This window comes from Trachurus trachurus, assembly GCF_905171665.1.
Source record: "Trachurus trachurus genome assembly, chromosome: 4".
Lineage (NCBI taxonomy): Eukaryota > Metazoa > Chordata > Actinopteri > Carangiformes > Carangidae > Trachurus > Trachurus trachurus.
Window position 1 is genome coordinate 2439410 of NC_139898.1, and position 72089 is coordinate 2511498.

General features: G+C 42.1%; 2 protein-coding genes across 2 annotated transcripts; both read right to left on the reverse strand.

The window, feature by feature from the left end:
• Positions 1–19593: 19593 nt before the first annotated feature.
• On the reverse strand, positions 19594–41745 carry pdgfra (platelet-derived growth factor receptor, alpha polypeptide). Its single transcript, XM_083970630.1, has 29 exons — positions 41576–41745; positions 39388–39463; positions 38994–39272; positions 38334–38594; positions 37262–37401; positions 35533–35695; positions 34921–35113; positions 34209–34324; positions 33421–33720; positions 33063–33329; positions 32799–32926; positions 31764–31932; positions 31448–31637; positions 31176–31291; positions 29869–29995; positions 29548–29744; positions 28274–28368; positions 27591–27723; positions 27189–27293; positions 26284–26394; positions 25715–25868; positions 25043–25194; positions 24614–24729; positions 23907–24029; positions 23695–23806; positions 22884–22983; positions 22544–22649; positions 20955–21187; positions 19594–20377 (listed from the first exon to the last, which is right to left on the reverse strand). Exons 2-29 carry the CDS (start codon positions 39443–39445, stop codon positions 20230–20232), a joined length of 4392 nt encoding a protein of 1463 aa, XP_083826756.1. The 5' UTR covers positions 39446–39463; positions 41576–41745; the 3' UTR covers positions 19594–20229.
• A 5241-nt stretch (positions 41746–46986) lies between these two features.
• Positions 46987–47969, reverse strand: gsx2 (GS homeobox 2; the record flags this gene model as incomplete). Its single annotated transcript, XM_083970548.1, is given in 3 exon segments — positions 46987–47327; positions 47542–47950; positions 47952–47969. Coding segments are annotated over 3 exon segments (768 nt in total).
• Positions 47970–72089: the final 24120 nt, after the last annotated feature.

Genomic DNA, 72089 nt, shown 5'->3' on the forward strand with positions numbered 1-72089 from the left:
TGTGAATATTTAAACAGAGAGTAAGTGATTACACTGGGGCATGGCTTCAACTGGCTGTTGAGCTTTGCAAGCAACGGTAAGGACTCATTTTGTTTCCTTGTAAGAGGAAGCAGATGTACAGTTACATACACCGTATCTGCTGTTGTCTGGCACTCATAGTCAAAAATGAGATAAGTTCTCACTGTTTTGGTTATTCATCACACTGAACTGTTTGGTTAACAAAACAGAACCGACTGGTTTAAAGGGGAATTGCCGTTTTTTTTACAATCTGGACCTTATTTTTATTTTTATTTTTTTAGCCATATATATATATATATATATATATATATATATATATATATATATATATATATATATATATATATATATATATATATATATATATATATTTTATATCTCTTTTAATATCTTGGTTGCCCTATATTTATAAATATCTATATATTTTTTTACCAGTCCACAGTGTGCACGCCATGTGTGAGTGTGTTTGTTTGTATGTACAGTACTGCTGCTGTAACTTGCGAATTTCCCCGTCGTGGGATGAATAAAGGCATAGCCTACTTTACTTTACTTTACTTCTAGCATAAAATACGATCATTTACTCACCCAGATAACTTTGGTGTCATTACAAGTCATTCAGGCGAAGAGCACCGGAATGCAGCCTCTAAATAACACATCATCTGCCATGAAACTCGTTCATTCACCAATATTTTGTTATGATACGCTAGTGCTATTCCCCTCTGAGTCCAGGGCTGCGTTCCAAAAGCGGGTTGAGTCGCCCTCGCTCACTTGCCCTCAGCACTTGCCCTCGGGGGAATCCCCGCCGCCATCATAAGGGCTGTTCCATTTCTCTAAACAGCTGAAGTGAACTTGGTGAGATCGACCCTTGAGGGCTGAGTGATCAAGTCAACATCGATGGTCACTCCAGAGCTGTATATCACCCACAATGCATTGCAGTGGTGCACGAAAAATACGTCCATGCGGTGGCGATAATGAACCTCAAGCACCAGTTGTGTGTTTACCACTAAAGAAGAAAATAAATGAAAGGGGTCAGTAAATATTCAATTCAATAAACTAGTTTAGCAGTGACATGTCAGAACAAACAATTAACAAGTGGTAGGCTAGTAGAGACATATAATAGGCAAACTTATTTGTCACAAAAAAAACGTGTCTAAAGAGCCTTTTTAATCTGACGTTTCATATTCACATAGTTGCTGTGCCTGTGTTGATGTGTAGTTTAATAAGGCATTTTAATCATGATTGGTCTGATGAAGCAGAGCTCATCAGTGACAGACAGAGAGAAAGAGTAGTATATATCAGAGGAGGCTGGTCCATTGAGGCAGAGGAGGTTGGTCCTCCTCTATTTTTGAGAGGCAAAAGGAAAATTTATTTTTTATTTAAGAAAGAGTAACTGGTTGAAATAAATCATTACCAAATCTCAGTATAATTTATAAAATATTATATATGTATTTTATCATAAAAAAAGTTTGTTTTTTGGAAGAAAATCCACTTAAAACGGCTCAACTGCGCCGCCAGCAGGCTCAGGAGACAGAGCAGGCTGTGTGAGGAGCAGGGAGCAGGAAGGTGGGGGCTCTACGGAGGTGGCAAGATTTTTACTTCCCTAACTGGCCTCGGGGCGGGATCTTCTTCCATTGACTCAATGCATTTAGGATGTCTTCATCCTGACCTGTGATTGGCTAAGACACGTAAAATGACGTCATGACGGAGGAGGCTCTTCTGTACCAATCAGCAATCAGAACACAAGATTGACAGCAGGTTGGTCCAATGACAGTTCTCCAACCCCCCTTGGTTACTGTTGCTATGTGCGCCAAACTTTCACTCCCAGCCGTGCTGCTTATGCTGCTCCTAGCACAAGAAATACGGAGTTTTCAGAGATATTGGCATCGATTTGAAAGGAAATATCAGCAGATTTCTGGATAAACTGTTAGGAGATATCAGAGAGAAGCAGTCAGAGAGATTGTTAATAGTTTTCAGTTACGTGACCTGGGCAGCTGGAGGGTAAACAAAGACACGACCGGACTTTTTTCTCCGCCATCAGCTCAGGTAAAAGCATAGCTATATCTAAGAGGTAAAAGCCAAATATGTATGTAATTTGAGTGGAACACTTTGTTTTGTTATTAATAATTACAGATTTTCATGGTTTTTGTTTTTCCTTTTTAAATCAGAGGGTGTAAATCCCCACTGTGGCATTTACAGGTGTTGAACACTGGCCTGCTTTTTTTTTTTTTTTACATCCCACATCCAAGATCATGGCTCTGTCTTTTTCATTAGGCCTGTGTTAATCTGAAAACAGTAAGATTTAATAAAATTATGTTGTTTTTAAGAAATCTTGTAAGACATTGTTTTACTGTTTAATTTTCATTGAATATAATAAAGTAGGGAGAAGTAGTGCTATAAAATAAAATGAGGCCGTGGACTGGTGTTCCTCCTGTCCTCCCTAATTTTTTCAGTCACCAGCCGCCACTGGTATATATTGATATTATAGAGTATTGCATTTTCACCATTTACCGTTTACCTCTTCTACTCCTCCCCCGCCCACTTTCCCTCCACTCTTCAAGTGGCCTCCGTGTGACGTAATAGCGAGGGCTGAGGGCAAGTGAACGAGGGAAACTCAACCTGTTTTTGGAACGCAGCCCGGGTTTACCTGTTATCAACATCTGGGGTCTGACCTGGATGATGTCATCTCTGAGCGCTGCACAGCTCATTCTGATAATAATCATTCCGCTTCGGCATTCGGGTCCATTTTTATCTCAACTAGCCAGAGCTTTAGTGAGTCCAGGTTGAGGAGAGGAAGCCTGTGGAAGCTGAACTTCATCCAGCTGCTCATTTTGTTCTGACAAGTCAGAAACACGCAGAAACGAACCGTAGCATTAGCGGTAGCAACAAGCCGCTCCACACGGCACTCAGAGATGACATCATCCAGGTCAGAGGTCAGTACAGTAGGTCAACCTACAGACCCCGGATGTTGATGACAGTTAACCCCGGACTCAGAGGGGAATAGCACTAGCCTATCATAACAAAATATTGGTGAAATGAACGAGTTTCACGGCGGATAATGTGTTATTTAGAGGCTGCATTCTGGTGCCCAATAGACTCGCATTATACGGATATACGCGGCTCTCGGCTGGAGCTAATTTCATCGGAACGACTATGCTAGAAATAGGTCCAGATTGTAAAAAAACGGCATTTCCCCTTTAAGTCCTCTTTAGTGTCAAAGTGAAGAGGTGCTCAGAGCTGGAACACTTTTTGTTTTACGTATCAACATGACATTGCAAGGGGGGAGTGGACTTGATTACAGGTCTGGTGAAGCACAGCAGAGGCCTGTACCCTAACACTACACCAGCCTTTATTTCTGCCTTCCAGTCAAACCACAGACACTAGCTGCTCTCGGATGCACGCAAGGCCTGTGCATTAGTTACAGTTTTAAAGGAGGATGGCCTTCAAGATCGGTATAAACACACAACTCTGACAACTCTGCTCTTGTCATTATGCCAACAACAAAATAATAATAATTAAAAAAAAGCAAACTACCAAATCTCTGAATTCTATTGTGATGACAGCAAAAAAGGCAAAGAAAAGACATGGCATGTTTACACTCCCAAAGGGGCAAATGCTAAAAGGTGACCTATACTTGTTGTGGTTATGTGTAAAGTTATGTTTTTTTGTTTCATTGTTCCCAAAGGTCACCACAGACTTGGTGGAGGACAACCACAGGGCATCCGGGCCGACCAGAAGGTCACTCTGCGGGCACCCGGGGGCAGCTAAAGTGTCCGTGGTTTGACTCGAGGGCAGAAATAAAGCATGGAAGTGTAGTGTTAGGGTACGGGCACATCCTGCTTAACAAAAGGACACAGCAAAAACACAGACACATACACACAGAAAAACAAAGCAATGGAAGTTAAACAAATTTGTTGCACGCATTGTTGATGGGGGGAAAAAGCAACAACATGTGGACTGTAGATTATTGAACACTATGAAGGAATTTTCTCAGAGATGTGACGGAGTCTTGACAAACCCGAGCCAGAAGCAGAGCCAAGTAAAGTCTTTAGAAACATTTGAGAATCTCCTCCATAGCTCTAAGATGCATGATCGCAAAAGCAAAGAATTTCTGGGTAACAGAGAAGCTGTACGACCAACAGGTCATTAAAAGAAGCTGATTTCACTGTGTATGTAAAACTTCTGACTGAAGATGGTCTGGTATCCATGGTTGAGGTCGCAGACATGCTGACATGACAGTTGAATGACAGCAGAGAAAGAGAGAGTGAGCAATTTTAAAGAAATGTAGTTTCTCGACCTTAAAGGGATAGTTCAACATTTTGGCAAATTCCCATAACCCCTATAGGCTAATGATAGGGGTAAGTTCATAACCTTTAATTATCTGTGCATGTTGTTTTTAGATCTGTGGGGCAGAGACACAAGCTGCTCAGCAAACACAATGGAGGTGAATGGTACAGGTTCCCTGTCTCTCATCAAACTCATCAAATCCAACAACTCCAAAACGTTCTCGTGGACAAGTCGTGACCTGCACATTCACCACGCTTTGAGTTAATAATGTAACATTAGGAGAGTTTTCGAGGCAAATGCAGCCGAAACTACATTCCAGATATGGCTGCTGGCGGCGTGATTTCAAAAGCGCAAGTAGTTCCGAGTATTTGCTTCATGTGTTGTAATACAGGATTATCTCATAGCGTGGCGAATGTGCAGCTCACAACTTCTCCACAACAGCGTTTTGAAGTTGTTGGATTGTGTATTTGATGAGTTTGATGAGAGACAGGGGACCTGTACTATTCACCTCCATTGTGTTTGCTGAGCAGCTTGTGTCTCTGCCCCGCTGATCTTAAAACAACATTAAAAGTAATGAACCTGCTCCCGTGACTAGGGATTATGGCAATAAGCAAATTTGCCAAAATGTTGAATTATCCCTTTAGAACATTGTTTCTAAACTCATTCAAGTGGTAGAAAAATGGTTAATGCAGCCTGAACTCCTTTTGCAACTTTCCTGTGCGGGTAGGAATGCAAAATCCAACTCCCCCTGTAACTCTGATTAGGGGAGTAAATCATTCTGGTGGGGAGTTCTATTCTACAACACCGATCCGATATTTAGATAATCCGTGTTCAGAAACTACATAGTGTTGCTTTAAAGCTGACTGGCTGAAGGTCACCACGTAAAGTTGTGATTTAAAGGGGAACTATGCAAGTCTGGTCACTTTTCCACTATTTTGCTAACCCTCCTCCTGGCCACGTGCATTTGTTTTCAACAAAGCTTCAAATAAAGCAACCAATAGAGTGGTACACAATGTTATACTGTATATCATATCCGTGTTACCACGTGTATATTTGTGTAGTCTTATCTGTCACAAACAAGAGATTGCGGGTTACAGGGCACGTTTGTGTCGCGGTGCTGCAGAGACGAGAGCTGGGACACCGGGGTGGCAGCACTGATCTTGCAGAGTTGGTTTTCAGCCAAGAGACGTTACGTGGAAGGCAGAGAGTGTAACAAGTTATAGACCAAAGCTGTTTAATCAAGACAAAAATGGAGCATAGTTAAGCTAAAAATCCTGCATAGTTCTTCTTTAATTAAGACATGTGGGTCGGGCCTGTAGGTAACAAGAAAGTTATGATTTAGCTTTATAAGTTGTTGTTGACTGAAGCGGTTCATAGCTGTATCTGTTTGGTATCTTAGCAATCTGCTGTGTGCAGGAGCTGATGGTGCGCCAGTACACTGCAGGTTCGGTGCCAGGACTGAGGTCAGGAACTCAGTGGATGTGTGACATGTGAGTGACGGCTGCAGAACGGCTTGGTTTCATTTCAGTGCCTAGTGTATGTAAACATGTCAGAGTCATCTAGAGTTCTGGCCTCGCACACTTACAGTAGGCTACGTTCACACTGCAGTTAAAGTGACCTGAATCCGATTTTTTTGCTCATATGTGACCCATATCTGATTTGCTTTTGACATGTGAACAGCACAAGTCGCATTGAATCTGACATTTTCGAATCAGATTCAGGCCACTTTTAAATGTGGTACTGAATCAGATACGTATCTGATTTTTTAAAATGCGACCGCAATCTGAACAGCCAGGTCGCCTTCAATGCTACTTGACGTCATTCTGACCCGCGCTGCACTGTTTTATATGAATGACAAATAAAATTGATTGAAAAAAAAAGAAGTGTGCCACAGGTGGGAGCCACGAATAGAATCAAAACATGGCTATCAGAGCAAGGTTGATAGCTTAGTGGGGAGAGATGCCAGTCTAGCAAATGAGAGACCAGGGTTCAAATCTTATGTGATTTTTTTTTTTTTAGCATTAAGCCATAAAGTCCTACAATACCAGTTGCCGTTGCCATGTTCACTTAAACACCGTTGTGGCGTGATGTCATCAATGATCAAGTGCGCATGCGGGTCACTTCAGGAGCGTGAGCTGTTCACACAGCGATCCGTAGACAGGCCACATGTGAACAGCCAAACAAAAAATCGGATTTGAGCAATAAATCGGAATTGTGCATTAAGACCTGCAGTGTGAACGTAGCCTTAGACCTTTCGATGTCGTAGCCTATTGACATCAGGTTAGCCAAAGCACATGAAAGTGACACCTTTCTCCATGGTTGTCTGTGTTTAGACGGAAAGTGAATATGATAGAATGTCATTTCTTTGCCAAAAACAATTCAGACTTTAATTCAAAGTGAAAAGAAATCACAGTTGAAGTCAGTGCCGGTGCTCTTCTCCTCAGCAGCCACCATGCACACGCTTTGCAGACAGCGTTTTACTGCATAATGTTGTTTTGCACAGTTTGCATTTCATACCGCCTCCGAGCTGGACAACCAGGCTGATGACTTCTCTCACGGTGGTAACCCTCTGAGGGAAGCAGGTATCTGATATCCACATTTACACGCCTGCCCCGCGGTGTGAATTTTCAGCCTAGCACTTCCTCCAATTTTACACATATCACATGAACTTGTTGTCATCTCTTCTAAATATAATGCTTTGTTTTTATGAGCCATAAACCTATCAACGAGATACTAACAGACGGCAATGAAAATTTTGAGAGCCACAAGAGGGGAAGTAGCAGGTCTGACACAGCTTTACTTTAAAATGCTCTATGCTATATTTTCAACGGCGTGGAGTCCCGGCTGTCAGTGATGTATCACCCCACGGACCGTAAAAATCAAGTTTCCCATCGAGGCAGGCTGTTTGTTGCTTGAGTTCAGACACATTTACGATGCAGATAAGATTTGAAATTGCTGCAGTGGGAGAAAAGACATTTTTATGAGAGCTGGATTTACTCCGCTGAAGCTGTTTTGATATTTTACTCAAGAAAGTTCAGTTGCATATGAATCACAATCAGACAACTCTTCAAAACTCTTCCCTCTGTGGCCTATTGTTTCCAAATTTCTCTGGAACACGTAGGTGAAGAAGAAAAGCCTGTGAGAGTTCCTGCAGTTTTCCCCGCAGGCCCTGTTTGCATATGCCAATATTGACATACTGTAGCCAACGAGCGCACAGTGCAGCAACCTAAATACAAGAATCTTTGTGCAGCCCCTATATGAAAATGAACACATGACATGTTGAATCCTGTCAGTTCAACAACATCCAAATCACCTCCAGAGAGGGATTGGTCACGTTGAGTAGAAACACAAAATATATAACATCCTAATGCATATCTGTCATTCACAGTTAATAAATTCTTCATCACACGCAGCAGTCTTTGATACTTCCTCCATCTGGTTCACCTTATATTCAGATCTGTACCAGGGCTTTGTGATCTCAGAGTGCCAAGTCAATCTTAAGAAATGTAAAGCATGTGTTGATCATTATGTCTCAAACTGCCCATGTGTCCTAATGTGATTTCTTGTTGATTTGTTTTTCAAAACCACAGATGAACTGTTGCTTGAATTCATGAGGTCTCGCTCTCCTTTACAGAGGGAACCAGGGTGTGTGCATATTATAAAACTATATCAATCTTCCCCTCCACACGTGCGTGCACCATGCTTTACAGTTTGAGGGTGCACGCTGCATCTCCTCTGGGATCGAACCGAGAAATCTGTTCCCAAGTCATTTTCAACAGTGGTTTTTCCACTCAGGCTGCAGACAGTCTACCAGTTGTTGTGCAAAGAAGTTTACAGAAGATTGTTGTCTTGTCCAGTTTTCCTTAAATCTGTTCTTTTCGATACTGTGTATTTTTTTTTTTTTAATAGAGTGTCAGTCTCCTCTATCCGCAGTGTGATGTCTGCTGTGAGCTGTAATTTCTCAGAGCCCTCGTGTAGTTACAGGGTGCAAGTTTATAATTAAGTTGTTGAAAAGAAATGTCATACATAGTTTCCAGGACCCATCTGTCATCAGCGGTTTGTGGCTTGTTTCTACTCTTCACTCTATAATGACTTAACATGTAGAGACTAAATGAAATAATATTTACAGTAATATTCAGTGCAATTTGTAACCACTTGAATCCCTGTACCTCTCACCTGGTACCTGTGCTCTATACACACTTAGAAGACTTTAAGATATAGAGAACTACAAATATTTGTGGTTTGCACGTTAATTATCTGACAGTCAAAATAGGATTTTGAGTGTTTTTCTTTATTATTATCATTACTATTACTATTATTATTATTATATAACTAGAAATATGGTGTGAAATTATGAAGCAAACCATCATCCATTACCCTCCTGATGAGCCTTAACTGTTGCTAATGACATGGAGGTCTGAACAATTTCATGGACTTTTCCACTGTAGCTGAAGGATTATAATGACTGCTCTGGGCAACAGCAAGTTTGGAAGACAAATTGTAGGTAATATTTCTCTCATACCCGTCATCTGCGCTCACATGAACAGTGAGAAACTTTTATTACGGCAGAGACGGCCAGTGCAAAATAATCAATAGTTCTGCAGCTGCGATGGAGAAACCAACAACCTATTAATAATATAACCAATATCATTGGTTCTGTTGCACACATGGAGTTGAATCATGCTCCATGTATGTACTGTATTTAGTCTAGGGATTTAGAGACTGTGTTTTGACAGCTCAAATCAGTGCAGCTTAAAAACACATGTGAATAAACACAGCAAAGGAGGGAAACAACAGTGGTTCGACCAAATGTAAGAAAACATGGATCCTGAAACGCTGCATCTTATCTTTTTTTTCTCTAAATCTCTGTCGGTTGTTTTTCTCTTCTGTATGTGGTTTTGTTGTGTACTGTACCTTTGTTTGCATAATATTTTCTAGGTTACAATGTCTTTAGCTCTCACGTCCATTTATCCCTAAAAGCAAACTGATGAAAACAGCCATGAGTAACTTACAGCATCCTAAATTCAGAAAAAAACACAATGTTTGACAGATTTCCTAATAAAATGTTTTACTGGAAGACACCTGTGGGAATCAAACCTGCAAAATATCACAACTTGGATTTAAAAGAGCAGGTAGCTCAGATGTTATTCTAGAAATATTCCAGATGAAGACTCTGTGGTGTCTGCGCTGAGCCAGATCTTCCGGCTCACCTCAGGATTAAAACTGTCTCCTCTAAACATCAGTTTAGGGCCGTTTACAGCACACAGGGAAAATATGTGCAGTTACAGTGTCTGTGAATGTGATTAAGTTGGCTTCACACCACGCTGAGGGTCGATCATGGCCATTCTATGAAACAGTTTTGGAGACAGATGCACTTTGCTGACTTCAGAGAGTTTATTTCTGTCAGTCTGGCAAATGAAAGGAGTGTATCATTCCCACTTAAGCCCGGGGCTCCTCCTGAGCACCAACACAGCCCACTGTCACTGATCACATGAATGGGAGGGAGTCATCCCCAGGCCAAGGTCACAAGTCAAGAAGCACATGACTACTATATTGGCTCGGTCGCACACAAGTGCATATGCTTCCACAGAGGCGAGCGGACACGCCAGAGCAAACATTGACACACACATACGCAGAGCATACTAGGATATAAAAACAATTTTATGCTAAAAGAAACTATTCCAATTTAAAAAACAAGCCCCACACACAATTGCTTTGAGTAAACATTATTGTATCCAGGTCACACCCCCCAGGAAGCAACAAGAGCCGCAGTGTTCCAGACCAACAGCTATAAAACAGAGAGATAAGAGAAAAAAATGAAATAAAAAAGAAAACAATCATCACTCTGTCCAAAATTTCAAGATGCCTGCGTGTGTTATGAAAAGAGAGGAGGGGGGTGCAGATGCCATGGCTGTTATGTTCCGTGTCAGTCTGCTTGGTTTATACATCTGGATGAGGAGCAGTGAAGAGGAAGAAGAAGAGCGCACAGAAGATCACATTATCTCAGTAACAGTCAGGACGTCTGGGGAAGAAAAAGCTTTAATTCAGCACCAACTGAGTGTAGTCACTGGGAACTAAGGAAATACTGTAATGTGAGGCGTCCTGGCTGCATTAATGTTTAAATATACTATGTGAGCAGAGTGGTGTAGGCAGCACAGCAACTGAATAGCTGGGTGTCTTGTATCCTGAACCTTTAAACCTGACCTCCACAGTCTAAAACCTAGTGCTGCCTGTCAGAGACTTTCTTTTCAAATCAACTTCCCTGTCACAGATAATTAACATAATAACATCGTCTAGTGACATATGCAGATGCTTTAAAGGTGGTGAGCTGTTTTTAGCTTTGGAGAAATTGTTTTTCATGGTTTCTAACTGCTTTCATTTAAAAAATGATGAAAATTTGATGTTTGTGTGTATTAATAATACATTATTAAACCTGAATCTGTGACATTAGACTGAAAAACATTTTTAATATTTTTGTTTTTAGTATTTTTTTTCAATGCAAAAAAAGAAAAGATAAATTAAATAAATAAAATCACATTTTTTCATACAAGAGAAGAATTTAAAGGTGTAGTCTGCATCACTGGTCTCTGACGTTTACCACTAAATAGATATGTGACCAATACAAACAATTAATTTCAGTAAATCTATGAGGAAACATTTACTTTATATTACGTAATAAAGTGTTCGTGGTAACAAATAAAGTTTCTTTGAATGCTCATCTTGTTCTTAATCTCAGTCATTGAACCTTCAGACTCAGGATAAGAGATGTAAGGTGATGATCAGTTGTTTCAAATGATTGTGTTGTGTCGTGTAGTCAAGGAGCAAGTTGGACCAAACAAACATGATCTCGGTGCCATAAAAGAATAAATATAAAAAGAAGTATTAAAATTTGCTGTTTGGAGCCCAGTACTGTCCCAGCCTGGAGCCATCTCACATGATTCCTGAAAGCAAACTCTCTCCACAGTCATGAGTTAGCATGTTTTCCTGGCTTACAGCGATTTCCCAACAACAGGGCCTATGTGATTGCATTGCCCAACGCTCTCACAATGGGTTTTTGGTCCTTCTGTAGCATATATTTTTTGTTTATGTATGTGTGTGCGTGTGTGTGTGTGCATGCGTATGTGTGTGTGTCTATAGAGTATGACAGCCCTGATCCCTCTGGGAAGCCTCCCATGACCTAATAAGAATAAGTGGTATGGCTAATGAATGAATAAACAAACACAAATTGCTGTGACACTAGCTGGGGGGGTTCCTACAAATTCTCTTGAGAATCTTTGATGTGTTTCTATTCACCTTGACTGGATCTACTGTACCTATGTTGCAGCTGATTGGTCTCTGAGCTGATAATGCAGATGAGTGATGGTCACTGACCCACATCACTGCAGCTCTCCTCATGATCTGGACTTTATGAGTGTCCAGATGAAGTCCCTCCTCAGTGACTGTTTTCAAAGAGACATCTTAGAGCAGAGGTGTCAAACTCATTTTAGTTCAGGGGCCAAATTAAGTGCAATTTGATCTCAATTAGGCCAGACTGGTAAAATAATAGCATAATATCCTATAAATAATAAGAACTCTAAACTTTTCTCTTTGTTTTAGTGCAAAGAAGCGCATTATTAAGATGTTTACATTAAGGAACTATCCTATTACGAAACATATTATGACCAACCTGAAATTTCTTGAGAAAAACGCATGCAATTTCAACAACATAATGCCTCTTCTGTCTTCTATGTAATTTTTACATCTGGTAAATTCATCCCGCGGTCCGGATTGGACCCTCTTGCGGGCCAGTTTTGGCCCCTGGGCCACATGTTTGACACCCCTGTCTTAGAGAAATAATATTCATCTGGTATGACGACAATAAGATTGAACAGTTTGGTTTCAGCTGTAAAGGAAACAAGACATAATAATGAGTTTGATAGGTCCACTTCCTCTACTTCTAGCAGAGCTGTCTTTGACTTCTCCCTGTGCCTTTGGGAACTTTCAGTAAAACAGTCTTGTGTTGTCCAGATCGTTGCCTCGACACAGTCCTGTCTGTCTCTGGGCTCTGCAGGCAGCCGTTGCGCTGAAGGGGATCAGAAAGCTTTCCAATTGGACCGTACGCGTTGTGTGTGTTTTTAGGAAACAAGCTTAAAAGTACTATTTATGTAATCTGACTGCTGTTTATTTTAACATCCCAGTGTGGGGAATCGATGGCTGTATCAGAGATGATGTTTTAATCTGGATGCGATGCCCCCTCCAGATAAACAAATAGCTTGGGAAGTGCATGCAGGCCCCTCAGAGGAGAGGCTTGAAACGGGACACCAGCCTGGAGGGAGCACAGCGGCCAAGAGACAAATCTGTTTTACAGCGTATCTGTCCGAGTCCTGGACTGCTCCTGGGTCTGCTCTCCCTGAGGAACGGGAGATGGAGACCGCACGGACGGTCAACGGGGCGTCGAGTTTCAGGACGGAGACTGATGTTACATATCAAACAAACCAAAGAGATGGCTAATCTAATTGTCTCACACTCACTCGTGCAGCCAAATATATCAAAATCAGATTCCCTCTCACTCTCACAAAGTAAAACATGATACAATCAAATTTCCCCCCCAATCTCTTTCATGACTTATGATCTGCCAAGGTCTCACACAGTCTTTCCCTATATTGTTAAAAGAGATCTTTATTTGTCATCCTTAATCAGATCTGGTGTCAGCTCGATTCTCAAAACATTTAGTTGACGCACCACATGTTATTGCCTTGTGCCTCGACGTATGTGCGACTCGGCCGACCATTAGCAACTCAAAGAAATGAATTGTTGTTGCAGAAAGGTGGGGTCGACCAGAATCCACTCTGGTGTGTTTGAGTCCTTTGGTTCCTGGGTTTGTTTGCACCTTTCAACCATTCGTGACATCTTTGACATGGACCACAACACGGCACCAAGTCATTCCATTAATAAATGAATAGGTGATGACAGATTCAATAATGTGTGTCTTTGTCTCACCCTCATGCCCCTTCAGCAAGATGATTATCCTCACAGAGATCATTATCTGTCTCACATTAGCACATTTGTTTTGTCAAGTTGATTTGTTTAGATTTAATGTGTGTGTGTGGGTGGCATTGAACTCACTTAGAGCTGCCGCCCCATGTTGAGGCTTCAGTCCTCACTGCAGGTGGCCCCCGGTTCGAATCCCGCATCGGGCAGCCCTTTCCTGCATTGAAATGTCACCGAACAGCCCAGAGGTAGAAAAGGCACATGTTAAAGACACACATAAAGAGTGCATACACACATAAATACACACACATATACATACAGTAGTCACAGATGTTGATGATTTAGATTGTTGTTCCTGTTTCATTTTATTTGTACCTGATTTCACTCTATTGTTATTATATCTCTGATTATTGCTCCTGTGGTTGTTATTATTATCATTATTGTAAGTTTTTTTTCTATTATTATTATTATTATTATTTTTATTTAACTTTTTCTTTCATTCTATGTGGTTGTATGGGTGGACCCCAGGAAGATTAGTGGCTGCTGTGCAGCTGCTAATGGTGATCCAATTAAAATAAACATAAACATAAACATAAATTCCCCTCTCTGCCTCCCCATTTCCTGTCTCTCTCTCCACTTTACTGTCAATTAAAGACAATAAAAAACCCAAAAAATATACTTTAAAAAAAGTAAGAGCTTTCTCCAAAGGTGTACATCCGCTGTACTTTGTGTTTGGTAGTAAATAGTATAGTAATAGTATTGTGCTCATGTCAAATCACTCAAATCATAATTATCCTGCTAAATTAAAAAAAAAAAAAAAAAAAACTTTGTTGCAGATTTTCAGAAATTCAGAAAAACAGACATGCAGACGCACTGCTGGTGAACCACTGCTGACAGTTACAGCAAAGTAAAGTCCACTAACAGAATCTATTGGGCTCTCTTGAGTTATTTCCAAGTTTATTATTACTAAGATTACGATCAAGATTAACATTAGTGTACCACAGAGAAATGGACAATTTGTCTCGGGCACTTCCCCTACGCTGCAGCTGGAAAAGAAAAAACAAATCGTTCAAAAAAAAATCATATCGATGTGTTAATAACTAACAAAACTGGTTTATGAATAATACACAAGGATCATTAAAAACAAACAGCAAAAAAAAAAGTAACAAACATGCTGATCCAGGCCTGAGAGAGGAGATGTACTGTAAAACTACACTGAGATGACTTTTGGCTCTTACAGTAAAACCACTAATATATTCTACTGATCAACACTTCAAATAAAACGCAGTTAAGGAACACATTTAAAAGTCATATTGACACAGTGATTAAAGTGATTAAAGAGTTTTTAGATCTGCTGTCGGGACTCTGAACCTCCGGAGTGCAATGATATCATTCAGCCCGTAGAACATGGGAGTGGTAATTATCCTGTGGGCTTTACCTTGAGGTGGCCGGTTGGCGTGGAGACTACAGGGATGTTTCACACCTAGAACCTGCCAGGTGGCATCAGGCCTCCCAGATACTGCACTCTAAAACTCCTGAAATACACTTGTTGTTATGATCTGCCACAGAGATTACAGTAGACTCCATGTGGGTGTTCCAAGTTAATGAGTTGTCAACAAAAACACTAAGACATATACAGTAAGTACAGGGAGAGCTGTGAGAGGACACACACCATCTCTTCTGTCTTTTTGACATCCAAGACAAATTGGTCGTTCTCACGCTGGTTCACAAACGACTCTATGCCCAAACGTCAGATATCCAGAAATACAGCGGAGGAGGTACATTTAGGCTGCGACCACAAATGTAGTCCATAACACGCCCACGTTGTGTTTTATCTGTGGCATTTTGTCTCTTTCATCGGTACATTTCTCCTAAATGCTACTGTGACGTACTGTGTTGTGCCTGTTATCTGACCCATGTCATGTCAGGTATCATTGTAAGCTCTCTCTCCTGAACAATGATGTAGGCTCCAAAAATTGTCACTTTAGCAGCACTTACAGACACCAAACCTTCCAGTTGTCTATATTCTGAAGGTTTTTACAGAGGGGATTGTTGATATATCATTCACAGCCTGATTTATACAACATTTTATTCCTAAAAACATGGCGAAATTGGATTTTTTAGGGCTGGTGACAGTATTTTCTCATTTACAGAGTGATACAAAGAGATATCCAAAATCTCCTTTGTAAAAACTTCTGACTCCAACAAAATAAAAGAAAATTTTTGAAAGTAGCTTTATCCATTGTTCAGATTTCAGTTCTGGAAATGTGTGCAAATTAGCGCATATCATCAGATATTGCCTCATTTACATATTTAAACATTCAATTTGACAAAACTTGTAATACAAAAAATATTTGTCTTAATGTGAGTAATAAACCTGGGAAGTGTCATGGTGATATCTGTTATTTAAAAATTTGACCCTATTCACCTGTTGGGTCTCCCCTTAAACATCGGAACTGTTGCTATACTGTAGTTCGTTAGCTCACGGACGTTAGTGAAACACACAATTTTTGAATGGAGATAAATTCTTATGAGATACAGTTCTCTGGAATGGATTTCCATAAATCCAGTACTTCAGTTCGGCTCACAGTTATTTTATTGCTGCATGTTCACCACTGTAGCCTACTTTGCATACATGCCTCATGTCAAACAAAGTCCAGAGACAAGCACCTTGTTATTTTTTATATAGGGAACCGTCTCCTCTGCCCTGCACACCACAGGGGACTTCATAATACTCAGGAGGAAAACAGCCTGTGGAGCCATTCTGGGCACAGTTTGGTCTTTTCAAATAAAACTTGAAAATATTATTCTGACATATTTAATAGTGTTATTGGCTTTTGTTACAAAGTGATTTGCTCCATTTCAAAGCCCTTGCTGTGAGACAGCAGTTCCCCTCTTGCTTTGACAGACTCTCCCAATTATTTCACTGAGCCCCACATGTGAGAGTTCTTTTCATGTTTTTGGCCCAGGTGCCAATTTTTTTTCAGCATAAAGACATAAAAAAAAAGAAAGAAAGACAACTGTTGCAGTCGTTCACACAGTTTCTGCTGCATGAAAATCTTGAAACTATTGACGCTTAGCACGCAGACATGTTTACCATCAGCCTCCAGCACAGCTCCGCTCATCACCACTTGTCTCTCCAACTCTTGCTGATCCATGGAGCTGTTTTGGAGGAGCAGATATTGACCCTGCTCTATCAGCACAGGTCTGCCTTAGGGTTCAACAGTCTGAGCAAACTGAGGGGGAAAATGGGAAACCAGTAAAACTGGCTGGTAAGACTGAATTTGTTTGACAAGTTATAAATTCTCAAAAAGCTGTTATTGAAGTGGTGCCACTCAGCTAAAATAGTTACAGTTGTAAAATAATATTCAAATGTTAAAATGCAAAGATATTCCTTGTTATCCTGATACACTTACACTATTCATTTATGAGTGCAGTTGCAGCCTGTTTGTATTTAAATGTATATTACTGAATTTCCTTCAGAATATCTATCTATCTATCGTCTTTCCATCCTGGGTGAGGGATCCCTCCTCTGTTGCTCACCCTGAGGTTTCTCCAATTTTTCCCTGTTAAAGGGTTTTCTATGGAGTTTTTCCTCAGTAGATGTGAGGGTCTAAGGACAGAGGATGTTGTTATGATGCCATGTAAAGCCCTTTGAGACAAACTGTTTGTAAAAACGGGCTATACAAATAAAATTGCCTTGCCTTGCCATCTATCTATCTATCTATCTATCTATCTATCTATCTATCTATCTATCTATCTATCTATCTATCTATCTATCTATCTATCTATCTATCTATCTATCTATCTATCTATCTATCTGTGTCAAATTAATTTGTACAGCACATTCCACATGAAAACTGTAGGTCAATGCAATTTATATACAATATACATATAAAACAAAGCATATAAAACAATAGTCTATTATTCTTGGTGCATTTCTTTTCATTTGCATTTTCAGTGCTTGGTGTGAGTTTGAAAGTTTGAAGTGGTGGTTTCAGTGTTCCTAACAGCACACGGGCCTCAGGACACACAACCTCTGGGACTGATTAGGCCAGGGGTAACGCTGTGGAGGGTTTGTACTCTGAAGTCATCTTTACATCATGTTGATCTGCCTGCTCTCCTGCTGTCTGTCCACACCCTGAAGCCACCAGTCATCATTTAGTCCCTACCTCCCTCTAGTGGAGGTAGATGTTAATGACAATGTCGGCAAATACACTGGAGCTTTTAGTGTGAAGTCTTGAGGTGAGATCATCGCCCTCTGCTGTTTCAGATTGTATCTGCAGGAAAAGGAAAACTCACAGCATTTAATCAGCATTCAGTTGTTTTTACTTTTACTATTAGTCCTAATTATCATGCACACAGTGTTTCAAAAGTAAGGTACTTAGACTTTTACTCCATATTCTTAAAAAGAAGGAAAAAAGAAAAGAAAAATGTATATACAATTAAACTTGTTTCCTTTAGTGTTTGACTTGTAACCTCTTGCCTGTAGCTCCTCTTCCTTTATCACATCAATAAAAACTTTCACGACTGTTCACCAGTCAAACTTCAGCCAGGAAATATTTTACCTTCTCACATGGTTTTGTGCAGAGATACAAAGAGTTATTGTATCCAGTATGTCATAACAAGAGCTTGGATGTCAAAAAAAAGCCTAGAAATGAACACAGACTTATAAATCAATGTTAAGTTATTTTCTTTCTTCTCTCCACTGGACTGAGCTGTGTATGAAGTGGCCCAACCTCAGCCAGCTGCAACAACAACATGCTGCTTTCACACTGATGACTGGTATTAAACCATCTGATAATGTCTTGAATTATATGATGAAAATAGTAATAATATATGAGTAAATGCAGGAGCTCATTTCTGTTTGATATGCACATTTTGCCAATTATACTTCTGTGCCTGTATATCAGTTGTATGAATGGAGGGCTTTCATATGTAATGGAGTATTGGTACTTATAGTGATTCTTCCACCATAGGCTGCTTTTGTGTATTTGACCTTTCCCATATTTGGACAGGACATTTGTTTTCCTACTATTGTGTTATTTATGTTGCTGTTATTTATTCATAATATGTTATATTGCCCAATATCTAAAGTCAGTGCCATTATTCTTGTCCGTATTTCTTCACTGAATCATCCACTGCAGCTCATTTTTTTCCTGGATGAAAATCTAACATTCACCTTGTATTATTTTCTCTATTGTGTGTGACCTCTTTTTCCTTGTGTATTACATCACAGACAACTTCCTTTACATTATAAATCATTTATTGAAATATAAATCATCTGAATGTACATGATGTAGCATAATGAAACATAGTATTAAATCATCATATTGGGTGTGATTACCTATAATTACAGATACTGTACCGTTACAAAACGTCACATTCACATCCACGCAGCTTCAAACATTGAAAGCCATGACAATAATGCTTTTCCTTTTTTTTTTTTCTCCTCTCTGCCCGAATTACTCGTCTGCAACGTCCAAAACACAATGGAAAAAGGAAAAAGTGCAACAACTGATTGCAGAGTATATCACAGTCAACAGACAAGAGGCAGTGGCATAGCTGGTACAGTAGCTGGACGATACAGAGGGTTACAAAGAGTCTACACACACAGTAACTGATGTATGACATCAGATCCACATGAATCTCTAGTTCATCTAGTGTCTTTGTGTAACTAGAACCTGCTAACAGACTTCAGGACAATAGATATAATATGAGACTAGAGGACATAACCTGCTGTTCTTTTTTTTTTAAATCTCCTTTTATTTGGGTCTATATTTACTACCATGTCTTAGATCACTCACATGAGAAAATCTGAATATTTCTCATGAAATGTAAAAATAAAAATAAAAATCTAAAGCAGTTTGGAAAATGTTTTCTATTTCCTGTGTTGTAAGTGTCTTGACTGGAGCAGATCGGGGTGCAGAAGCCTCATATGTGCTTATCTAAAATACTTGAGTTCAATCCCAATAATTCTCTCTCATAAAAAACAACAACTCTGGCATTATTTACAAGTACAATCATACTTCACGTTTCCATTCCAGCCTACATGACAGGTGTAAAATGTTGAGAACATCAGGTTGGGTTTTTCTTTTTTTGGGGTGGGGGGGGCAAAAGGTGAAACAACTGCAAAGATACATGCAACTCAAAAGCTCTATTTTCATAACCATTCAGACAGCTATGGTCATTAACTATTCGGTATTCACAAATAATACATGTATACATAGGATGACGTAAAAAAATAAAATTGAAATACTGCAAGTATTTAACCACTGAAAACATGATATGGTCATATACAAAAGAAAAAAGCACATAGTCCAGATTTTTGTGCTTTTAAATCCAGGTATTGCTTCTGATTGTGCCAGCATCAGGTGCTTCTCTCACAGCAGGTGAGTGTGTGGGGCGGGTTTGCTAGTATTGGACTCATCATCTAGTTTAAATAGTGCATCTGTAGTGGTTAAATATACTGTATCATATGACTGATTGTAAATATCCTGTGGTGTGTGTTGGTTTGGAGTTGCTGACCGACGTGCTTGATTTGTCCCTTCTTGCTTATATTGCTGTTAAAATGCCCGATAGACTAAATTCAAAAGACAATCTCTTTATCTGTTTCTTCTCGATACATCCATCTCACAGCCTCAGCGGCTCTGCTTCTTTGAATCCTTGATGTCACGATCTGCTCGCTCCTCCAGCCCAGCGGGGGGGCGGGGGGCGGGGGTCTAGGGTCCAGGGAGAAGTGAAGGGGCGTACCGTAGGCCTACTATCACCACAGACTCATCCAGACAGCAAAGTGGTTTTGGTTCTGTCCTCTGGAAAAGGGCGACCGAGGAGGCGGGGGGGGTTTACGGGGTAGACACCAGAGTCTTTGGTTGATATAGAAGTCTTTCTATGGTTTCTTTCATGTCCTCACACCCCTTTGTCCGTGCTGCTCCTGCTCTACAGGCTGGGCAGGTGTCACAGGAAGCTGTCCTCTACCAGGTCACTACAGTCCAGACACATCTCGTCCAGCAGCGTGATGTCCTCCAGGGTCTCGCCCTCGCGCTTAGCAAACGTGGAGCTGCTGGAGCCCGTCTCTATGGCGCTCTCCTCGGATGTCTGAGAACTGCAGGGAGGGGGGAGGGGGGGGGGGCATAATGAATAACACAGGTTAGTGCCAACTCTGGTGCAATGAAAGGAAGTAGAGAAGTGTGGCATAATCTCTTCAATCTGGTAGAATTTGATATTGGTACTGCTAAAATTTTCCAGAGTTATTGGGCTTTTTATTTTACTGTCCATCCAAAAAAACACTGTGAAACCAAGGCAAAGTGCAGTAACTGCAAAGAGTACTGTACTCCCTACATTCTATAATGTACTCTATGATTCCATTGGAGTAAAACCAAGGCAAAGTGCCATATCTGTAGCTAATACCAAGCCAAAGTGCAGTATCTGCACCAAAACCAAGGCAAAGTGCCGTATCTGCCATAAAACGGTCAACATTGGTCAGAAAGACAAACTACAAAATACATTTAATTCAGTCCAGCTTTATCTAATCAATTATAGACTTGGTAGTTATTCATAATTTGATGCTTAAACCTGACAATGAAAAACACAAAAAGCTGTTTTTCTCAGTTTGGCATTTTTACAGATACTGCACTTTGCCTATAGGGCAGAAATGTTCAAGAAGTGTTTGCTCCAGTCACCTGTGCCTGTTCCTTTTTCCGTATTCATCATCAGATATGGGGTCCAGGTCGGGGAGGGGGATGATGTAGCCGCTGTCGGAGCTCAGCCGCTGCTCGTCGAAGCCGCTCTCTCTGTCCTTCAGCTTGCCCTGGTTCTTGTAAGCGATGCCGATGTACGCGTCGTTTTCCATGCAAACCCGAGTCACGGCAGGGTGGTCGCTCTTCAGGAACTCATGGTTGACCCTCTCATAATGCTGCGCAAGACAAAACACACATTACATGATTAAAATGATGGAAAACATCTTTCAGCACAGAAGCAAATGATGGAACAACACAGTGAGTAAGTGTGTAACAGAGCCGAGCGGGGGAAAGTGTGGTGTGAGTGTGACTGTAAGCTGTGCTGCCAGTTGGATTGGTGCGATCCAAACTGGAAACTGAAAACACATCACACATCCCATCCAAGCCAGAGGTGCTAAAACAAGAGCCGGTTCCTCCTGCGCACACGGCCGTTAAAGCTCTGTGAAGGAGGCAGAGGTGAGGCTTGTTTTGATGTGCCATGTGTGGTGGGAAGTTTAATGGGGTAATTAAGGTTGGGTGGGTGGCGGTGGCGGTGGCAGGGACTGGAGCTGCGTCATTACCCAGACTCGGTCCAGCCGCCCTGACAACCAGCTGCTGCATTTGCCCTGTAATCACTCGTAGGTTTGTGTTTTACAGAGGCTCCGCAGAAACACCTCCAACAGTGCAGGAGGTGCCACTTTAAAGGGATAGTTCACCCAAAATTCAAATTTCACTCATTATCTATTATTATCTCATTATCAGAGTCCTCTGTCCCTTTTCTGAGTTACGGGGGGGGGGGGGGGGGGGGGGGGGGGGGGGTCTGTGCAGCAGTATTTGTCCCTATAATGGTTGTCAATGGATACCAATGTTCTTCGTCCAAAAAGACACACCAAAAAACATCCAAATACCTCCATAATGCTCGTCTGTAATGTCCCTCTTGTATTGAAGCCCCGACATGAGGAATTGTTCCGCCGGTCAGTGCAAATCACGTGAGATTTGCACTGACACAGGAAGAGCAGTGAATCGAGACACTGGGAGCTTCTGCTACAAACAAGCTAAAAATATAGACTTATTAAATGTTTTTCGGAACAATTTCTCATGTCGGGGCTTCAATACCAGAGGGACATTACAGACGAGCAGTATGGAGGTATTTGGATGTTTTTTGGTGTGTCTTTTTGGACGAAGAAAGTTGGTATCCATTGACAACCATTATATGGACAAATACTGCTGCGCGGACCCCCCCATAACTCAGAGAAGGAACGGAGGACTCTGAAAATTCTCACAGCTCTTAGTTGACATGAGGGTGAGTAGATAATGAGTGAAATTTGAATTTTGGGTGAACTATCCCTTTAAGAGTGCATTTCATTTCTACTGCGCTTGGGCAGGATTAAAAAAAAAGAAGATAGAAGACATCATCATAATGCCCATAAAAGGTCTATTATCAGCAAGAGTATGAAAAGAAATGAAGAGAGGAACAGAATGTGAAGGTTCAACCACGAGGTCAAGAACAAGAGGCGGTAAATTAGAAAGCAGGCGGCCACGAGGAGACTCACCCTCTTGTAGCTGGAGGGAAGCAAGGAAGCAACAGTGTCACTCAGGCCCAGGAAAGTGGGCCTCTTCTCCGGCTCGCTGTTCCAGCACTTCATCATCATCTCATACCTGAAAAAGCAACACAAAAAAACAACCCTCGTTACCATGGAGAGCAGCACGACCTGTCCTGAACCTTGTAATTTTGCCAGTGACTTATGTCAGCGCTCTGTATATCAGCAGTCAGAAACAAACTGGTCTGGCTGAGGTTACAGCCTACTGCATTCCTACTCCTCTCACATGGACACCTTATGTCACACACACAGCAACAGCAACAGCAAAAGCAACAGCACAGTGATGACTTACACATCCTGAGGTGCGTGTTCGGGTTTGGACATCCTGTATCCGCTCTTGATCTTATTGTAGAAGCTTGAATCCACGACCATCCCTGGGTACGGGGTCCCGCCTTCAGACCAGAACATGGATGAGTTTAGAAATCACTATTTATTTATTAATTTTAATATTATTTTGGGGCTTTTTTGCCTTTAAAGGGATAGTTCAACATTTTGGCAAATTGGCCCATTGCCATAATCCCTATAGTTTTAGGAGTAGGTTCGTTACCTTTAATTGTCGGTGCAAGCTATTTTTAGAACGGTGGAGCAGAGCCGTGAGCTGCTCAGAGCTACGCTACGATAACAACAGAACAGAGTTCTTTTTGAGGCAAATGCAGAGACTGCTTGCTGAAAAACTGCCCTCGACAGGAACCCGCATCAGCAGTTTTGCGTGAATTTACCTCGAAAACAACTCTGTCTCGTAATGTTCCATTATTATCTCATAGCGTGGTGAATGTGCAGGTCACAACTTGTCCACCAGAGCGTTTTGGAGTTGTTGGATTGTGTATTTGAGTTTGATGAGGGAAACCAAGAAATCCCATCAGCCTCCGTAGCATAGCTCTGAGCAGCTCACGGCTCTGCTCCACCGTTCTAAAAACAGCTTGCACCGACAATTAAAGGTAACAAACTTACTCCTAGACTATAGGGGTTATGGCAATGGGCCAATTTGCTTAAATGTTGAACTATCTCTTGACAGGAAATGGGGAGGCAGCAACATGCAGCAAAGGGCCACCAGATTCCCCCCCACTTTCACTTTTCTTTAACACATATTTGCTGCTGCTCACCTAAGGAGAATATCTCCCACAGGAGGATGCCGTAGGACCAGACGTCGCTGAGAGTAGTGTACATGTTGTCAAAAATACTCTCAGGTGCCATCCACTTCACCGGGAGGAAGGTCTGTGAGACGACAGAGAGGGGATGAGTGTCACCGTTAGGGAGAAGCAACTCGGAAAACTCCACATGAGGCGTAAAAGAAAAGTAAGAGGAGAAAACTCACGCTGCCTTTGGAGACATAGTTGTTGTCGTGCATGATGTCTCTGGCCAGTCCAAAGTCACAGATCTTCACTATCTTTCCCTGAGAGAGGAGCACATTCCTGGCTGCGAGGTCCCGGTGCACGCACTGCACAACAAAAAACAACACAAAAAAGACACATTGCATCATGCACAAGCCGCTCGCTCCATCACATTCCCCCGCCGACACATCCAGCTTCCCACAGCCACCGACTGCATCTATTTCTGCACATATTTCATTCCAGCTGAGTTCGTTTTTAATGCCGTTTCATATTGCTTTATAAAGCGCGGTCTTTGTTAAACATGCCAGTTGGAGGGATGGCTGTGACCACTGGATATTTAGGGATAATAACTATGAAGCTGAATGAGTAGCTTCTGGCTGCAGTGTGTGTGTGCCTGCATGGTAATTTCAGCCCTGGCTGTGCTGCTACTATATTCAGCCCCTGGCCTCTCTCTCTCTCCTGAGTGGGCTTCACAGGACTGCTTATCACACAACCACTGATTTCCTTGCCCACCCCCACACCAACCCCCACCCCAACCCTGTTGGGCGACACAGCTGTCAGCATATAGGACACAGTTCATCAGAGCAGTGGGAAGCGGGGGGAGTGTGAGTTTTGTTGTGTTCAAACTCCAACTGTGAAAAAACTCACACTGAAAAAAGAAAAACAAAAAAAAGATAAAGGCACAACTTACATTTTTGGAGGCCAGGAACTCCATGCCTTTGGCCACCTGGTAGGTAAAGCTGAGCAGGTCGGTGGTGCTGAGGCCCTCGTTCGTGTCATCCGACAGCAGGATGTCCATCTCGCCTTCTGGTTTAGAAAACACACACACACACAGGAAACACCATGGGTATATGCTCATTGTATATTGCAAATATAGCACTGGCTTCTCCAACCTGACTTTTACTAATGGCAGGGAGGGAGAAACCTGGCATTATTATGCATGCGCTACAATTATCCTCTCTGTGTAATTGCAGGGTTGTACCAGGCCTAAATTCTGACAAGGGTGTACCCTCTTCAACCGACAGCGACTGAAACACAGCAGTAAAGCCGCAGCCAGTCAACGCCAGAGAGAGAAAAGGAGGACGGAGAGAGAGAGAGGTGCAGCGGGGATGGCGCCAACCTTTCTGCAGGGGTGGGTGGTCGTAGTTGGACCTCTGGATGTCTGAGTACTTGGAGGAGTTGTTCATCTCCAGCATGGGCACATACTGAGTGTTGTCTGCCTGCTTCATGTCCATGTAGTCGCCTTTGCTCTCGAAGGACAGGATCACATAACTGGTCAGAAACATTAAAAAAAATGCTGTTAGAGATGCAAGTGCGGTCTATCCACATTATGTTACACATGCTACAGAATGTCAATGTGTGTGTGTGAGTGTGTGTGTGTGAGTGTGTCCTTAAACTCCCTCTGACTGTGGTTGGAAGGAGATGCGGTTGAGGCAAACACAGTAGCCAGGGTTAAATCATGTTATGGTCATTTTGAGGTGTGGTCACTGTGAATCATCCGTCAACACAGATGAGCCTTGGTAGAGAGAGATGGGCTGGGGGGGGTGGGGTGGGGTGGGGGGGCAGGCTGAAAGCTGAGACCACTTTGGGCTGCAATTTGATTAGGTGAAGACACCAGACAATCTCCTCAACCGCAGAGAAAATGGCGATAAAGTTACTGATTAAAGGGGCAGGGGGAGGTGGTGTGTGCAAAAATTTGGAGGAGGAGTGTGATGATAGGAATGGTGCATTTATATGTATCTGTGACTTATGCACATATGGCAAACCATCAAACATAAACACAGTACTGTACCTCCTGCTGCTCTCATCTGCCGGGTTGATCCCGAAGATATCCAGCTCCTTCTTATTTTTCTCGGGGTTCAGGCTCAGGAAGTTCTCCCTGTTCTTGTGCAGGTAGTTGACCAGGTCCCCGTAGAAGCAGTACTCTGTGATAATGTAGATAGGGCCTGGGAACAACAAAACAAAGGAGTGCATCGGCGTCAGTCTGCGGGCTAATCTTATCAGGGGCTCATAACGGCTGAAAGCCAGTCAGGAGAGCAAGCCTCCACTTTCCCATAAAAAGGCTATTAAAATACCACACCCACCCAGAGCGTAGACTGCCCTGTCAATCTGTCTTGCCTCGCACAGCTGTAAATGTCTCCAGCTAACAAGTCTGAATGAGCATATGTAGGTTTTTGGCAGCATGAATGTGGGTGGTGTTGTGTCTTTGTAAAGTGGTGACTAGATTTCCAGGGAAAAGGCAACGGCGGTTAAACTACACTGTTATTATACAGCATGTGTTTACCTATGCATCCATGCATGCATGTTTGTGTTTGTGTGTGTGTGTCCTTTTGTCCCCAACTTTGTGAGTGTATTATTCACCTGACTTGGTGCATGCACCCAGGAGGTTGACAATGTTCAGATGAGGTCCGAGGTGAGTCATAATCTTGAGCTCAGACATCAGAGCTTGTTTCTCACTGGAGCGTGCTGTGGCTGAAAAGAAACACACCAACCATGACTATCATTGTCACACATTCAAGAGCAAGCCAGCAGACAAAACAGCCAAGCAGGTACACCAGCATCTTCATCTGAATCTCACAGGAAATATAACTTCATCTGGCCAAAAAGAAAATACTATCTTTCTCTCCATCGCTTTATTCTTCTTTGATGCTATTGTGCACCAGTTGAATAAAATCACCTGCTGGTTGTTGACATGTTGTTGCATGTACAGTGCAGGCTTGTTGTTTTGTGCCACTGACTGAATTTTTTATTCCTGCGTTTTAGAGGCTTGTAAATGTATGATCAGGGTTTTTAAGAGTGTCACGTAAGAGTGTCACTTTTCTATGATCTTAAAATACATTTAAAGGTCCATATGGTAGCTGTCAATATGTAGTATAATTATGGATCAGATTTAGGCTCTATGTTAATACTGTGGCAGTATTTAAGCCTCGGTCCACAGAGAAATGCACACAGCCTGTATTCTGAGCCTTAAAAACAGCCGTCAGGACTTCTGTGACTTAGTGATGTCACAACAAAGCAGTCAGACATGCCTTAAACCCAACCGCCAGGATTTGGTTAACCTGGAATCTGCTATAGGTTTATTGGCTCACTCAGAAAAACATGCTCAGAGGAGAGGCTCCTAACCCCAAAATGTATCTTCTTGCTGATCAACACTGTAAAAGTTTAAAAACATTGGATTTTTAAGACTGTGGGAGTTACTAGCTTCACTAATGGTAGCATCATTTTCATGTCTTTCATGTTAGTTATCGTCTGTTAAAAAAGCTCACGTTTTAGCATCTTCACTGCCACTTTCATGACGGGCTGGGAGCGGCTGAGTCCATAGGCGGTTCCCTCGACGACCTTCCCAAAGGCTCCAGAGCCCAGGATACGACCTGATGAAGACAAGAGGACACACCATCAATTGATAAGGAGGAAAAACAAAGAATGTGCAAACACACACGTGCACTTTAGATGACTCTGCTTCCCCATCTGTGACTCCTTCAATGGCTGAATGTCCCCTTGATCACTGAGTCAAACCAATCCCCCACTGGCCAAGACAGATTAGTTTATCACAGCCTCTCTTCAAAGACAGACTGAGACGTCCCGACTGGAACATCCCTGCAGGGATGCTGCAGAGTCATCAGCACCAGACTACAGTATTAGCAGACTGAAAACCACTGACGGCTCACCGAGCACGAGTCTGTCACGGGGGAACTCCCATCTGGAATCGTAGGGAAGCTGCATGGGATCCACGTAGATGTACTCATGGCCGTCTGGGCTCACAGACTCGATGACCCTCCAGCGGATCTCATATCGTGGTTTCTGTAAGACAGAGGTTGTGTGAAGAGCAGATTAATTAACCTCTGTCAAGCTCAAGTCATAGCTAATGTTGGTTTTGCTACTGGGTCTCATTTTTGGCTCTCAATACCATAATCAAGTGTCTTTAAAAGTGATTTGGCCTTAGCTTTGTCACAATCCACCTATAAATGTAGTTTTATTTACTAATTATCATTATCATTATTATTAAAGGTATATGTTCATGTATCTTTTTGATCATAAAGAGGGTCTATAGGTTCTATTTATTTCCTTAGTTACTCTGACATCTGCTATTTCTGTTGGATCACTCTGAAAACACTCATCCAATCAGAATAGAGAGCCTCCTCTCTTCTGATTGGCTCACTGACTTGTGGTTACTTATAGATCAACATTTAAAAAATAAAACAACAGGTTGAGGACTAATATCTCACACAAAAAAAAACACATTTTGTTTTTTACGTCACTTTCAACAATGAATACAGAGAAGAAGGAATGAGTGAAGGAATGAGCGAGCAGGTGAGACGTGAGAATAAATGCAGAGTGACAACAGCAGTACCTGTTTCCAGATAACAACCAAGACAATGAGTGAGATGATGACAATGACCAGCAGCACCAGCACAGCAGCAGCTACAGTCAGCTCAGGGTGAGGGCCTGTTCAGGAAGAGAGCCAGTCATCACACATGTTAGATGGAGGCACATCAGTCACACACACACTGTAACGACCAATCAAACGTTTTCTACGTGCTGCATAAGAAACATGGGTAACACTTTACAATAAGGCTCCCTTAATTAACGTTAGTTAGTACATTATTAAGCATTAATATATGTGTTAATGTGTTAATTAATGCTGAGTAATGCATACATAATGATAACTAATTATTACATTATTCAACTTTTATTAATAATTTATTAACTAACTTTGAGTAGTAAACATTAATCAACTGCTTACTAATAGGCTACATTAATTAAGTTAATACATAATAATGATTGTTAATATATCTGTAAACAGTTAATTAATGCTTAATGTGAGCACTTTTAAATCCAGGTTAAAAACATTTCTTTTTTCACGTGCTTATAGCTGAGCTCTTTTTAAGAACTTTAAACTTGATCTATTTTCTTTTATTTTACTTTTTAATTATTCTTTGCCCCTGCTTTTAACTCTGTGTTTTTAGTTTTTATGCTGTTCTTTAAAAAAAAAAAAAGTTTTGTCTTCATGTAAAGCATTGAGTTGCCTTGGTAAATAAAGATGCCTTGCCTTGCCTTGCCTTAATAATGTACTAACTAACGTTAATTAAGGGACCCTTATTGTAAAGTGTTACCGAAACATGTTTGTCCAGAGGAGACAGTTCAACCTATAGCATGTCTAGAAATCTCAGGGCCCAAAAGGTATGCTGGGGAGATAAGATGAGGGTGGGACTGGGGAGGATGGGGAAGGAGATAATGCTCTGGCAAATGGGGAGTGGGTTTAGGGGGGGGGGGGGAGGGGTGTAAAGCTCATCTGGCCTCTGGCTTCCCTGAATGGACTGTTAGGATATGAGTCCCTTCCTATCAGCTGTCTCACCACAAACTCATCATGTGACAGCTGCTGCCACACTGACAGCACTGCCCCCCCTCTAACACACACACACACACACACACACACACACACACACACACACACACACACACACACACACACACACACACACACACACACACACTCTGAGTGTCAGAGACAAGGTGCAAACAACAACATCAAATGTCAGTTCAAAGCTGGGTAAAAAATAATAATTAATTAAAAGAAAAATGAGTTGAGAGTGTATGTGATGCTTTGTGTGTGTGTGTTCTTACCGTTAGACACCAGTTTGACCTCCCTGCTGACCACGGCCATCTCGTTCCTGGCCAGGCAGCGGACAGCCAGTGTGTTTTCCAGATGACCGAACATAACCTGGCTCTCCAGGTTGTTCTCCTCGTCCATATGGGAGTCCACTGAGATCTCTGTGGAGTTGGTGAGGAGGGGGGACCAGGCGGACGAGTCGTTGGCACAACTGGATGGGAACATAGTAAAAGAGATAGTATATGATCAGTCAAAGTGCTGAGGGGCCACGTGTATGTAAACCAAGAGGTGTGAGAGCAGATGGATGTAGTAGGACAGAAGACTGGACGACGTACTGTTTGATGTTCTTGCAGATGAACCACTCCACCACAGGGACGGGCTGTCCTCTTGTAATGCAAACAACAGACTGGCCTGTGGCTGAGCCGTGGTGGATGTCCATCAGCTCCACAATGGCTGCAGGCACTGTAGTAGAGACCAACAGCAGGCGTCAGAACAGCTCAGTGTGTGTGTAAATTAGGGTAATTAATGAGGGAATAAAACTGTAGCTGGGTTTAAAGGGATAGTAGCATTTTTTTAAAGTGGGGTTGTATGATCTACAAATAGCCCCTAAGTACTTTATTTGCAGTAGAAGACTCTGCACTGCTCCCGTTAGCAACGCCAGCCCATAGCCCTGCCCAGAGATTTACAACATACATTGTTGTGAACAGACCCAAAGAAACGGCCTATTTTCGCGGCCTAAAAGAGGTTTTACCTGAATAAAAAAAACACAGTTCCATTGTTCACTATATTATAATTTTTTCCAGCCCCTCAAAGTGCAGGAACAACACAGTTTTTATTTGGACCTAACCAACTGCTGATCGGCGGGCGCTAACCCTGGGCGGAGGGATATGTGAGTTGGTTAGGTCCAAATAAAAACTGTGTTTTTCCTGCACTTTGAGGGGCTGGAAAAAATTATATTATAGCGAACAATTTTTTTCAGGTAAAACCTCTTTTATGCCGCGAAAATAGGCCGTTTCTTTGGGTCTGTTCACAACACTGTATGTTGTAAATCTCTGGGCAGGGCTATTATGGGCTGGCGTTGCTAACAGGAGGAGTGCAGAGAGTCTTCTACTGCAATTAAAGTACTTAGGGGCTATTTGTAGATCATACAACCAGATTTTAAAAAAAAAATGCTACTATCCCTTTAAAGCCACATCCAGAATGATGAGTTTTCATTCTAAATATAAAAATAGTGGTTTATTATTTATCAGAAATAATCTTTGTCCATACTATCACACCTGAGAATGCGTATACATGTATGTGCACTGGGCATGGATGAGCCAATGTATGCAGAAAGCAGATCATCTCCTCTGCAGTTGGTTGGCTGCAAGGAAAAACTGTGGATGTCTACAGTACGTCTTTATCACGTTCCCAATGCAGTTTTTCTCCATTCCAACTAAAATGCCACTGGCGAGCTTTCAGCCAAAAATGGGATATGCAGCATTTCTAAAACTCTGCATTTCAGAAACTCCAGAGTAGCGTGGATGCCAGGGATAAATGCAACTAGAATGTAGTAGCGTGGATGCAGCCTAAAAGGTTGTGCGATCAGCATCCAAGGAAAAAAAGAAAGATAATGAAGGGTTTGGGCATTCCTCTTTCTGACCTTTGACCTCAAGGTTTAAGCCAACGTCCTGACTTTGGTTTCCATTCTCCACCCGCATGGTGTAGTTCCCATTGTCCTCCTCCTTGGCCCGGATCAGGGTGAGAACACTCATGTAGCTGGAACAATAAAAAAAGGAGAAACCCCGATCACCACACGGTCATGGAAGTTCACGCTGAACCTCTAATGACAGGCCGGACCAGCGAGTGGGAGTGTTACTCCCAGCTTGTCATTACGTCTGCTGTCATTACTCGACCTCGAACTGAGAGTCTCACCTGGTCTCGCTGAGCTGCCGGAGGCTGGTGGAGATCTCCGCTGTCACGTCGCCCAGCCGGTTTCCATCCTTGAGCCACATGACACGAGGAGCGGGGAAGGAGCTGATTTCAGCCCTGAACTCACGGACCTCATCCAGCTCTGCTGATTCATATTCTTTGAAGTGCGGCTTTATGGACATGAACTCACTTGCTGTTAGAGGAGAGAAAGTTGACAGACCGAAATCAGAAATCATACAAAATTAAAGGAAATTTTAAAAACCGATGAAAAATTGTTGCATGCTTTTTACTGGAAATAAACAAAGTTCAGCTTTCATACCAAAGACATTAATGGCCAGATGCTTTGTCTGGTTCTCATTACTAATAATATCAGTGATGGAGCAAGAGTAGATGCCGCTGTCTTTGGTTGAAGCCTGTTGGATGGTCAGGCTGTAGAGGATCTCCTGATCCCTCTTATTCTCACGTACTGTTTTGACAGCACGATTAGCCTGTCAGTCAAAAGGAGACAACAGACAGTGAGCAGTAACCCTATAAGGGAATACATTATTATCACATTCCTTGGTTATATAAAGATGAAGGTTTTTATCATACATGAAAAACACATACAGTAGATAAATTGTATAGTAGATACATCTGTGTAATGCACTTTTGTATGGTGTAACATTTTCTCTGACATGTGTGTGGTCACATTCTGGGGATGTGGTCTCAGACTTTTGGACAAAACTGTTGTCATAACAATGTATATTGATAAGCTTTATGTAACCTATGTAACACAATGTTTATAATATAGATATACATTATTAAACATACATATTTGTATGACCATGTGACAATATATGATTTCCCTATATGTACATATATTTCATATAGTTAAATACACAATCCAACAACTGTTGGTTTTGATGTAAATTCATGCAAAACCGCTGATGTGTGTTCCCGTCCGGGGCAGTTTTTCATCAAGCAGTCTCTGTATTTCCCTCTAAAACAACTCTGTCTGGTAACGTTGTGTTATTATCTCATAGCGTGGTGAATGTGCAGGTCACAACTTGTCCACCAGAGCGTTTTGGAGTTGTTGGATTGTGTATTGATGAGTTTGATGAGGGAAACCAAGAAATCCCATTAGCCTCTGAGCAGCTCGCCGCTCTGCTCCACCGTTCTAAAAATAGCTTGCACCGACAACTAAAGGTAACGAACCTACTCCTAAAACTATAGGGATTATGGCAATGGGCCAATTTGCCAAAAATATTGAACTATCCCTTTAAATTCAGCATATGTGCAGGTATTACATTTGCCTATTGGAACGTCAAAGTGTTTGAATTGGTCTTTGTGCTGTTAGGATGACTTGTGTTCTCACCAGTTTGCCAGGATATTTCCAGTGATCATCCAGAATCTCAGACCCCCGGGCCAGACAGGTGACGGTGATGGTGTCTCCCACCAGCAGAGCAGTCCTGGTGGCTGTCAGCTCCACATACAGCCCGGACCCTGAGATTACCACAGAGGACCAGGTTAAAACGTCTGTGTCACAGTAAAATAGTAAAAAAAACAAGAAAAAAAACACCACAGCCACAGTTTTGAAAGGCATGATGCCTCTTTACTGGCTGACACCCAGGACACACACCTGTCGAGCCGTGAACGATGTACTCCTCGCTGTTGTGGTCCTTTCCGTTTATTACGGCCTTACACTTATAGGTTCCAGCAGTGAATATCCCCAGTGCACCCCTCTTGCTGTCATAAACACAAGGCACCGGCTGCTGGGTGTCAACATTAATCAGAGTCACGTTAGCGCTGGGATCAGACACCCGGCAGTGAATCTCCATCTCCTCGTGACCGTACAGGACATGGTTAACGTAAGGTGTTGACGATGGCACAAAGGGAAAATCTGGATCTGGAGTTGGAGACAAAAAAGTTTCTCTAAGTTTCTAATTTTAACATAATGACATAAATTATGAGCACAAAGCTGCCTGGGCTCCACAAACCTGGCACGTAGATGTAGATGGTGCTCTCCTCTGCCTCGTCATCTGTGGCGTTTCTGCTGTAGAAACACGTGTAGTAGCCTGTGTGCATCACCGTGGCGCTATCCACAGTGATGGTGGTGACAAACAGGCCGCTCTTGTCCTCCTGCGTTTGCTCGGATACATCGAAGGGCGCGTCCCAGGCCAGCTTGGCCTCTCCATGGCAGGTCAAGGTGAAGGCGGAGTGGAGGGGCACCACCATCTCCTCCATCTGAGGCAGCAGCACCGGGCCGGAGGACGGAGGGAACAGCATCGTAGTGGAGGCTGAAAGAAACACATGAGCAGCACTCAGTCACAGATCATACTTTACTTTACTTTACTTTATTTGTTTATTTGGTCGGGACAATGCATATTAATTAATTTCATCCGTAGTCCCCAAAACAATACAACAAATTAACATAAAAAGTCCAAAAAGACAGAGGACCAGTAGATAACAGGAAAAGTACATTTACATAGTTACAGGGTTAGACATGATTCTTTGAATTGTAAAAAAAATATATATATAATCTATATAGCTGGAATTAACATGATTCATTGAAATATAAAAATATATATCTATGCAGTTGTGCTTGACATGATTGACATAGACACAGTTGTGCTTGATATGATTCATTTTACTCTATCTATCTATCTATCTATCTATCTATCTATCTATCTATCTATCTATCTATCTATCTATCTATCTATCTATCTATCTATCTATCTATCTATCTATCTATCTATCTATCTATCTATCTATCTATCTATCTTACCTTTCACGTTGAGGATAAAGGAGAAGTGAGCAGTGCGAGAGCCGCTCACAGCAGTGATGGTGTAATTCCCGTTGTCTTTCTCCAGTGGTTGCCGTAACGTCAGGATGCTCTGGTACCTGTTGGACCGAAGTCAGAAAATATTTCTGTTATTTAAATGAATTAATTTACATTTTGTGAAACATTCTTTTAGTTATATGGGAGACTTTGAATGATGTTTCTTTTATTTGCACTAAAAATGTCAAATGGATATTTTGTGATTTTACACCAGGGCATGAGACAGACTATTAGTCCAGGAAGTAAACACCTCCCTACCCAGGAAATAGTCACTCATTGAACTGACATTTTTCCTCTTTGATTTTGAAAAGTTAAATTAGTGAGTTATTAATTTTGTTGGTGTATTTTGTTATTGTAGGCAACAGCCAGGCTAGTTGTTTCACCATTTCTAACCCTTATGCTAAAGTAAGCTAATCACCCACTGCCTTCAGCTTTGAGCTTGCTTGCTTCTGTAACTTTGTGATGTCACAAACAAGCAGTCATCTCTGGTTCGTTGTTACTAGAGCTCCACAGAGAAGCCTGAGAGAGTTCATAAAACCCTAAATATAGTATATCGTCTTATGGATCAAGAGACCTTTAAACTCATTAACTACTGCCAGAAATACTACAGAAAGAATCCATTCATTAACCTCTCTCAAATCATAAGCATTATTCTCACCTATTCCCCTCAATGTGGCTTGTTTTGGTGTGGGTATAGAAGTTTTCAGACATGGCTTTGCCATCTTTCAGCCATGCCACTTTAGGGGCCGGGTAGGCATTGATGAGAATAGTAAACTCGGTCTCCTCCAGAAGGCTGACAAACTCCGATGTTAGAATCCCACTGTGGTCCAGAGCCACGAAGGAATTCTCCGCTGAAGTAAGAGACAGAAAAGGAAATGAATGAGCTGGTGACTGTGGATGAAGTTGAATAAAGAAATGGATTCAGAGGGGACAGTAGAGCAACGCAAGGACAGAGATGAGGCACAGGGACAGAGAGGGCCAAGGTGAAACTGAGGCCTGACACAAACATCTGTTGAAGCCATCCCATAAAACACAGTAGCTGATGTCGAAAGCAGAGGTGAAGCTTTACGGTCGGAGGGTAGAAAATGACTTCCCCAAACCACTGAAAGCACTTTGTGCACACATGTGAAACCAAGACTCATTTAACGCAATGATGATGGGAATATTAAATGTGGATGAAGTCAGTGGTGTTAGTCCTTTTATAGCGTTTAAATCCTGTGAAAAACTCATTGAAGGTGTCCAGGAAAAGTCTCAGGGGGGGACGACTTACCAAAGACAGCGACAGCCACGGTGCCGGCTCGGACCAGTCTGTGGTTTGTGGATGTGACGGAGCACTCGTAGGTGCCACTATCCTGAGAGGTGGCTTGTGGGATATGGAGGGTGTAGATGACCCGGTCAGGGAGAGTCTGTTTCATTTGAACTGCATCCACAGCCTGTAAGAACAGAGGAACAGTATGGATATAAGATTTTACTCAGCGGAATAGAAAAGACGGCTGGTAACAGGATATTTGAATCTTTTAACTCTCAGTGTTTTTCCATTTTACAGGTACCTTTTTAACATATCAGAGCGAGTGCAGCTGAAGGCAAATGGTTAAAACACTTGTGAGGCCACAGCAGATAAATCAGGATCACAGAGGTTTTTAAAAGCCTGTAATTGCAGCTGAGACCAAAACCAGGAGTCAAGAGTCCTACGTTCCTACCCTCACTGTCTCTGGAAAAGGCTTTAGAGGAATTCCATGCAAAAAAGAAAAAAATGACAACATGCTCTATAGATTAAGAATCTGAAAATAGGTACAAACAAACATAAATTGCGCTTGAGACTTCTTCAGGTCTTTGCAGTTAACACTTCAAAAGCATTAAATGTTTGACTGGCTGTCATGTGCAGACAGCATCTGTGCTGCTCCTCTCAAGGTCGCCGGGGTCAGAGAATTTACCGTCCTCCTTCTCCTTCTCCTTTTGAACTGCCTCCTTCCCTCAAGCCATCCAGGCTGAACTTTAACTACGTCAGTGTCTCTCACATGGGGTTGAGTGCAGCAGGAGCAGCTTGGCGGACCATCCTCATAATGAAGACGTAACATCCAGTTACTGCTTTCCTAACACATACTTTGTAACCACTAAGGGCCATTCTCAGAGCTATATTCCACTTGCCACTGCTTGGGTTTAGATCCAAAACCATTATTCGCTAATTTAAGGCTCGGTGCTGCTGCTGGGTAGGATGTGACATGGAAACATGACAAGGGGGTAGAAGGAAATAGTGCGAGACAGACAGGGCGGGCAAATGAACCCATTGAGGAAGTTTAAAGGGATAGTTCACCCAAAATTCAAATTTCACTCATTATCTACTCACCCTCATGTGGACTAAGGGCTGTGAGAATTTTCAGAGTCCTCCGTGGCTTCTCTGAGTTACGGGGGGTCCGCGTAGCAGTATTTGTCCATATAATGGTTGTCAATGGATACCAACTTTCTTCGTCCAAAAAGACACACCAAAAAACATCCAAATACCTCCATACTGCTCGTCTGTAATGTCCCTCTTGTATTGAAGCCCCGACATGAGAAATTGTTCCGCCGGTCAGTGCAAATCACGCGAGATTTGCACTGACACAGGAAGAGCAGTGAACCGAGACACTGGGAGCTTCCACTACAAACAAGCTTAAAATATAGACTTATTTAATTTTTTTCGGAACAATTTCTCATGTCGGGGCTTCAATACAAGAGGGACATTACAGACGAGCAGTATGGAGGTATTTGGATGTTTTTTGGTGTGTCTTTTTGGACGAAGAAAGTTGGTATCCATTGACAACCATTATATGGACAAATACTGCTGCACAGACCCCCCGTAACTCAGAGAAGGCACGGAGGACTCTGAAAATTCTCACAGCTCTTAGTCGACATGAGGGTGAGTAGATAATGAGTGAAATTTGAATTTTGGGTGAACTATCCCTTTAAATTGAAATTCTAAAAAAACCACAGAGAGGGGAAAAGGGAGGAGGCGCTCTTGCCTGTTTTTTGGGATGGAGCCACTGCTGCTGGAAGCCCAGTCCGGTGGGGGCCGTGCAGGTGATGTTCAGGGGTTGCCCGGCTCTCACGTTCTCCTCGCTGGCTTTTACTTCCACGTCGAAATCCTCCATCTGCGCGGGGGCTGCAGGGGGGGAGGGGGGAGGGGGGGACCACCACAGAGCAGATATCAGCACCATCATCCCACAGTTCCCAAGACAACTCGATTAGCGTGAGCTCATTCATCATCGAGGGGTGGCTCAATAGGTCGTCATTACTCACACACTCACACATACATAGAGTAAAAACAGGCCAGTTAAGTCATCTCTCCCCCCCGTGATAATGACATAACGTCATTGCCTCTCATGCAGTGAGATCACCCTGCAGCCTTCTCATGGCAAACACACTCGGGGAGTGTTTTCAGCTGTGCAGCTTGTGAATCGCGAGCTTCACTTTTAGAAAGAAATCCACAGTTGTAACTCGACCCCATCTATTGTCTACGTTGCATACTGTATCTATGCAGGATTGCATAGATAACATAGGGTGAGGTACACCCCACAGGTCTCCAGTCTATCACAATGTCAACATATAGAGACACACACTCACATTCACATCCCCTTATTTCACACATATACACTGCAAAAACTCAAATATCTTACCAAGAATATTTGTCTTATTTCTAGTCAAAATGTAATTTCTAGTCAAAACAAATCTCATTCTACTTAAAATAAGACACATCACATTAAAAAGCAGCTTGCTTTTAGACTGTTTTTACTTCTTTAAAGCATATTTTCACTTAAAATAAGTAGAACAATCTGATAGTGGAGCAAGTTTTTCTTCCTTATTACAAGCACAAAAAACTTGCTTTCACTGGCAGATTATTCTACTTATTTCAAGTGAATATTTGTTTGAAACAAGTGAAAATGATCTAAAAACAAGTAACGTTTTAGTCTTATTTTAAGTGGAAAGAGATTAGTTTTGACTAGAAATGAGACATATTGACAAGAAAAAGGACAAATATTCTTGGAAAGATTTAGAGTTTTTGCAGTGTAGTGGAGATGTCTGTCCCCCACTCACCCTCAGGTTCCAGAGTATAAACAGCGCTTTTGCCCGTCTGGCCATTCACAGTGGTCTCACACTGGTACTGCCCAGGAGCCAGGGTTCCAAAGAAGCCCATCCTGTTGTCGTAGAAGGCCGGCACCTCCTGTCCACCGGGGACAGTCCTGAGGATGATGTCCGAGTAGGGGTCAGAGACGCGGCAGGAGATGTGGGCTCCCATCGGGGCCACGGCAACCATCAGGTTTTCAGGGGTTTCAGGAACAAATGGGGCCCGGGGATCTGTGTGTTCAGACAAGAGGAGCCGGGTCACACACTGTGATTGCAAAACATTACTGACGTTGATTTCATAGCTGCTATAGTTTTCATTCTAAGGAAAATTTGCTGAGTTTTTTTTCAACCCAGTGCTGTTTTCCAGGCCAGACTTATTGGCTTTTATAAAGAATAGACTAGTTAGAATAAATAACAATCTGTCAAACACACTCTTGCTCAATTGATTTCACTCTGAGGTTTTGCTGCCACAGCCTCTCTTTGTCTGACATGATCACCACCAGCTTAAGTTATTTCTCTGACTCAGAATTCACCAATATCCCATAATCATTGCTTGCAGCTGTGCAACTGTTGAACTGTCTCACTTTATAATGTACATGGGGAATCATTAGAAATAAGAAACATATTCACCTGGCACAAAGACATAAATTCCCGGATCTTCCTCGCTGTCCGGCTCACCCTCTGGGGTTTCATAGACGCACGTGTAATCACCGACGTTTTCCACCGTCGCGTCGAAAATGTTCAGAGTCGACTTGAAGTTTTCCTGCGTAACGACGGTGTTTTCCGGCAGCGGTTCGGCCCAGATCACGGCTCTCTCCCCGGTGCAGCTGATGTTGAGGTTGGAGCCCGGCTGCAGGACGAACTCCTCCGTGTCGGACAGGATGGTCGGCGGCGACAGTCCGCAGGTAACTGAGCGACAGTGGGGGGAAGGAAAAAAAAAACATGAGTGGAAGTTGTGGAAGAATAAAAGTGAGAAGACAAGAAACAAGATTTGTCACATGCGGACTGTTTGACTGGAGCCTACCTGAAACCAGCGCCAACAGAACCCCCACAGAGACGACGCGCGTCCTCGCCTCATCCATGACTATGGATGTCCAGGCCTGCAGAGACAGAAAGGCGAGTCGTTCTGTCAACAAGTGAGCTCAACTATTAGTTTGTGTTTTGTCATGTTCCCGATAAGATATGATACAACTGTCTCCACCATTTATCACAACTGACAACACAACTATGTAATCAATAAATTGGCTAATGGGCTTATTGACATCTCCATCTCCCAGTTATCTCCCACTCTGACCCAGGCTGTGATAGTCCTATAGACTTTTTATAGAGGGATCTGGAGCAGCTGTCAGTGCTGCGGGAGTAGCGCAGCCACAGACACGGGAGGACTGCTGGGTCCAGGGGATGTTGGACAGGATGGAGGGGACAAACTCCTCTCCTCTCCTCCCTGAGCAGTATGAGAATGAGCCCGGTAGAGGGCGACACACTCCACCTATTGAAGGCATCCGACCTCTTCGGATCTCCCCAGCTCCAGTTTGCCCGCTCGCTTTTCTGAAGTTTTTGTTTCCGTTTAACCAAAGAAAAAAAAACGTTTTGTTCTTTTGATGAACGGATTTTGCGTTTTTTGTTCAAATTCCTCTAAGCTTTTTTTCTTCTTTTTTGTCACTCTACCAACCATAGTCTGTTTTTAAAGGAAATGTCTAAAGGCTGTCTAATGAATACATCTCCCCCCCAGTTTAGTCCAGATTCATATCAGATCCATGCAGCGGATCCCTCTGCTCTGGTGCTGGAGTCATTTCATTTAAAATAGTTTCATTTTTAACTCTAGGCTGTTTTTTTTCTGTTTCTCAGACTGACTGAGGGCCCCACTGTGGAATCTCCAGTCTCTGTCTGTTGTGTCCCCAAACAACAAGACTTGGCCCCTGCAAAGCTTCCTGTGGCTGCCCGCCTTTGGCGCAAAAGACACGGGCTGAATTATCCGTGGGTAACCTGGGTTTGTTAACTCTATCATTAGTGGACCCGCTCCACACAAACCTATATATTCGCATGGGAATCATCTGACAAGACGCCTGATCCTCTTTGACGTGTTTGTGCACACGCCTCGTCTGAAACAATTTCTATAAGGGATTTTTTCTGCCTTGGTTTTGGAGCAGATCCTGCAGCCACTGCGCGTAAATCTAACTCAGTCTGGAGTGCCACTCAGGACTGTCTGCACGTCCTGCGCTTCTTTTACCCCCCCTCGCTCTCCCACCAAGCTACTCGACAAATGTGGCAGATACCAAAATGCATCTGGAACAGCTGAAAAGGCTCGTCTCAACTTTCAGCTCTCCATGGTGCAACTCCGCGTCAAATGGATGTTTTCCACGGACATGTTTGTGAACAGTCTATAGAAAGGACAATTGAGCGATAAGCGTCAATGCAACTTTTTTATTTCTTTTTAAAAAGTTTGAGTTTCTTTTTGTTGAATTAATTGAGCAATTTCAAGATGGGCCAGTATTCCTTTACAAAAAATTCCCCTTGGTGAGCCAGCAGGGTAGCTGGTTAATGAAGAATGCGTCGTGGCTCCAAAACACACTCGGTCCTTCTTCTCCTTCTTCTTAACCCCCCCTCCTCTTCTTGAATCCATTCAGCCTGCAGACGGACTCACTCCAGCGCCGATTTTCCATTTTAATTCCTCACATTCCAACGAACAGACGGCAAAAACAATGTGATGTACAATTTCCAATGTGTTTCCCATTAGATGCCAGGCAGCATCCCACAGTGAAAGCCCCTCAGTCCTGGAGGTGACACCTCCAGCTGTGAGGCCGAAACCGAGCGCTTTTTATCCAGCGGAGTCAGCGACATGTCTCTGCTTCGGCGTCCAGGGGGGTGGGGGGGCCATATGTTGCATGGAGGGGAATAGAAATCTAATCTAAAGTAATTTCTTAATGCTGAAGTAACCGAGTGTAGAGACTGTTAAGATCCAATTAGTGAGTGAAACTTATTTAAAAAAAAAAAAAAAACTTTTCCAAAACTATGATAAAAAATAAAAATGGCGCACTGTGTGAATCTAATGATTGGTCAAACTAATTAAGAGCGCAATTAAACTCCTACTGGACCCACAGCAAATGATTCCATCATAGATTCTCCACAAAACAAAACACCCCAAACTTTTTTCTTTCTTTTTTTTAAAGACTGAAAAAAAATGTTTCAGTCATGCACAACCTTTCAATTACCTTTGAATAATCCCCTCTTTATATTCCCTTCGTGTAAGTATATCCACAGTGAATCGGCTGCTCCAAAAGGCGCAGTGAGGGTCCTTTGCAGCGGCTGTAATCCTCAGTGATCCTGCGCTGTGAGAGCATATGTGCGACCCTCTGTCCGCATCCACGACCGCCCTCACAACTGCGCTCCGGCTACAGCGACCTGTAACTGATTCAATGTTACAGTCCACCCTCCTCCTCCTCCTCCTCCTCCTCCGCCTCAACCCCCCCTCCTCCCCTCCACCCCTCTCCCTCCGAAAAAAAAGTAATCATCTGGCTCAAAGTAAATAACTCTCAGGAAATGACACCCCCCTCTCCTCTCCTCTCTGCCCTTTCTAGCGCTGAACCCCTTTTCAAAGTAAGAGTTCTCTTTTTTTGTATGCATGAACGTTGGGTGTTTTTTTTACTGGCTTTTATTCGGATACGAGGATTTTTTTTGGTTCGATGTGCATTTGTGAAACTTTTGTAGCATTTGACGATTCTTCACTTCCTTTATTTCTCACACATGTTCTTGTTTTGTGGGTTTGATTGTTTCGATTCACTTCAGCGGCCGTTTTCACCAGGTTACAATAGAACGTGTTCTTTTTTTTTCTTTCTTTTTTTGCTGCTTTATTGATGCCTGACAGACAGACAGGGCAGCAGTGACTCAGACTGATCCTGTACACCGGTCAGTAAGTGGGGACAGTGGAGCTGCGATCTCATAGAGGGCGCTCCAACACCACCATATATCACCAGCCACATCCTCTCTCTCTCTCTCTCTCTCTCTCTCTCTCTTTCTCCCTCTGTGGGACACACACACACTCACACTTCCCCTTTATGTTATTAAAATAAATTAACCGTGCGGGGATAGCTCTTTCTTCTTCTCTATACCACAGAATTCTACCTCTATTTACTGCCACACATGCGTCAGCTGTTTACCGAGCCCTGGCCTTTTTCTTTTTATTTACCCAGCCCCCATCACACTTCTACCCCGGGGCTGTCCTGGCGGGCAGCAGATGAATAATGGGCCCCTATACGAATTACCTATCAGTGGGCACACAGAAGAGAGGCATCAGACCGGTGTCTGTCCACGGAGCAGAGCCGCGGGGCTGATGCTCACCGACCTCCACTCCAAACCCCCCCTCCTCCCTCCTCCTCTCCGAGCTCCAGCTTGGCGCAATTACTTCCACATGTTGCCGAAAAGAACAGTGTCCTTGTTCTCCAAACAAAGGATCTCAACTTCGGCAGGTCGAGCTTTTCCTCAGACTGGTTTGAGGTTCCCCTGCTTTGCATAAATATCAGCCTCACGGAGACGTCCAGTCGAGTTATTATGGAATATTAAAAAAAGTTGTAAACAAACCCCACATCAACACTCTCCTCCCCAAAATCATACTGCAACCAAGATCAAGTGAAAACTTTTGCTGAGTCACACAACAACAGCTGTTGTTCACAGGAGAAGATGCTGAAGGTCTCCGTGAGGCCTGCAGGCTGCAGCAGACCTGCTGGGAGAGGGGACAGGCCTGATCAAACAGCAGAGGTGTCTGCATACAGCCCATCATGCAGCCCGTGCCAAACGGACTCCATCACGCCCTGCCTCCAACTGTCCACCAGGGGGCTTTGGGGAAAGAAAAAAATGGAAACTGTAGTAAAACAAGTTCCCACTGGTGCAGACGCTGAGAGGAAACTTGTTAAACGGGGATCATGATGCGTTCTCTTTAAAAAAAAAAGAAAGAAAGAAAGAAAGAAAGAAAAAAAGCAGAACAAACTCCGCCTCCTTTGCGTTTAAGACACATTGTTGCTTAACGCGGTGCCAGTTCTGTGCCATGGGCTTTAAAGGCGAGAGGAACATCAGCCTGAGCACCTGACCATCACTCACTGTCCACTCTAGTGAGACTTACAGAGACTGATGCGTTGAGAATGAGTGTTCACTCTGTTTTCGGGTGGTCACGTTTGCGTCAGTCAGGTGAAATACTCTGATTAAACCACTCTCACAGCTGCAAGTGTGAAACACATTCGTAACACAAGTGACCTTAATACGACAAGTCGTCCAACACTGGACCTGCAGTATAGATACGTGTGTGAAGATGACTCCACAGACTGACGGTGGCCCTCGGGCGGCGGTCCCCATGGGAGCTGTCCAGCGTGCTGAAACCTCTCCTCACCACAGAACTGACACTCATCTATCTATCTATCTATCTATCTATCTATCTATCTATCTATCTATCTATCTATCTATCTATCTATCTTAGGGACAAAACCACAGCTAGCCTATTAGATAACACATAACAACTTGATAGAAAAAAAAACAATAATAAGAAGGCTGTAATTAAGATAAAATACAACAACTGTTACATTTAAAGCTTAAAGTAAAGAGAAGCTAAAATCATTGAAATGCTGAGGCACATTTCTTGGATCATATGAAGGACCACAAAGCAAATGGAATTTTAAATTTTCAATATGAGGAGGGATAAATAAATTCTGCGCGCGCACGTGTGTGTGTGTGTGTGTGTGTGTGTGTGTGTGTGTGTGTGTGTGTGTGTGTGTGTGTGTGTGTGTGTGTGTGTGTGTGTGTGTGTGTGTGTGTGTGAAAGAGAGAGGGAGAGACCTGTCTGTGCACAGATTGATTTATCCACTTGACTTTTAGTTTTGAAAGGTCACCATTATGATAAGTAAACACACATACACCACAGCACAGCACACCACACACACACACCACCACACAAACACAAAGAAAGAGAGAGAGTAGTGTGAGAGAGAAATTATCCTTTCAACACTGACAGGATGTTCACAAATTAGACCCCCTGATTATTCACAGAGCAGCAAATCCAATAGCCAATAAAACCTGTGGCTGTAGATAATAGGAGGCCATCCTCGGTTTAACAAATAGTTTTCACAGTGTAGATGAAAGCTCTCCAATAAAACCTCCACCGGGACGCTCACGTGTTTAAATTTAGATGAGAGCTATAGGCCTCGTGTATATGGCGGATGAATATTGCAGCGCTGATCCATAAATAAAGTGGACGTCTCTTCAGGCTAAGACAACGCTGCTCCCCTCTTCTCCACACTGGCACTTCAGCTTCTTCTCCGCATGAGACAGCAGCTGCAGCCGGCTGAAAGGCGCTCTTATTAATTGTCTTTTGTCATGCGTAATTGTCACATTTTCAATAGTGGCCGAGGCCTGACGTCTTTGGAGTGGTCTAGTTGGTCTGTGCATTAGTAGCTATAGAGCCTTTCCTCTGAAATGTATATTCTACACTCCTTAATTTACATTAATTTATCATTCATAGGCTTTTATTAATGCATTTACTTACTTATCCACTAAATGTATTTATGAGGTAATATGACCGCAAGTTTGAATGAGTGTGAGAGAAAAAGAGACAAAGGGATCATCATTCCTGCACAAACAGGTCTGCAGTCAAAATGTGTTTCTGCTCATTATAGAGGTGAACAAAAAAAGGGGGGGGGGGGTGATGGGGGTCTTTCTCAAAACTGCAGTTTATTCTATTGTTAGTGTCTTTAAATGCTGCATTGGTCTTTCACACCTGCAAGGGAGCTCTAATTCGATTAATAGGAACTTCAATATATATTCATCAGATGGCTTTCCCGCAGTAATATATGATCACGGCGGGATGTGAAAGGGGATCATTTATTCCCGCTCTGAATGGGCCTGTGTGGGACCAAAACTTCACCTGCTTCCCCTCTCAATTAGGAATGTATCCCAAACTCTGACAGAAACGAGTTAAATTAGGCGTCAGCTAATTTCCAGTGGCCCCTCCCTCGTAATCCCTCCTCAGAGTCTTTCCATTTGAGCAATGCCCCCTTTAATTCACCATAAGTTGAAAGGTTCAAATAGTGCCTAATGAAACAGTGACTAAATCGTCCCCTCTGCCTTGGAGGAACCCTGTAGCTGTCTCTCAAAGCTCTCTCAGCACACAGCCGTCGGGGGTCTCCGGCTAAATGCGGGTCCCAAGGCAGGACAATCTAACCTGTCAAAGCCTTTGCCCACTTCTATATATCCTTGTTCTGTGGGTTTCAGGCAATAGCAGCATAATCAACCAACGTGGGACCGAAAACGCAATTAAACTCGCTTTGGACAAGCAAAAAATCTTTTCAAAAGCGACCATTAACGGACTATTGGCTGCTCCCCAGGGGCGTCATCGGGCAGCCTTTTGTGGGCAGATCTGAGGAGAAATTACAGCTACACTTTCATATAAGCTGCACCCCATCCATTTAGAATTAAACAGTTCATGTAAATGGAGCTCCGCTTCGTGATGTTTTCGAACTAAAATACATCCCAGGGTCTGCGGGTCTAACGGTGCGGTAATGACAGCTTAATAATAATAGCTGTCAACTGATAGAAAATAGTCGGAGGAGGAGGTTGGGTTGTAAAAACAAAAAAACAAAAAAAAAGGGAAAGAAAAACCTGTTGTGGTGAACTGCGCTCACACAGTGGACGTGCACTTATGTAAGCTGCTTTTATGCAGAGTGGTCAGAATAACTGAAACTCTATGAAATCCAATACAAAACCACCTCTGTGAAATTTACATTTTTGATGACTAAAAATCCAAGTAGGATGTTTAGTCATTTTATGGCGGCTGCCTTATTTTAAAAGTGCTTGAAAGTATTTTTGTGTTACTATTTCATGTGCGTATTATGTGGAAAAATGAAGGAAATTATTTTTTGTACTTCACAACTTCTCTCACACAACTCACACGCACACGCACGCACACAGACACACACACACACACACACACACACACACACACACACACACAGATAGATAGATAGATAGATAGATAGATAGATAGATAGATAGATAGATAGATAGATAGATAGATAGATAGATAGATAGATAGATAGATTATTGACTGATGTGATAAACACACTATAGTGAGTCAGCACTAGGACAGAATCTTAGGTCAACTCGTCATGTTTATTACAATAAATACAGATATACATAGTTTACAAATGTTTCGTGCAGGTTCCACACAGGTTTGGCCTAGAGTGTTTCTATCTGTCAACACCACACAACAACCTCACTGACAGTCATGGGAAAGCAGGCAGTTATTTACTGGGGATAATAAGATAGACATGGGTCTGTTACAGCATCATGTTTCCAAATATTTCAAGAACATAAATTCACATTTTTCTTTTCATTCGTTTTTCTTTTTTTACAGCATCATCATAAAGGTGAAGTGAGGACATTTCCGGAACTTTTCTCAGACTTCATGCGGGACTCTTTGTTTTTTCTATTCTTTTTTTTTTCCATTATTGTTATTTTCTTGGTTTCGTGATGCCATAACCCATAACTGCAGAGTGGGCAGAGTGCAGTGCCAGCAGTGGGAACGAGGGGTGAGGGGTAAGTGAGAGAGGGGTGGGTGGGGTGTGGGGGGGTCGTGTTATTCTCAGATGGGTGACACCTCCTTCTCTTCCGTAGCGGAGGCAGGAGACAGAGACTCCTCGTCCTCTGACCTTGAATAGTCTGTGTGACCGCTTGTGCACTTGCAACCGCTGTGCGCGCTCCTCTGGGTGGCTTTGCCCTCCTTCTTGTGCTTCACGCGGCGGTTCTGAAACCAGATTTTCACCTGCTTTTCCGACAGGTTCAAATACGTGGCGATTTCGATTCTTCTCAGTCTCGAAAGATACATGTTCGTGGAAAACTCCCTTTCAAGTTCCAGAAGTTGCGTGCTCGTGAAAGCCGTGCGCATCCTCTTGCCATTCTGTATGTGGCTGCTCTCAGAGGCGCCTGGTGGAGAGAGAAATAATGTTCTTTAAGTCAAACATCTCATTTCTTATCATCACTGTATAAATATAACACTCTACTGATTAGATGGCACAAAACATCGCGCGTAAATCACCGTGCGTAAAAGCCATGCACCTGCCTCAAACTGCACCATGAGAAGTAAAGAGGGAATCAAACAGGTGCCGAGCAGTGGAAAGTGAAGCAAACAGGTGCTTACCAATAGAAAGACAGTGGTATCTCCTGGGATCTGTGACGCTGAAGGTGGGTGTGCAGACAGGTGTGTGTCCCGGGTGAGCAAGTGCAGGAGACTGATGCGCTATCCTCTGACAGTACTGCGGCTCTGCTCCTGGGAACTGGCTCTTCAGCATGGGAATGCCGCTGCGAGAGGAGTGGATGTGGGACGTGACGCACAGAGGGCAAACACAGAAAGTCCCGCTTTTCCTGGACGGACACACCGGTGCCGTGACCGTCATGACGCCCGGAGAGTGCATGCTGATGGGAATGAGGAAGTCTTGTCCCGGGTGCTCGACTGGTCCCGGTCGCACCGTATCCTTGATGATTAAAGAGTCGACGTAAAAGGACCTCGACATGACTGCGCCGCTGAGAAGTGATCGCTCCGTGCGCAGGATGATGGCTGTTTCTCATCTGAACCCCTCGGGATCTCCAAAGGTGCTTATGTTTGATGGTTCAACAAAAGAGACCCCGAAGAGGGTTGGCCCTGCAGCGTCACCCACGTGCGCAGCCGGCGGTAAGGGTTTATACTGTCAGCGACCCAAACCACGTGATGTCTCCCCCGGCCTCCAATCACAACGTGCAGATTTACTCTTTTTATCCCCGAATTTGGAGAAAGTCTCGGACACAAGAAAAATATAACCAGGCACCTTTTTTCTTTTTCTTTTTTACTCTACTGTGATTTCTTTCATTTTATTCATTTAGAGCTCCACGGAGGCTCCAGACAGCAGACCTGTTATTGAAAAAGTTTAAATAAAGCCTAAAAATATAAAACCATGTAAAACTTGTGCTGTAAAAAATATTCTAATGGCTTATTTAGAAAATATGAAGAGAAAAAAAATGAACACCAGTAAATTATTGTTTGGAAACGGCTGTTATTATATGAAGCCAGATCATCCTGTGACACTTCACAGACATTAAATAAATCAAATAAATTATTAATAAGAGCGACAGTGAAAAGTGAAATAGAAAAAATAAAGTGTAACTTCTACTAGAATAATCTCCACTTCCACCCTGAGGTCAGTTTGAGTTGTTTGTCGTTGCATAACAAATCAAAGCTATATAATGGACTTTCTCCAAACCTACTTTTAATCAACAGTCGATTTATTTTTTGCAAATGCGATTGGCTGAATCGCACGCGACTGTGAGCAGTGATTGCCCTGGCAGTCTTAACAATCACACATTGAATCCGGTTGGTCCAGGTTTCACTTCACAGCAATTAAAGAATTATGAACCGATGACGAGTCTGGGCCGCGGTTATTTGATGGCGATTAGGATTCAATTAGAAAGTGTTTATAATGGCGGGTCTGTGCGGGGGTAAACAGGCAGCTATTTCAGAAATGCGTTAATCCCTCATCTTGTGACAATAATTAGCGGGTTTGATCCGCAGGCGGGTCACCGGCAGGTTTAGCTTCTGCTTTCATCTGCCAAGTAACGCCTCGGACCTTCAGACAGAGGCGAGGCGAGGCGAGCCGGCCGCCGGTCCAGGTCCAGGTCCAACACAACATGTTAGTTTCTCCTGTGACCTCAGACAAAACACTTAGCCCACGTCCCACTGACACGAGTGGAGCGGTGGAGCAGGCCTGCTGCGGAGGCCCGCTCTTTGAACACCAACTGACTATTCCTAATGCGCATTTCCTCCTCAAATAAACAACACTTTATGGTTATTGAAGCAACACATTAGTAGGCCTACAAACTGTATCCGTTTACTGATTTGTGATCTTAAGTGTAACTCACTGAGGGAATTAGAAAGTCTTTAAAATCCAACCTGGATGAAGATACAAAAAAAAAACATGTCTGTCACACACACTGTAATTGCTATAATAACGTGAATCCAGCTCTTGACAAGTAAGACGCACAGAGCTGTTATGGTACAGATAGTCTCAAACAAGAGAGAGAGGGAGGGAGAAACAGAGAGTGGGAGAGAGGGAGAGTAATCCAAGCGGAATGATGCGTGGCGCGCGCCCTCATCACACCATGCGAGCTCCAATATTATTTTTCCATAATTCTGCACGATAAAATTTCATTGTCTATTAAGTAATCCCACAAATGAGATCCTTTATGAGGCTATAATGAGGCCTAATTGCCAGGACTAGTGGAGTCACGTGGAAGGATTTAGGAAGCATTAAGCCGTCGGGTACTGAGCACAGCCTGTTACCTAGCCACTACTTTCATAATTCAAGGAGAAAATTAGTCCATTTAAGGGAAAAATCCTTTGATTCCCTTTATTCTGCTCGAGGTGACAGGGCTGCAGTTTTTTTGTCTGCTTCAGTTAAGAAAGAAGCCGGTGCAACAAATGAGCCCAGGCCAATATCACAGACAGATAAATAGACAGACAGTTAGATAGATAGATAGATAGATAGATAGATAGATAGATAGATAGATAGATATCCCCACCTCTGCCTCCTCCTTCTTTACTTTATAGTGCAGCAGTTACCCTCCACAATTCACCCCCTTTCAAATCATGCTGATGGGTAATTAATCACTGGCCTATTCAATAACATGGAAATAACATTTAAACAGAGGATTGAAAGTTTTGATGGTTCATCAAGTTTATTTCCCTCAGTGGAAAACAAAATATGTAGAGTGAATATAGTGTTTTCAACTGTGTATGTGTGTGTTAATGGGTGTGTATGTGTGTGTGTGAGTCCAGCTCCTCCCAGTAGTAAAAACACACAAACTTGTTAAAGCGCACTGCTAAAGTTCCCCCCTCTCATTCACGTCGCATCCCATGCTATATTATACCGTGAAGAAGTCCATTAAGGTTTTGTTGAACAAGCATCATTAACTTGTATCAACGCCTTTTTACAAACCTTGCATTGTTGTGCAGGGCCAGTCTGCGGCCCATCTTGGCCAATACAGTGGATGATTTGCCCCTTTATTAGTTACCAGGCAACAGATCCTGAATACCAAAACTCAAAGGAAACACTCTGGTCCTTCCATATAGATCTCAATGGCAAAGGGGGAAAATGAACAATGATCCTGTGAACAACATAATGCCACGCAATGACTTTTCATTAACAATTATCTGGTTGATGTGAATAGCAGCTGCAGTGGCTACTCTCCATCTCATGGTTTTGCAGAGAAAAGGGGAGCAGGGGAGAGAAAGAGACTCGCCACTGAATAGTGTCCTGCAGGAGTTTTTGGGGGGCTCGGGGGTCTCCATGAATGTGGAATCTAATTTATATCTCAGTGAATAATTAGGTTTCTATGCAAAAATGAGTTGGAAATGATTACATCTTAAAGCACCGTGACAACTTAGCTGCATAAACAAAAGAAAGGCAGTCTCTCTTTAATGTCTCTCACCGGGAGTTGATGAGATTTTCAATGCAGTCGTCCCAATCAATGAGCTGCGTGGGGAGACACTACAGGTGAATAGGGGGGAAAAAATTAACTAACAGATATCACCATGGAACTCCCCAAGTTTATCACTTACATTTAGACAAATATTTTTTGTATTACAAGTTTTGACAAATTTTATGTTTAAATATGTAAATGAGGCAATATCTGATGAAATATGCGCTATTTCGCATACATTTCCAGAACCAAAATCTGAACAATGGATAAAGCTACTTTTAAAATTCTTGTTTTATTTTGTTGACATATTAGAGTCAGAAGTTTTTACAGAGGGGATTTTGGATATCTCTTTTTATCACTCTGTAAATGAGAAAATACTGTCACCAGCCCTAAAAAATCAAATTTTGCCATGTTTTTAGGAATAAAATGTTGTATAAATCAGGCTGTGAATGATATATCAACAATCCCCTCTGTAAAAACCTTCAGAATATAGACAACTGGAAGGTTTGGTGTCTGTAAGTGCTGCTGAAGTGGAGATTTCGGGTCAGAGTATAAGGAAAAACTCATTTTGAGAAAACGGCCTTTACAGACTTGTACTGTAAAATTCCATAGATTGAACAATTTCTGGAGCCTACATCATTGTTCAGGAGAGAGAGCTTTACAATGATACCTGACATGGCATGGGTCAGACAACAGGCACAGCACAGTATGTCAGCATGTTAACTTTTGGTAAATTTAGGAGAAATCTACAGTACTACTGACGATAGGGGACAAAATAAAGTAAAATAACTTTTGACTTTTCTAAAAGAATACATGTTCAGGAAGAAAAATAGCCCAAAATCTCAAAATTGATCGGTGCATGAAAAAACTGTGTTTTTGCCTGTAGTGTCTTGTTTCTGTGTAAAAAAAAAGAAAAAATGTATCGTGGAACAGCTCCTCTGTCAAGAGACTGTTGTGCTGAGAGATCCCTGTAAAATATCTAGCTTCTGTGATTGGGAGGAGACAACAGCGCTGAGGAGCACGGCCCTCGGTCCTATAGAAAAGTAAAGTGACAGGCTGAGTGGGAGAAGAGGCTGCTGAACAAAGCCAGCAGGGCCTCGTTCTGGTGACGGCCTATAGAGATGTCCTGCACCGGGCTCCCTCTAATTAGGGAGACGCTTCTCGAGCCTCACACAGCCGCTCAGACGGGGACACTCCAGGCTGAAGTGTGCCCCTGCGCCAACGAGTGCGTCTGGATGTCCACACTCAGCTCAGCATGTGTGTGTGTGTGTATGTCTGCGTTCACACAATTAACGAGTCTCGAAAATGAGATAAACACCGACTGATAGTGAGGCAGATCACGGTTAACTTCCCAGAGAAACGTCTTTATTAAAGCTTATTGTTCGGAGCCCTGATTTGTCCGTCTGCCTCCTCTGTTGTTTCCAAAAGACTAAGCAGATGAGATGCCATTACAGAGGCAGCAGCAGCAGCAGCAGCAGCAGCAGCAGCACACAAGAGTCCTTATCTCAATCTCTTCTTGCTTGAGTTGTCAAATAGTCCTGAATTTGGAGTCCTTATTGTATAATAGGAGGCCGCTCCATCGCCGGACACTTTGTGGTGCATCTCCACACTGCAGGAGTGATCACTCATTATTCTGCTCCTCGCTGGTTTTTCCGAGGAGATCAAGATGCAGTTTTATCTTCGTTAATGAGTGGCCTTTTAGCAAAATTATTTGTCTTCGGGGTGATGCCTTTAGGGCTTTGTCTGAAGCCCACACATCTCCACATCAGGCCTGGACACAAGTTCTTATACTTGTATTCCCAGATTATATATGGATGGCTCCAAATCAGCCTCTTCTTGGACCAAACCTGCTAAGCTCCCCACTGCCACCACACACACACACACACACACACACACACACATACCCCCTCCTCTGCTCACACCAGAGAGCTCCTGACTTCCCATGAAACCTAAATCAGGAAATGTTTCAAAGAGTGAATGACAGCAGTCCCTCCACCCCGACCGACCGGTCTCTCCCTCCAATCTAAAAGGACCTGATATTGTAGCCTCTTTTTCTCCCCCTGTTGAAAAGGGAAATCCCTGGGATTGAGCTTGTGTGCTGGAGCGGAAGCAGACTGGAATGTGTGTCCGGGCCGTGTCTTTTGTCGCCCGGCCGAGGCCGTGAATAGACGTGGGCCGCGCTCTCTCTGTCCTCTGTTTATCAGACTGTGAAGAAGCAAACAAACCAAAAATGTTTCATCCACACCTTACACCTGTCAATCACTTCTCCTATACTGAATGAAGTCTCTATCCAGTCAGCTTGTAGGACACACACACACCCAGCAATGAGCCTCCTCTTGGCTGTGCTGAGTGTAGCCACAGATGCAGGCTTTCACACAGACCTTTATTTCATGTTTCTATGTGTTCTGTCCTCAGATTAAATATTGATTTAGAAAAGTGTCACTTGGAGTAGACTCTGCCATTATGCTGATTCTCATTGTTGCCTGTTAGTGTCTCTCAGGCAGCTTGTCGCTCCAGCCTCATCCCAGCTTCACCCTGTTGCAGACCACATAGAGGCAAACAGGCAAACATATTTCTTAATGGAGATGATGTCCACATTTTCCTGTCTATTATGCAAATATCGGAAGATGCAGAAGTTTAAAGGTTGGACCCCAGCCCCACTCCCAGGCCTTATTCTGCTCATTTGGACAATGAGGCGCATCGATCTGATTCCTCCCACGTCTCCATCTCCATGTCGGCGTTTCAGTTTTCATTTATATTCATTCCTTTGCTCTGTAATTGAAATCCTCCAAGCAGTGTACACAGTTCCTTCTTGTCAGGGCATGTGATTCTTTTTCTATCTCTCAGAGAGAGGATTATCAGATTTATATATGTTAATGGACAGCAGGCAGCCACAGAGGGTCATTTACTGTCTTTTCATGAGGGGGAAACCTGCAGTGTTTTTGTGTGACTCGAAGACAGAAAACTTCCAAAACCTGGAGGAGAAGAGTTTCACAAAAATCAGTTGTGAACTGGTGTAAATGTTCAAGTAAAGATTCTGGGAAAGAGTCATTTCAAAGTAAAAGTACCTGAGAATTTATAGGAAGAAAAAAGTGAAACCACCTGCTCCAAAGATCTGTGAAAGCCTCTTTTTTTTAGAAGTCTATTAGACACATAAAATTATTATTTATCAACAGAAGCTATCATTACAATTAACACATTTGATTGTTTTATTTTAGGCTTCAGTTGAGGGCATCACAAGGTTTTAATAGCAGAGAAACTCCAGAAGTGTTTTAAACCCAGCAGAGCTGGTTATACAACAGGCAGCTCATTGTGTGGTGGGTACTTTGGGGCATCACATGAACTGGCTGGGGCTTTGGTGGGAGGCAGCTGCATCCAACCCCCTGGTTCTGAGTCATCACCGGGTGCAGCAGCAGCAGCAGCAGCAGCAGCAGCAGCAGCAGCAGCAGCAGCTCGGAGCCGCCCTCATCAGGATCACAGTCAGGAGGTCTGGTTTGGTTTGTGCCTGTGATATTTTGTCATAATACAATTCAAAAAGAAAGTCCTTCTCAGAGAATGTCAAAATGAAACAATATGATGAGGTGCATCAAATATCGGTCTCTTGTTATTCATAGGCTGCCTCTTTCATGCAACAGTTTCTGAATGAAAGACAAGCACACATATCGATGTGGATATCAAAACATGTCAGAAATAAATTTTAAAAATGAGAAAACAAAAAAATAATGTCAATAGGATATAATAGCAAATGAAGTGAAACATATTATGGGTGGATATATTAATATGATTGTAAAAATGCAGCCTGAAAATATGTCTGAAGCATCAGATCAGATAACATACTTTGTAGAACTGTAGTTTTTAAACACTTTTCACTTACCCAATATTAAATCTTAATTTAAATTTCAGATTCATTCATTCATTATTCATTATTTTACTGCTAAGACCATCTCCTCTAATATTCACCATCTAAAAATTAATATAGTTCTTATGTAACTTGTTTGTTGTGTCTTTCACAACAATAGCTCCATTTAATTCTTATTAACCCTAGAACACTAACGTCGGGTGATTTTCACCCATGAAATTATTGTTTCATAATTTTCATTATGTTGCTGTTGTCTGAGTTTCATGGGTCCCTGGGTAGCTTCATACTGCTCAGTGACGTCATTGAAGGTAGGCATGTTACCCTGCTCCCATCCCTAGTTTTTTCAGCAAGCACATGTTCGGGTGGATTTCACCCGACGTTAGTGTTTATGTATCTAAATCTGGTCACCATTTCTGGTGATGCTGAAAATTTTTCTTTTTTCTTTTTACTCCACCAAATAAGGCTCAAATGTCCCACAAATGGGTGGTCTGAAGGACAAAGTCCCAGCTCCATTAGTTTTTTTTTTAAAGAAGTTTTTGTCAAAAAAACAAAAAAAATTACAAATTTTGGACATTTTTTCATAGGGTCACCATGATACCTTTTTTTCATTTTGTGAAACATTGTATAGTGGAAAATTAAGGAAGTGTACTTCAATTTGCCATGTATTGTTGTATTTTAATATACTTTGGTGAGAAATATTTTTTTATGGGTATATTATATCGGGTAAAAAATACCCGGCGTTAGTGATAATGTTACTTTTTGTAACGTTAGTGTTCTAGGGTTAAAGCTACACTAAGAGAGTTTGTGTGTTTATGAGTGCAGTATACTGGGAACAAAATCTAATATGTTGTTTAAGCAAACAAAGAGCAGGAAAATATACACAATTTGTGAACAGAGAAAAGTCTTTAAAATATATTCTGAAAAAAAAAGAATATATTTAATGTCATCTGGTGCACATTACCTTTTGAAATAAGAGTTTAATGGGTTCCATTATTTTTCACATGATCATGTTTAATTATTATTTTTGGACGTTTGAGAAAGTTTTAAAATAAATCCAAGAAAGGACTGAACCTGTGTGAAATTACTTATGAAGTTATTAATTTATTTCCAACTTTCAGTTAAACTTTGTACACTACTGACCATGTTAAACATGACTCTAGTTCCCCCAGGTTTTACCACAGGACACAAATAAAAGACCACATTCATTGGCAAAAACTTTGGACATACTTTTATTTCAAATGTTCTTTATTTTTTCCTGTTTTATTTCTTTATGTTTCACATTTTTTTTACATATTAGATATCTATGAAATAACATACATTAGATTTTTCTGCAAACAAAATAAAGTGTCCTCTAAGCTAAAGCTAATCGATATAGATTTTTCCAAGTAACCACTAACCTGACACAGGTCCAACACTGTGTCAGTCGATGAATGAAATCAAAAGATGAAATATATTTTGTTGTTTTTCTAACACTCACTGTGTAATTCAATGTGTTATTTAATAGTTCTTATGTCCTCATTCATTGAACATTGTATAAAATCGTGAAAATGAGGGGGGGAAAACTACGAGTTTGTAGGTTTGTCCAAACTTGGTCTCATATTTTCTCCTATTATTCATAACATTTTAAGTCAACCCTAAATTTCAGATTTTCAAATTCAAACAATAAGAAAAGATTTCAACAGCAGCCTCTGGAAACTGCTGAATCCACAATAAACTGTAGTTTACACAGAGGTGAGAAACAACCACTCATACCTTCAGATTTTCATAAAGCGACTCGTGGTCATTCATTGCAGTGTCGCTAACTGGTCTTTATTTCTCTGGGAGTAAATCAATTTATAGAAAGTGAACAAGTGTTTTTCCTTCACATTGTTTGTGATGGGCTTCCTTTTCAGCACATGGAGACAGTGGAGGTCAGGGCCAAGAGCTCCTGTCTGCATCATCCCCGGCTCTGTGCCCGCCAGATAAATGGAGAGGGTGTTTGTAAGCCGTCTGAGCTTTGTGTTTGCACAGAGTCACAACTTTGTATGGGGTCGAGGGGGAGTCCGGGGCAGCTACTGAGATTTGTATGCAGACTACATCGCTGAGCCGCCCCCCTGGTCCACTCTATGTCCTCTCACCTGCCTGTTGCAGTAAATCATAGAGCTATCAAGTGAGGCGTGTTGATGGGCCTGCACGTGCAAGAGCTTTACTGCACCTGTCGTGTCTGTGTGTGTGCGTATGCTTGTGTGTGTGTGTGTGTGTAATGAAGAAGTAAAGAAAAGTCGTTGCAAATGTTTCATCTGTTTCTATGGGTGTTTACTTCTCTCTGTGATTCTTCTCACAGGCCTGGGGGTCGGCGATAAGAGAGTTTTGGAGGTTTGCCTAATGGTTTGTGTGTATGCATGTGTGTGTGTGCACGTGCACGCCTCTGTGCTAGTAGCAGGGATAGAAACGGAGGTAGCTGGGTGTCAAACAGGAGGTCTGCAGATGCCTGTCCGGCTGAGAGCTGGAAGGTCCCTCCCTTTGACAGAGTATCCATTCAGAGTCAATGAGCTGGGTCAAAGCCTGCACGTCAGGCTGCAGCTCGGCCTAGCACTGGGGCGGTCCAAGAGGTCAGTCTTATTCACATGGCGCTGTCATGCAAATGAACCCACCCACGCTTAAACAACTCTTGGAATTTTTATGCCTGCTCCCTGGCCTTTTTTTCCTCCGTTTCCCCCTTTTTTCCCCACTTTTTCACTCCCTCTCTCCCTCTTTTCCTCTCCAAATCTCTCTCCCCCTGTATTCACAAAGTCATTGAGGACACATTCAAAGCTTTTTAAATTGGCCAGCTTCATTGTGCCCGCACTAAAGTGGGAGGGGGGGAGAGGTTGGGGGAGGACGGAGAGTGGGAGAGCGTAAAGAGGAGAGGGCCTAAATATACTCCGCACTGAAAGTAGTTAGATCATGTTCTTTTCATGGTCCGATTAGAATCAAATCGATCCCCCCGCCCCTCCTGACACTCCACGGTTTGAAGAGGAGCGGCCAAACAAAGATTTCTTGGCTGAGACCGAGAGAGTGAATGACCAAACCTGAATGCTAAACACACTCTTAAAAGTCTCATTCTGGAGCGCGACAATGCCCGAGAGAGTAAATTTGTTTTAAGTGTGAGTGAGAAATGTTTGTGTGGACGGAGAAAAGATACCTCGACAGTGACGATACTGTATAGGAGAATCTTTGGATGAGACCTGATCTGCATATAAATCAGAAAAAAAACACACACAGTCCTCAGTGGAGGATCTTCTCTATACAGTGTTTAATAAAGGAGAGGATTTTAGACAAAGGTGCTTCATCAAAAAGAAGTATCTTTCAATAAAAGAGTCTTTTTAAGTGTCATCCATTACAGGTTTTCTTCAGGAGCAAGGTTACGTACACAAAGTACAAAGAAGTGGGCTGGGGTGAGAAGGCTGGAGGTTCGGCCCGTGGTGTCTGATAACAGAGAGGACAACCGCCGGACAGGGTGAGGATGGGATGATGGGAGGAGGGGAGGATGGGAGGATGGGAGGATGGGAGGAGGGGTTTGAACTTGGTGACACCCCTGTTTTGCACCTGCAGCTGTGGTGATCAGCTGCTCAGTCCTCCACCCAACTTCTATTTCACAACTGTCTCTGTTTATTGGCTTCAGTTTTGAAAGCAACAAATTGAAACTAAATAACCACCCACAGAAGCTGGAGAGAGGGGTCCAGGAGGTGGTATATGAAGTGTTAGATGGCATGAAAGGAAGTGTGAATGAGCTGTAAAACTTTGTCTTGAATTGTTGCTTGAACACGCTTGTTATGGATTTTTAAAGCACTTTTCTGATATACTTTATATGGGCTTTGTGATCTCTGCACATTTTTGACCTGTAGAGGAAGACGACACTGTGGAGTGAGTCTAAAAGTCACATCATTTCGATGGATGTGACCTCTACACTCATTACATACAGGTTGTTATAGGCTTAGTTGTGGAAAGTCCTGTTTTTATACATCGACAATAAAAAGTGATTAATACAAGAAGGAACTGGACATCAAGATAGTCCAAAGAAGTTCATCTAGCCGACTTTTGATATATTTCTTTTGGAGTTTATACTGTATCTAAAGGCTATACTTTTGGTAATGTACCTTAATGACAGTTTTGATATCAAGGTGAAGAAAGATATTGAACTCTGATTTTAGTTTATATATTAATATTAGATTAATGTCAAATCACGGTACAGATGACGTTGGGTTTTGCCCAAGCAGGGCCGGCCCTAGGATTTTGGTGGCCCTAAACAAGATATTGTGTGTGGCCCCTAAACACTCACACTCCAAGTGCAAACACCAAATCACACACACAGCTTACAGCTGAATGAACATGAAGCAGCAAAATGGTGCGCATCAAAGTAGAGGTGTGCTCACTGCACTGCCTTACTACAGCAACACAGTTCTCTACCTGGGAGTAAACGTAATATTCTATGTTATTATGGGCTATACTGAAAAGTATATTTGATTTAAAGCAGAAGTAAGCGGAATATTTGTGTTAATATAAGTCTTAAATAGTTCTATCTTCCGACAGCAATCACTTATATAGAGTGTTTGGTCTGAAACACGGGTCTGTCAGTCACTCTGCTCTGCTGTAAGCCGAGGAGAAAACTTTCCTTGTATCCTACAACCTTTATCCAATGAGGAGAGAGAACTGCATAAAGGGGCGGTCTTCTCTGTGTGTGCAGCCAAGGGATGCGCGTGAATGTGGTGACGTAGGGACGAGGGCGGGGACTGCTAACTCCATCTGCTGACAGGAAGTTAGCCAAAACCACCGGATCGCTTACTTCTGCTTTAACTATCAAAGGGAAAACTATGTGGAACATGTTGATGTGTTAAATGAATTGAACTGAACCTGATCATGTGGCCTTTCCAAGCTGGGTGTTGCCCGAAACAACTACATAATGCCAGCAGCCGGCCCGGTTTTGCTTCATCGTAGCTAGAGTAGATAGAGTAGCCTGCTCTATATATATATATATATATATATATATAGTTCTTACTGCAGAGTTCAAGTCTGACCCACAATCCTTTGCTGCATGTCATCCCCTCTAATTCTCTCTCACCCTGATTTACCTGTTTATCTCTGACTTCTATTGCACTGAAAAGTGTAACCTGTTGACTTTTAAAAAAAACTGAATCTGATTGCCTAAAAATTTTCAAGTAAAGTAGATTATAAATTCTAAGTAGTTTAAGATGAAAAGAGGTGTGTTTAGACAACTCGGGTCAGACAGTTAAATTTAATTCTAATTCAAATTCAAAGACTTTATTGTCGCTGTGCAGCCTCTAAAAACAAAACTCACATTCACGTACCATACTCACTCACACGCATGAATAAATATATTAAAACATAATTAAGAATAATTAAGGGTATCCAATATTGCACCATGTCTATGTAGAAAGTGCTTGTGTGCAACTGTGAACTACCCAAATGCTGCTGAGTTCCGGAGGATGGTTTTTCTTTTCTTCTTCTTCTTCTTTTTTCCATTTTTTTGGCAGGTGGCAACCATAGATCAGTGGTGCCAACCAGCTTTAAAGGTGCATTCCCGCCATCTTTCTTTATAGGTGGTTAATCCTCAGTCATAGTTTTTGGTAAAGGTTACTCTAGCCTGATGAGTTTAATGGCTTCATTAAACTCATCAGGCTCATTAACTAAGTGTAAGCTAGGAGTGTCCACAAATTAAGCAGACATCAGTTAAGATCACTCTTTATTTTAAATAAGGATCAAAAGTGGAATAAAGAACTACCGTAATACTGATGGAAATAAAAGATGCTGTTTCCCAAAGCATTTGGGAGAGGTTTGTTTTGGTTTCTTGAATCCAACAAAATATCAACCAAAGCTGACATAAGTTGACAATACTGGACATTGTCATGGCATTTGAATTGTGGTCACCTGATGTCACAACATGCATTCATTCAAATATCACCAATAGCAGATTCTACAAGCCCCAGTAAAAAGACGAGCCCACAGGTCTTTAAGGCAACATCTACTGGCTGCAGTAATTATGACAGCAGTATAAAGTGTGTAAAGTCCATGGCAGGAGAAGGCTGCTGGTGGTTGGATGGGTCAGTTAGACCAGGACTTTCATACAGGACTGTGAGGTGGACTCTTTATGAAAGAGTGTTTTCCAAACCCCTAACCAGAGTGGTAGTTTCTGTGCCTAAACCTAACGAAGCCATGCCTGCTATTGTAGTAACCATGGTGATGATCAGCACGCCAGTATAGTCGCTGTGTTTATTATGGTAACCATGACAATCAAGGTCCATTTCACATGGCGCTGTAGATGCACTATGTCAGAAAACACTCATAGGAGAGAGAGAAAAACAGCCTGTGTGTTTGTAAAAAACAAAAACAAAAAAACTTCTCTGTTAAAGTCGGAGGACTTGTTGTATTTTACACACAGAACCTTTAATGGCTCAAACCCCCAAACTATTGGGTAACACTTTATTTGACGCCTATCTCTATAACGCATTATAACCATTATAATGAGTTATACTGCAGTTATAGCACTCTATAACTATAGTTATAAACACTTATACATGATCATAATGCTTTATAACAATAATTGTAACACACTATAAAGCATTGTATCATGACATATAAGGTCAGGTATTATAATACGTTATAATTGTTAGGAACTTGCTGACATAACCCACATAGATAATGCATTATAAATATAGTTATAATGTTATAATTGGCTTATAAACGTGTATAACTATCATTATAAACACTCATAAATTATCATAAGACCTCATAACAATAAGCATAGCACATCATAGAGCATTATAACTCTATTATAATACTTGACCTTATAATTATGATATTATAATTATAAAATGTTCTATAATGTGTTATGCTTATTGTTAAAAAGCCTTATGATAAAATATGAATGTTTATAATGATAGTTATACACGTTTATAAGCCAATTATAACATTATAACTATATTTATAATGCATTATCTATGTGGGTTATGTCAGCGAGTTCCTAACAATTATAATGTATTATAATACTTGACCTTATAAGTCATGATAAAATGCTTTATAGTGTGTTATGATTATTGTTATAAAGCATTATGATCAGAGTGTTTATAACTATAGTTATACAGTGCTATAACTGCATTATAACTCATTATAAGTATGGTTATAATGTGTTATAGAGATATGTCAAATATTTTTATGTCACCTTTAATCATTATAATGCACCCTTTTTTTAATCTCAAATTTTGGAGACACCAAATAATCTTCTGATTTTGCAGTGTGTGTGAATGGACAGTTGTGTATTTCCAGTTGCTGCAGAGTGTTTGAATGTCATGCAGTGTCAATGTCACGTAGCTGCAGCGAGGAGTTGGAACGAGCTGATACAGAACACAGTGTGCAGAATGAGTCTTTCACTCACTGTAAGGGAAGATGAGTTTAACGACCTTCTGGGGAGTGAAGAGGAAAACGGGATGCTAATTGGTTTCTAACTGGAACCTTCTCTCCATCTCAGATGGGTTACACCTCCACTCATCTCTGGTCACATTCTTCCAGCCCTCTCCGCTGCGTTACAGGAACAGTCTGAACTTGTCGCTCATAGCTTGTTGTTTGTGTGTCTGAATCCCAAGAGAAGCCAAACAACAGTGTGGAGGTGGACGGACGGAGGGGTGGGACCACCCTGCAGCTGCCCCCTTCTCTCTCTCTCACTCCCACCTCATCCCTTCTTTCCCTCTCCTATTCATCCTGCAGCTGCAGTCTTGTGCCCCTCTCTCTCCCTCTCTCACTCTGTCATACAAAGTTTCTCCCTCTCCCTCTCTCTTCCTCTCTCTCTCTCTCTATTTGTCCCAGAGACACAAAGATGGATGGAGAAGCTCCTGGAATGGGGCGCACAATAGGTTGTGCCACAAGGTGAGCAGCCTCAGCTGCATACGGCCCAGTGCTGCCTTTTTTAGCTCCTGCGAGGCTCCTTACCCGACTGGAGTATGTGTGTGTGAGGGGGGGTCTGAGCGGCACAGTATGGCAACAGATGCTTTTGTTCGGCCAAAAGTCTGAAAGGGGCCTTGGGCAGGGGGCTTAGCAGTGTCAGAGCACAGAGTCATTTTTCTCTCCTTTTTCTCCCACTCTGCCTCTCTTTCTCTGTGTCTCCCTCTCCCCAGCTGTGCCTGCCGTGGCGGCTGAGCAAGAGGAAATGTGAGGGCAACGGCGTGATGGAATACGTAAGTGGGGCGCGCGGTTTTGGCCTGTTTTGTGGGCGACTTCATTAAAGGGTCGTTTATCTGGCCTGTGATCCCATTGTCCCGGGCCTTCTTTATCAGCCCCGGTGTGTCAGGGGGGTGTAATTGGCCGATTGGCCACGGTCTGCGCATGCTGAGGTGATTTATAAAGCTGTGAATGGAGCTGACTCCTCTCCGGGCAGCGCTCCCTCTCCCATATAAGAGACACTGCACTGCAGAATAACACTGAATAAATGCGGAAGAAATGTGAAAAGGATGAAACGTCCCCAAAGCTCTTTGTGCGAGTGTGAAATCAGAGGCCTGAATAAAAGGCCCCGGAATCACTCTTTCCCTTGTCATCTATTTTCTCCACCTTTATGCTCTTTCTGACTTTGTTGTCTCACCTCTTTAGACTTTGTCCTGCTCACCCGCCTTCACTCGTCTTTTCATTTTTAATTTCCCTCCATGTTTCATAGTCAGAGTCTAACCTTCTTTTTACCTCTCAGCCACTCACATACATGTGGTTCCCAGTCGTGGCGAAACCTGCAACGCGTAGAAGAATGTACTTTTTTTAAATAACCATATATCTACTCAAACATGAGACTTGATTTCAGATCAATGGATTACAAAGTGAAAACTTCTGGTAGTTTCTTGATATGTAAGATTCATTTGCACCGAACTGAATAAAAGCAGACAGATGTAGTTTTGTGGAGTAGTCAGCTGTATTTGACAGCAGGTGGGAGTGAGTGCTGGCTTTATGTGGTCCCATGGTGCGTTGAGGTTGGCTCTTAATGACCTCCTAATTAAAGCAGGCCCTCCTCTCAATGGGCTGATCATGTAGTGGAGGTCAGGGGTCATTTACAGGGCTGCTGGTGGCCAGAGTTCTCCTTCCATGCTAATTGCTCACCAATATACACACATGAACACTATGATAATCCTGACAGGTGAGTGTAAGGGTATATGTGCTTCTCTGTGGATTCAGCAGTGAAGCAGGGATTTTTTTCACATTGATGGCAAAAATGTATTTGGTTTTTTTTTTGGTCAGAATGAGTTCACCATCCAGTCTCTTGCCCTGAGAACACACACACTGCTCTCTGGCAGGGACTTGTGCATTGTGCTGCCACAGACTGAGACCTTGAGTTCATTAAGCCAGACTGAGTGTTTGTCTAACAGCTCGACAAGACAACTTAAATCCCTAACAAGTGTTTGTGGACAAACACACACCGTTTACAGGAGGTTCACAGGCTACAAGCTTCAGACTGTGTCGTATCTTTTAAATGTTTTTTTGTTGTTGTTTTTTGCAGTATTTGTATGAAAACAACTGACGACATATTTTAAGATTACTGCATGAGCCTTTACAGTAGATTATGCAGTGGTTGAAAACACAATTTTCTTTCAAATGTGTTTGTGGGAGATGTACTTGAACGTAAAAGTAACTAACTGTAACAGTAAAGTGTTTTCAAAGTTGTGTGAGACAGAGCAAAGACCCGAAGGAGCCCCGGTCCACATCAGTGGAGGGAGGGCAGGGTGAGCGGAGGTGGGAGGGGCCTGGCTCGGCTTTAATGTAGCTGATTGTGCTCCCGTTGAAAAAAAAAAAGGAACTGTTTCTTCTGTGTTAATTTTCAATTTTGCTGCTGTCTGTGTGCCCGGGCTTTGTGTCCAATTCTTCTTCCCTCCCTAAACGGCACCACCACCACCCCTCTCTTTTTCTTTTCTTTTCACTCCTCCTCTTGTCAGGCCGTCTAGATTATGTTGCTAAGGAGATTTTTCTTTTTCTTTCTTTCTCTCTTTTTTTTGTTTTTTCACTGTTTCCCATTGATTTGGTGTTAATGTGTTTTGAATGCCCCTTGGTGTGTGCCGAGCGCTGGGGGAGGAGGGGAGCACGGGGTCTTGCAGAGTGGAGGAATTTCAATCTGAAGCAGTTAGGTGGGGGTCTGTGTGGGTTAAGGCCCAAAGAGAGGCACTCAAGTGAGAACTGAAGTGGTTTGCAGAGCTGAGGAACCTCTTCCCCCCCCTCCTCCTCCTCCTCTTCCCCCTCTCTTTATCAGGGTCACTCCTTCATTGGCAGCCCACAGGTGCACTGTCAATCTTCCCTTTTCATACCCAAAAATCTAACCCATGAGTTAAACAAACATATTTTTCCCTTAGTGAGAAAATCAAACCAAGGTGTCCAGCATCACAAAGTGGGCGCACTGCTCTTCACACAATTCAAGGTTTGATACAAATCGTATTGATTTGAATTCATGGTTCAGAAGACTGCATTTCTGATATGATGAGAAAATGAGGTTCCATTTCTATTTATGGATTAAATAAAAAGTCTAAACACTTTGTGCCAGCATTCATGATCCACATTTTAGCCCTAGAAATCACATCCACATTGCATGAATGTTAACACTCAATTAATGTCATTTGCTAAACCTTCGGTGCTAATTGAATGTTTGTTCTTCGTGAAATGAGGCAGAAAATGTGTGTGAGGACACTGGGGTGGTGGATGAACATGTTACAAGTCAAACTTTCAATTTAGGTCAGTTCAATAAACTTGAGCAGGCATTAAAAAGACACAAACACACACAACCAATGCACACAATCAGTGTAAAGTGTGACGTGCACATTAGGGAAAGCAACATGATGAAACAACATCAGTATAACATGTAGGCTAATATTAATAATGAGAATGTAGTGCAAATAAATCATTGTGCATATAAATAAATGACTTGATAGAAATGTGGCTGTATGGATAGTCCAAGTGCAGGAAAAAAACAACACAAAAAAAACTGTTATGAACAGAAGCTACATCGTTGTGTGCATTTTGGTATGAGATGGGAGGTACATGGACAGACTGCAGCAAGGTCAATGCAGTGAACTGGCCTCCTGTTACAGACCTTATGTATGTATGTTCATCCTTGTGTGCAGATACTTTAAAAAGTGACACATTTAAAATGTTAGAAATGGATGTAGTAGTAAAGCCTTTAAAGGGATAGTAGCATTTTTTTTTAAAGTGGGGTTGATCTACAAATAGCCCCTAAGTACTTTAATTGCAGTAGAAGACTCTCTGCACTCCTCCCGTTAGCAACGCCAGCCCATAGCCCTGCCCAGAGATTTACAACATACATGTGAACAGACCCAAAGAAACGGCCTATTTTCGTGGCCTAAAAGAGGTTTTACCTGAAAAAAATACACAGTTCCATTGTTCACTATAATATAATTTTTTCCAGCCCTTCATAGTGCAGGAAAAACGCAGTTTTTATTTGGACCTAACCAACTCACGTATCCCTCCGCCCAGGGTTAGCGCCCGCCGATCAACAGTTGGTTAGGTCCAAATAAAACTGTGTTTTTCCTGCACTTTGAGGGGCTGGAAAAAATTATATTATAGCCAACAATGGAACTGTGTGTTTTTTTTTTCAGGTAAAACCTCTTTTAGGCCGCGAAAATAGGCCGTTTCTTTGGGTCTGTTCACAACACTGTATGTTGTAAATCTCTGGGCAGGGCTATGGGCTGGCGTTGCTAACGGGAGGAGTGCAGAGAGTCTTCTACTGCAATTAAAGTACTCAGGGGCTATTTGTAGATCATACAACCCCACTTTAAAAAAAATGCTACTATCCCTTTAAGGTGGATGGTTGGGTGTCCATGGTATCTGTGAGATAATGTTGTCAGTATCTTTTATCTTGTGTTTTATAAGATTCTGTCTTCTTGTGTTCAGACATAACACATGGGTTGCACTGAAAAGTTTTGTATTATATTATGCTCTGTCCCATGATACTTGAAGTTGAGTTTTCAGGTGTAAAAATGCTCATATGGGTTGTTCTGGGTGACATTGTAATATCTCTACTTTGGGGTGAAGAATTGCTTTGTTCCTGTGGTCATGACTGCAGCAGTGGAAACATTGTATGGGTGCTGATTTATTCCTGTGTAAATCTGCAGTGAGAGGCTCCTCAGCCGCGGTGGGAAGAAGGACTTCATGAAGGTGACGCTATTTCATTTGAGTCAGCATGTTAGATGTTGTAGTTATTTCCAGGTCAACACTAAGTTGTTCCGTCTGCTGTAGTGTTGCCATAAAGAACAGGAGCCAGGTGCAGTTTACTTCAGTACAATCACTGTGAAGTCCAGTTTCACCATGAACATTTCAATTGTGATGACACGTTTTATAATAGAATGACTCGTTAAACGTTGTTTAAGGAAACATTCAACACACAGCCACAATTATTTCTGTATATAAATTGTTATAAAATTGATCAAAGGAGTGTGTGAGGTGACACACGTGTGGGAAATGGCATGTGCATGGTTTACCCATCAGTTATCAGGTCAAGCATTTATATTCATAATAAGAAAGATACTGAGGATAGGCTCCTGACTGTAGATTAGCTTTTACAACAACAGACAACTGACGGTGTAACTTTCCAGGTGGAGCTTAAATTGAAATGTCTGTAATTGGTCTAATGGGACTGTAGTCATGTGGTTCAGGGTATACCATACAGAAACAACTGAATCCTACACATCTACCACAGCACTAGGTGTATAAAACAACATAGCCTACTGTACATTATGGTTCATACTTTTACTGGTCTGTGTTTTACCTTCACCCAGAGGCATCTGTCTCTGCCCTAACTCCTGGGTTAAAAATGGACCAACTACTAAATTGGGTTATTCTTTTTGACCCAATTTCTGGGTTAAATACTTGACCCAAAGGTTGGGTTATTGACTATATTGATTTGGGTTAACCCAAATGTTAGGTATGGGTTATGATAAACATGACTGATAAACACGCTCTACACTCAAAGTCACTGCCACTCCAATGCTGACTTTGGGTTACTATTCACTCTACCTTATTTCAGTAAATAAAACTTTGTCTTACATTATATTTATCATCAGATAAAGCTGTTTCTGCTGCCTGCACTAAGGGCTTGAACTGGTGCTGCTCTGTGTCTCCATGGTCTGGATTAATCACTGGAGACTCTAGAAGCAAAAGTCCTTCTGTAACACTCTTGAATGAACCTCACATTCAGGAGCAGAAGAAAGAACCAACAGTTAGCGAAGATAACACCTTTACTTGCCCAGCCCAAGTCATACATGGATAAGGCAGGTATAGGAAGGCAGTCAATCCACACAAAAACCAATGTTCAAGATTACAGGCAAAGTAAAAAAAAAAAAAAAAAAAACAGGCAGGCAAACACTAGACGTGTGATTGTTCATATTATAAATGAGTTCATAACCCAGAAAATGGGTTACTCTTTAAAAAATAACCCAGAACCGAAACAACCCAATAATTGGGTTGAAATATTAGCTCTATAACCCAGAAAATATGTTACTTTCTGAAAAACAACCCATAATTTTAACCCAACACGAGTAACCCAGAAATTGGGTTAAAGTTATAACCCAGGAGTTTTTAGTGTGTAGCTGTGTGAGAAGTGTCCCTGCATAATCACACCTCACACCATCTCACCTACATTGCAGCACAGTCAGACAATCAGGGATTTGCCTCTGGAAGAAGCTGTTGTTTCTAACAGATGTGTATGCCATTTGGGTTGCCTTTGGCGAGGCTCAGTGCAACATTACAAAAGTAAACAGTTGGGTAACCAGAGGAAACTGCAACATTTAACTCTAATCATACTGCATCAGTCCTTGTGGGCTTTCTCAGTTACCCAAGAACAGAGAGGGTTGCTGAAAGTTTGCTCTGTCCTCTTCATACGGAGCTGACACACAGAGACACATGATCCTTTAACTTTCATTATTCAGACCTTGAGTGATAAAGAGTGCAAAAATGAATAAACCACCAGTGTGAACAAAGTGTTAAGTAGAGATGGTAATTTATACGGAAGCGCATTGCATTCACTTGATAAAATAAAATTTAGACACCTTATCTCGTAATTACGAGATCTTTTCTCGTAATTACGAGATCCTGATGTCGTAATTACGAGATCTTTTTCTCGTAATTATGAGATCCTGATCTCGTAATTATGAGATAGAGAAAAGGGAATGTCTATACGTCCGCTCTTGTCTCAAGTAGAATCAATGGTCAATGGTAGTACAGTGGATAGAGCAGTGACCTCTCACACGGGAGAAAAGATCTCGTAATTACGAGATAAGGTGTCTAAATTTTATTTTATCAAGTGAATGCAATGCGCTTCCGTAAATTTAAAGGTGCTATAAGGAATATTTTGTTTATTAGCAGTGGATTGGTGAATAGTAGTATACGGGACAAATGTTGCTTCTCGTGTAGAGGAGTAGGAGTAGAGAACCCAGTGGGATTTCTAGAAATGAAGCATTTGAATGAGACCAGTCAAATATTCTCTGAATGTAAATCTATATGCACCACTTTCACTGTAAAAATGTTTTGCCCATAGTAGCCTAGAGGTACGGCAGCTCGTAGTAGTGATTATAATATGCGAGAAACATTAGCATGAAGAAAGACAAATGTTTGCATGAAAAAAAGAGTAGCATTAGCTCATACCATAGAAACTCACTGTTTGTTAATGTGAATGAAAACTTGCTCTATACATCATGTGTAGTAAAATTTTAGGGCATTATTGCCATTATATTTTATAGTTTACTTAAATGTAAGTACTTCAGCACACCATCTAAAATCGATGGCTCTGTTTATTGCTAGCTTACCAGGAGCTGATTTTGCTATAATTTGTAACCTGAAGTGGGACAACGAGCATTTTCCAACCATTAGTTTTGTAGTGTGTACAGTTTAAGGGACAAAAATATCTTTTCATGTTAATCACCTTGTGGCACAGTTTCTACCACAGTGGGTTGTCCCCGGCAGAGAGCACAGACCCATAGTAGGGAGGTTAAGCGACTTTTGACTTCAAGTCATGATGCAAAGGTCCCCTTTGGCATGGAAGTACCTTAGGGTCATACAAATAAATCAATCCAAAGACACAAGTGAGATCACACTTTGTATCCGAAATAAACACGTTTTTAAAATGCCTTTTTTTAATTGAGAAAATGCATGTTAAAAGCACATTCCATTTAGAATGTCCATATAAACTACAATGTTTTCAGCTCCTGGATGTTATCTACAGCTTATTTGTGACATGATTGCAATATTTCAGGATTGTTTCTCAGTTTGAATGATGAACAGGGATCTAATGCCTTTCAATCTGTAGGGTGGACTGACATAGGAAGCCTAAAGTCCAGTCAAGACATTCCATTATGGCTAATTTAAAATAAGAAATAAAGATACTGTAACATCATGAGATTGATAAGATGAGCATTAACAAGCATTCACAAAAGTAAAAATCTACCAAAATAATGAAGCTTACCAGTTTATCAACATTACTCTAAGAGAGGATCTTAGCCAGCTATACTGCGCTGGTGAAATAAATCAGTCCTAATCATATGCTTTATGTGGGAGCTGTGAACCTAAACTTCCCTATATGTACATAAAAGCTGAACATTGCTTATTAAGGGCGCTCTACACTAAAATTTGTTAGTTTACTTTAGGAGCACAATGTAAAATGATTTCAGTATCAGGTTATATAAGCCTTAAATAATGTACAGGGTCCAATGTGACCAATCATTACATTTGAAAACATTTTTCCTTTGACCTTAAGTTGACGTATAATATGACCCAGAATGGGTCATACATGTAAATTCAACTTTTTTAAATCAACATACACAAGCTTTAACTAGTTATAGGTAGGCCTATATTTTGACCAACACAATATTTGGCTAATTGGTCTTTCCTGACACTACTGTGATATGAATTACATCTTATTATTTAACTACTTGTAGGCTATATTTGTTGCACTCCGTCTGATATTCAACAAATCAGTATCAGTATAGTTTTATTAATGTTTTTACATTAATAAAACCCAATATCCTGTCACACAAGCAGCTCCATGTTGTCATAGAAGCTGTAGATCTCATCCAGGAGCTGAAGGCATCAGGGGATCTGCCTGAGTTTATATGGACATTCTAAATGGAATGTGCTTTTAACATGCGTTTTCTCAATTAAAAAAAGGCATTTTAAAAACGTGTTTATTTTGGATACAAAGTGTGATCTCACTTGTGTCTTTGGATAGATTTATTTGTATGACCCTAAGGTACTTCCATGCCAAAGGGGACCTTTGCATCATGACTTGAAGTCAAAGGCCTATTTTTTGGGCTTAAAGCAATACTTACCTTTCTGGAACTTTTGCACATTTCTATGTCTAAGTTAAAATGCTATTAATAATCTGATGATACATTAAAATGTAAGAGAAACCCAACAGGGTTAAAAACTCATCATTTTTTCATTCTCATATAATTCTGAGAAAAGTCTGACCAATAATATTATTCGGTCCGATTAATAATATTTGACGAGCGACCGAACCTACTTAATATGTAATCACTTTGTGCACCCCTCTCCTCCTCTCCCCCCTCCCGACCAGGAAGAACGCTTATTGACAGAGCAGTAGCAGGACATGAGCAGAGGAGACTAGAGTCACAACACACACTAGAAAGAAGGTTTTTGGAAATAAATAGTTTTTTAAAAGACCAATAACTGCAGCCGCAGCTGGTCGTGGAGTTTCATGTCTAATATTGTAACGTTGATAGTGATCAGCCCCGAGTGATACGTAAACACAGGAAGTCATGTGTCTATAAAGCATCCAGTGCTAACGGCTAGGCTACTGTTAGCTCCCTTAGCTCTGTGAGTTCTCAGCGGTCCGGACCCGGTTGAACTCCGGACCGGCGCGGCTCGACTCGGCTCGGTCTGGATTTATTTTCGGCCTGAACCAGCGCATCAGGTGGCGCTGGTCCGGCCGCCAGCCCGGCTCGTTGAGAACTGTAATCTGTAACAATGGCTTCCCCTGCGTCTCCAGTAGCAGTAGGCTAACAACAGTTTATTATAAAACTCATCAGTCATCACTGAGTCCGTTTATATGGTTTAAAACTCCGGTGTTGTGTTTGTTTGTGTTGTTCCCGTTTCACTCGCGTTCCTGTTCTGTTTACCGTTGCCATGCCAACGCATGCAGCAGGGAGGGAGGGGGCTCGTGGAGGTGCTGCAGGAGCAGGGCAGGAGGGAGAGGTGGGTGGGACTTGTGAGGGAGGTGGAGCTGTTGATTTTCAAATGTTTGTGCTGTGCTGAGTGAAATGCCAGATCGGTAAGTATTGCTTTAACCTCCCTACTACCAGGCTGAGTGTGAAAATGATCTATATTTCTGAAATCACCAACCACCACTAGCTACT

Bases quoted from the DNA above. Each gene is read 5' to 3' on its own strand.
- pdgfra (XM_083970630.1), bottom strand. From the start codon at position 39,445: ATGGATGAGGCGAGGACGCGCGTCGTCTCTGTGGGGGTTCTGTTGGCG. The intron at 29,996-31,175 runs GTCAGAAAGAGG...TCTCTACTACAG, and splicing joins CTTAAACCTTGAGGTCAAAG to TGCCTGCAGCCATTGTGGAG. The intron at 29,745-29,868 runs GTACGTCGTCCA...GTTCCCATCCAG, and splicing joins ATCTGCAAGAACATCAAACA to TTGTGCCAACGACTCGTCCG.